The 72089-nt window shown below is 39.4% G+C and overlaps 1 long non-coding RNA gene across 1 annotated transcript; it reads left to right on the top strand.

The window, feature by feature from the left end:
• Positions 1-1120: 1120 nt before the first annotated feature.
• On the top strand, positions 1121-36614 carry LOC116876662. Its single transcript, XR_004384437.1, has 3 exons — positions 1121-1660; positions 27199-27256; positions 36342-36614. It is a non-coding gene; the product is annotated as an uncharacterized LOC116876662 (long non-coding RNA).
• The last annotated feature ends 35475 nt before the right edge of the window (positions 36615-72089 follow it).

Raw genomic sequence — 72089 nt, forward strand, 5'->3', positions numbered from 1 at the left:
CTAAACCCTGAGATAATTGTGGGTTTGAAGTTGTCTACTGACATATCTCAGTCTTTGGGAAGACATTTGAGCCTTCTGGGAAGATGAATAAAAAAAGGAAGAATTTTATTGTCAATAAGGAAATCTCAACTTGTGAGGGTAAAATTAGTGTGGGGAGCCAAATTCTGAACTCTCTGTAGCTTCCTTATTTTCTCTTTGATGACATAGTGACTTCCTAACTAACGAAAAATATCAAGTTGAAGAGCAAAGCATTTGATCAAACCCTTTATTTAGAGCATATTAAGCATGAGTATATTTGATTGTTTCTTATTTGTCTCTGGAAGACTACATTGAGGGGAGAAATTGAGATTTAACCAGAAGAGATGGAAGCCTTCTCTGGGCTTATAAAAAAAGCTTAAAATTCAACCAATTGAACACTGCTGTTCACTTCACCAGTAATCTCAGTTTTATTTTTTCAACCAAATTTCAGCTAGATGTTGGGCCATGTGGACTCTTTCCTTTTAATGATATGAAGTGGTATATGCCCTATGAACATTTCTAGTCTGGGCCCACCACCTATTAAAAAGGCTGATAGAGCCAATGCCTCCAACAGTGGGGGAAATCAGTCTGGCACAAAGGAGATGGAACTGCCAATCAATAGTGTGATTTGTTCTCAACTTTCCACCTGGCTCCTTTGGTGCGATTGTTGACACAGCCATGGTTGTCCTAGTGTTGGGTGGTTAACAGACATACTAGCCCAGCACCTCCTTTCCCACCTTCCTTGCTGAGACCTTGACTTTGTCTCCTAGAAACAGCTCCTTTTAACCCAATGGACAAGGAAGTGGATTGAAAACTGTTAAGAAAAAAAGAGTACATTTTAATGGAAAAATGAGGTATTTTCCATTGTGGTAAAATGTCTTTTTTTCAATCATAAAATTGCTCAAAAGAGGAAGCAAAAAGAGGAACATATATTCATTTTTTTAAACTTGAGTTCATAAAATGATTTCTTGAGAAAGCTACCAGCCATCTATTTCGAAGAATGATGACTTCTTTTCGACATCCAAATACTGTATCATTTCCAGAGTGTAGTTATGTTTCATAACAATCTGAATTCATAAATATGACTATAGAAGAAGAACTAGTAGTCCAGGCAGAGGTTCAACATGACAATATATGAAGAGGGGGAGGGGTAGGAGAGAATACGGGAGGAGAGATAATATATATTTGTGTATGTGACTATTCAAATGACAAGGTCAGAGACTGTAAAAAGTAAGATAAGATCTCTCCTTTTGTAGTCAGTTAACTAATACCAGAAGGGTTTTGTTTTAGCAGGTAAACATGGTGTTTCTTACTAAGCCCTTAGTCTTGAACTGTGTATGGATGCTCATGTTGGGGCATATCCGTGCACCAGGATAGAATCATACTTGTTACACAGAAAGACCCTCTGTGTTCCCAATAATTCCTAGCTGGGGAACCACTTGACTTCAGATTATAAATCTCAGCTGTTCCATGCAGAAGGGAGAGCTAGGCTTTGGGCTACAAAATGTTGAAAACCACAGCACAGAAGCCACCTACAGCACCCAACCACCAGCTTGCCAGGAAGATAGTAGAGAAAACAGAAAGGAGGCAGATGTGGTTGTTGCCCAGTTGGAAACTATGGCCTAACAAGACTTCAAGTTAGGTAAGCGGTAGGGGTGTGGGGGGTGTTTGCTATGTTCTCTTTGAAGTTCTGTTCTGACCCTCCCAGACCTGACTGGAGACCATTTTCTTTCTGTGCTCACCATCCCGTCTGACAGTAACTATGGCAGTGTCAAACAATAGCACCACGGCCGTCTGAGCATCTTCCTTCCCTACCTGAGCTTTCCTGCCTGGCAGATTTCACCCTCTTTTCCTTAATAGATTCTTCTCTGCGTGTGACTCTAAAGAAAGGGGAGCTGAGGTTTCTAGGGTGTTCATGGTAAGGAAACAGATTGGGGCATCCTTTAAAAAGCTGGGAATGACCATAAATAGCATTAGGAATCCACTCATGGGTGGGTTGTTCCTGATGGTGGTTCTCCAGGTCCATGTGTGGGGAAGTCCAAAGGAGGGCCAACTCATCAGATGTTGTAAAGGTCAGCTTGCTCTAACAATGAACTGGGGTCAGTAACATAGATTGAGTCCTTTCTATGTGCTAATGTCCTTTTCACTATCTTATTAGATACAAACAACATTTCAGTGAAGATATTGTTACCCAAATACTATAAACAGGATGAAAGCAGGAACCTGGGTTCATTTGTATGTGCCGAGCACTTGGTACATTTGCTTTGAGAATGACTTAATTTTTATCCATACAGATGAAGAAGCAGAAGTTTAGTGAGATTAAACAGTCTGTTAAATTTGCCCAGCTAGATACTGGCAGAACAGGGAATCAGGCTTTGTGCCGTGTGAAGGTTTTAGGCTGTGTGGGCGGGTTGTGTGCCCCAGAATCCCCTTCCCCATGTGGTTCTAGGCAGGGATTGGCACAAGAGAAGTTTGCAGGAGATTGGGAAGGTGAAAGGGAAGTGGCTGCCATTATGATTTGGGGGTGAATGTGCCAGGCACCTCTGCAGCTCACCTGTGCCATAACTGATCTGCAGTTTCATCTTATGGGTGTGGGACAACATCTGGTTCCAGAGCTTCTCCAGGTCCCAGCAGAGGTCTTCTTGTAGGTTCTGGGTATTCTGGGCTAGGAACCTCATGCAGCTTTGTGACACAGGGCACTAGCTTCTTCTGTAGGTTATCTATAATGTTGAGGTTGGAAGTAATAGGAGTGAGACATGGGCTCGAGGTTGTCCTTCGTCTCCCTGGTTCATGTTCAGTTCATTTTCCTATTGCTTTCTCTGCTGACCCGTAGTGACTTCAGGGCCCCTTTCAGATGCAGAAGCCTCCAACAGACTTCTTCACCAGATTCCCCACTTATGTCTGGTCTGGTGCCTATAATCAACCCTTTATTTCAAGTGATGTATGGGGGTTCAGCTTCCCCCCATCAAACTGTAGGTGTTACTTTCTCTCAGACTCCAGCTGTCTGGTAGGCTGCATTCATGAGGATAGTATGGGGAGAGAAGACAGGCTGGTTTCAGTGGGATTTGAACCCTTTGCCCCTGGGAAGCTAAGGACTTCCTCAATCAGATGCTCAGAGAACAAAGTTGGGGGGTGTACTCCATGCAAAACAGAAGGCTGAGAAGTCATTTCAATGTTTTCATTTGCTGTAGCAGTTTGCAGGGCTAGTTACTACGTAAATAATTCTGTTTGTAAGATAGGTTAAAAATACATTGACAGAAAATATTTCCAGGGCCATCTGTGAAGGATGCAAAAAGGACAATTTTCTGATTTTCTAATCAATGCTTTTCAATATCATCATAATGGTCTGCATTTACACACCAAATGTCCGTGTAAGGAAGGCAAACATGTTCCCTATTACTACCTGGATGAAACATCTGGAGGGATGGTATTTTTCCATTTTTCCTTCATTTGGTGTCATATAGACCTAGGCATCAACACGTGTCTTTTTTCCACCATTCTTTTTTTTTTTTTTTTTTTTAAATCGTATGATTGTATTTTTCAGAGGGGCTTTTTCTGGAAAACAATTTTGCAAGGTGCAAGTTATTCAGATGAAGTGTTGAAATCTTGGCTGCAGGGAAAGCTAAGCATAATCAACCAACACTTACTTCAACCCCAAGTGCAGCACTTCTGAGGTTTACCCTTTGCCATGAGCACGTTCCTTTTGCCGTCTGTCTGCATACTACGCATGCTGGGACTTTCCTGGGCTTCTCTACCTTCTGCTTTTGGGGTAATATTGGTTTAACCACCAGAGGAACAACATTAGAAAGATCTGAATTTCTTATATGGGAGCAAGAGAAGCTTTATATAGCTCCTTGCTTCCCTGTTCTTCCAGGAGCCTTTTCTGGCTCCTTAAAGACCCCTTCCTTAGACCCCAGACTCCCTGCATCTCTATGCTCTCTCCCTGCTGTATGTACATTGTCTGTTTAGGGTGAGAAAATATGCCCATATCTTGGTCCTTCCTTGTTCTTTGTGGAATAGGATGGCCAGATAAAATACAGGGTGCTCTGTTAAATTTGAATTTCAATGACACAATTAAATAATTGTTAGTATGGGTAGGGCTTGGGACATATTTATACCAGGACAAATTTTGTTGTATAGATGAAATTTACATTTAATGAGACATCCTGAATTTTATTGCTTAATCTGCAACCTTAGCACGGATGCTTTCTGCATCCCAAATGCCCTAAGGCTTCCACTTTCCAAATCCTGCACATGGACAGGACTTCTAATAGTAAGCCAAGCTCTGGACAGTTTACTAGCTTCTCCTTGAGTAGTGTATCTGCTTTCTAGCCTTTGGATGAGCTCCTCAATTCTGCCACAAACACAAAATAGTAATTTAGCATAGGGAATATAGTCAATAACACTGCAACAATTTTGTAGAGTGATACACGGTAATTAAACTTACGTAGTGAACATTTCCTAATGTATGGAAGTGAGATCTGCAACCCCCAAACCATGGGGAATTATGGTTTGTCATCTATGCAAACTATGTTGTTCATATGTTGTGTGAACACATGAGTGACAGTTGTTTTATGTTGTGTTGTATGAAACTAATGTATGTTGACTATACTACAATTAGCAAAATAAAAACACTCATAGGGCATTTGATAATAAACCTTATTTTCCGGTTTTGGCTGCAGAGCTGAAGAGTTTGAAACATCCTGAAAGTTTGAACTCTCTCTCCATTACACAGCTTTTCTTCTGTTTCCTTCCTCTTCTTTTCAAAGCTGCCAGTGCTCTTTTCTTACAAAAGTAATGGCCTGTCTTCAAATCTGAACTTGCCTAACATTTGTGCCTCCAGATTTTACAACTCAGAAATGGCCATCTGACCATGGTTGGCATTCCTAGACTGGAGTGTAGATTCTTGTTACCCAGGTCACACATGTAGATGGAGAATCATGAATCACTTGGGAAATCAAAGTACTGGGAGGAAGGTATGGACTAAGATATAAAGACTTTTTTTTCCCCTAAAGATTTTATTTATTTATTTGACAGAGAGATCACAAGTAGGCAGAGAGGCAGGCAGAGAGAGAGAGGAGGAAGCAGGCTCCCTGCTGAGCAGAGAGCCCGATGCAGGGCTCAATGCAGGGCCTGATCCCAGGACCCAGAGATCATGACCTGCGCCAAAGGCGAGGCTTTAACCCACTGAGCCACCTAGGCACCCCTAAGATATAAAGGCTTTTTAAAATCAGTTTGAAAATAACATTTACCAGGCTTTTGCAGATTCTAAAATTAACACATGTTCATTGCAGAAAAAAAAAAGCAAACATATGAAAGCATAAAGAACAAAATAATGGGGCGCCTGGGTGGCTCAGTGGGTTAAAGCCTCTGCCTTCAGCTCAGGTCATGATCCCAGGGTCCTGAGATCAAGCCCCACATCGGGCTCTCTGCTCATTGGGAGCCTGCTTCCCTTCCTCTCTCTTTCTGCCTGCCTCTCTGCCTACTTGTGATCTCTGTCTTCAAATAAATAAAATCTTTTAAAAAAAGAACAAAATAAAAAAAATCATTCATAATCCTGAAAAACAGAGGTAGCCAGATTTAATATTTTTTGTGTAGATTTCAAAAATTTTTCTACAAATATGTGTATTGTTTGGACGACAGTAGAATGCCACATAAAAATACTTGATAAGTTTTTGTTGTTGTTTTTATCTAATAGTGGATTGTGGACAGTTTTTTTCCATGTCAACTTTACTTGCACATCAATAATTCTCTATGGTGTTGGGGGTACAGATGTCATTCAAGTAAGAAGTGAAAGCTTTGAGGCTTTCTTCCAGGGAAATATATACAATACCCAGAGAAGTTGGGATAAAATTTCAGATTCTCAGAATGGATCTGTAGATCCCATAGGTGAAGAGGCTCTGTTCTAAAACATCACAACTGATTTTCATTAGTATCCATATATGAGTTTTGAGTAAGAATCCTCCCAGTAAGAATTTATTTGCCAATGAGACAATTAGACATTTGCTACTTTGGGACCTCAGGTACCAAGTTCCTTTGCTTTTGTTTTTGTTTTCCTGGAATCTAGGTGCAGGCCAGGGTAAATAGGAACCTTGAGCAAACTTGCAGATCGCTCTCCTGTTTATGTGTCAGGTCTGACGATTGTTGAGCTGATGGTCTTCCCTTGGTTATGAGCCAACAGCAGTCATGAGCCAGAACCCTTGTCTGGATTTCACAAGAACTTTGTCACAAGGCTTGCATTTCCGGTAGGAAAGCTGAATTTGCCAGTGTACATGCTGTGAGTAAGACTAATCCTCTGCTCTCAGCAGAAGACTTTTGCTGAAGATAAAAGTTAATTCTGGGTGGAAATACAAAATTAATTAGTTCCTGAATGCTAATCTTTTAGAGATTTTTCTTCTACAGGTCACTTCCAGTCTATTTCTACAGTTAGAAAGGAGGTGAGGCAGCTAGGGAATGTGGAGGAAGGTGTCGTCCTCTCAAGGAGGATGGTTTGGGCCCACTCTCCCCCTGCATGTCTGGCCTGGGCCAGGACTGTGTGGGTGTCCACAGGGTTGTTCAAATATTACTATGTTCACTACAGTGATTATGGGCGTTATTTATTGTGACCTATTACATGCTGGCTATTGGGCTAGGTGCTTTACCTAAATTACTTTAAGTTCTGACTACTTTGAAAAGTAAGTACAATTTTTCTCTTTTGCGGAAGAGGCAGTGCCATTGAGTAGCTAAGAGCATGGACTCTGGCACTCTACAGTCTGCTTTCATATTTGTTGCCTTGTGATTTTGGGAAAGTTACTTTGCCCCCTTGTACCTCATTTCTTCCAAACAGGGGATTAGAGAAGTATACGGCCAGGTTGGTCAGACTCTGTATTCTACACAGACTACAGGGGTTCAAAAGTCAAAGGGATGTTCTCCTTGTTCTTAAACATGCGAGAATATTTTCTGCAAATAGAACAACATCCAAGTGTGATGGAAATTGCGTGAAATAGGACAGCCTATGTTCTTTTCATTAGGTCATATTGCTTTTTGTTTCTAGAAATATATACTTGGTAAAGTAGCTGGAAGTATAGACTTCTGTAGTCTCTGGCCCCATGTTAACCCCTGACCACATCTGAAACTAAAAACTGGTATGTGGGACCTGATATCTGTGATATGCTTGGACAATTGGAGTTTGGATAGGAATCTAATATCTCATTTGTGAGTCCTATTTTCCTCAAATGTCCTCATACCCAACCACCTCTGGAGAAATAGGATTTTCTCGAAGGAGCCAGGGAGACAGTCCTGCTGGGAGCCAGAGGAGGGGGAGACTCTATGGCAGCTGAAGACACGAGCAGAAGTGGCTCTCAGATTCTCCATCCCTTATTTCACAGCTGAAGCCACTGTGTAGCCATGAAGCCTTTAGAGTTCATGGGGTTCCAAAGGGCAGAAGCTGTTCACATCCTGAGGGCTCCATGTCACTCCTGATTCCACCACATAAATGTTGGTACAAATGGTAGCTTTTCCAAAGATCTGGTGACTCTTGCCACCATGGGGCTGGCTGTAGAGTCATTGGTACAGACTCATGAACTCTGGTAAAAGTAGTTATAGGCCACATTCATTCTATAAACAGGCACTGAAAGTCAACTGTGCATTGGGCACTGGTGTCTAATAGGCAGGTGTGAGGCAGCCTTGTCTCAAAGAGCCCATATCTAGATGGACCGAGGGAGCTAGAGCTCAGATACAGGGTTACCAGATAGCCCAGCCCAAGAGGAGCTGGTCACAGGGAAAGATAATTCCCTCTGGGGTTTCTCTGCCTCATTGAATAAGGCTAGATTTGGGATGAGAACACAAGAACCCGATTTCCATAAAACCCATTTCTGTACGGTTTGGAATCATATTGCATTTAACAGTAGTCATTCATCTACATGTACTGATTGGAGAAAATATGAGTAAGGAATAAGACAGAGTTCCTGGCCTCAATTGCTACCCAGGATGCTTTTATTATAGTTCTTCAAGTGATGGCTTGAGAGTTAGCTAGGTAGCCAGGAGAGCCTACTGCCTGAGTCAGTCCTTGGCTACATTGTACAGTTATTTGATTCCTCCCCCAGCCGTCCGTCCTCTCTATAGCACCCGTTGTCACCCTCATTAGCCATTTTCTCCCCCTTGCCTCACCCTCTCTTTGCAACTTGTTATTTCCAAGACTTTCAGTGATGCGGGGAGTGCTATGAAGGAGAGGGGCTCAGGGTGATGGGGATGTGACAGCGGGGGACTTCTTAGGACCCAGAAGCCCCCGGAATGCAGGGAAGAGTTTTCTTCTAGCGTGATGTCTAGAACTGTGGCAGGAGACTAAAGGAGATATTTGGGGACAAATTTTGCTTAGTGCTTCCCCCAAATGTATAGTATGTAAGTGGCTGCCTACTTTTCCCTAAATTAGTTGGGCTTTGATTTGAGTCGGGGACAAAATCATGCTGTACAGTTTCTGTTTAGGCTCTTAATATTTTTTGGCCATGTTTGGATGAACTTATCATGTCTGGGTCCAGACAGACCTCTTCTTTCCCTGCATAAGCCCATAGCAGACCTTGCAGATGGGGAACCGTCCTTCTTCGTTTCCCTTCATGAAGAGGGTATGAGGAGAACAAGGCGGGATAGTAATTACAACCATCTGGTCGCTGCTTTATGATCTGGTCAAATTAAGCTTCTTGGGAAACTCTCCGTTGGTTCTCAGTTAATATCTTTCAAATTGTGTTTGCCTTGACATTTGCCCTGGGCCCTTTAGCTTCTCCTTATGCCTTCTGGAGCTATCCCACACATCCAGGGCTCAGCAAGAAGCTCCCTGGGGAGGATGGGATCACTGTTCTGCCAAGGGGAAGACAGTGAGCAGCTCTAAAGGGCTAGGAAGAGGCTACTCAGACATGGGGCAGGAAGAGAATATGGACATTATTTTGACATAAACTTTGGCTTCATTTCACTTGAGAGTTCCATGAGGAGTAACATATCAGTAGTGATCTCCACGGCAACGAGGGGATCTCTCCTGAGTTGGAGACTTGGCTGATAGTTGGGTCAGTAATGGAACCCTGTTGTTTGTGGGAAAGAATTGTTTGATTTACAACACAACTAACCTATCTGCAATAATCCACCCATGAGCTTAAGTCCAAATATTGAAAGATTAGATCTGATATGAGGGAGAAATACGTAAACTAAGAATACCGATTGCTTTCATTCAGCCTGAGGTATTTTGTTTTGTGGTTGTTTGAACAGCTACTAGCTATTTAGGTCACTGTAAAATGATGTGGGGCATAGTGGTGTATATAACATCATCTCCCCCTTCAAAAACCATACAGATCAAGTTGAGAGGTAAAGTGTATGATTAAAACCCTAACAAAAAATTATGAAGAAAATTATGTAGAAAATGAACCATATACTCTGAATAATTAATGAAGATATCTCCTAAAAGAGCATTTTTATGGTTGGCATCATTTTTATTTTATGTTTTATTTTTTTTTAGAGGGAGATGGGAGGAAGGGCATAAGGAGAGGGAGAGGGAGAGAGAGAGAGAAAGAAAGAGAGAGAATCTGAAGCATGTTCCCTGCCCAGCATGGAACCTGATGCAGGGTTCATCTCATGACCCTCAGATCTTGATCTGAGGCGAAACCAAGTTCGCCACTTAACTGACTAAGCTGCCTAGGCACCTCTATGTTTGGTATCATTTTAAAAAATGGCATGTTTATGGTAAGTTTTATTTACTTCTTTGCATTTTAATGTATTTTCCAATGAAAAATTATTTTAAAATTTTAATAATCAACCAACTTTTAAATCAACCCAACTTAAAAATAGGTAAGTAGTTACACACACAGTACTCTATCTAATGCAAAAAGGAGCTGTTTCCAATCCACTGAGAAGGAATAGAATGTCGTGGGCTGATGACACTGGGCAAAGCTCCCATGATGGTCTGAAATAGGTTCTCAAAGGAAGAACAGACAAGAATCATTGGTGGTAAAAAAGGGGTTTGAGGAGGGAAAACTGATGGGCATGGATAGGATTGAGATCTCGGTGTTGTTCTCAAATGACCATAAGTGGCACATACCGTTTTTTCCTCTCTTTCTCTCTTTTTAATTGTTGTATTAAAAAAAGTATCTTTTTAAAACGTGAGCCATGGAAGAAAGAAAGAAAATCTTGAGGGTGGAGGAAAAACAAGCTCAGTTAACATTCTTGTGGGTGAAAAAGTATACAAAAAAAGTCATTTTCCTGGAAGAGGAGATTTTTGAAATGAATTCTCGGTCACACTGAGGTAAATCTCATGAAACTGGCCCTGCCCTGTTAGCAGAACTGACCTCTGAGGAATCACAGATGTAATCATCCCAGGTTGCCCCAGTCTCTGCTTCTTTGCTCCTTTCTAGATTCAGTGTTCTTGAACTTTGATGATAAACATCAGGACCTTTGGAATTCATATAATAAATTTTCTTTCCAGGATTTGGTATGTAGGATTATACCAGTGGCAAGAGGTCAGATGTCTCCTTCAGAGGTTGATGTTAATACAACACCAGGTGTGTTAACCAGGGTTCTTTAAAGAAGTGGAACTGATGGGACATACATGTGTATGTACATCCTATGGGATGTATGTTTATATATAAATTCTTCATTTCTGTATGTAAATACATGCATGAATAATGTTAATGATATATTTACAAAATTTATGTGTATATAAATAATAACAAATAAATAAAATATATATTTACACAAAGAGAAAGTGAGAGAGGAGGACAGAGAGGGACAGAGAAATTTCTCTGAAAGAATTGACTTGTGATTGTTGGGGCTGGCAAGTCTGAAATGTGAAAAGCAGGCTGGCAGGTGGAGGCTCAGAGGAGAGCTGATGTTGCAGTCTTGGGTCTGAAGGAAATGTGGAGGAAATACCTCTTCCTTTTCTGGGAGGCTCAGACGTACCCACCCACATTATGGAGGGTAATCTGCTTTACTCGAAGTTTGCTGATATAAATGTTAGATCCAAAATACACCTGTACAATGACACCTAGACTGATATTTGGTGAAGCAACTGGGCACTATAGTATAGTCTCGCCAGGTTGATACATGAAACAAAACATCACACCAGTCAAGGATAGGTCACTTTTCCTTTCCTGAAGCTGCAGTTCTTTTCATACAGGTCTTTAAAATGCAAGCACCACTTTTCTGATCTTCAGTCTCCAGATGGTAGAGGGGGTATTTTGGGAAGTCATTTCTGCAGCCTCCTCTTCTAGTGATCAAGGCTCTGGTCCACATAACTTCTCCTCCTCTAAAGTCTAGTAGAAAAGTTGGGTAGTTTCCTTTTTTCAGGAGAGTTGGAGTAGGGACCTATCTGTCTTTGTGTTCCACAGATCACAAGAAAGAGCCCAAAGGCTAATGACAGGGCAGCACTGGATTCCATTCCCTATTGTATGGTTAGGTTAGGTCCATTCCATGGCCATCAACGGAGGGAGTGGGCAGAGAATCCTTGGCCAGACATGTCCCTCATGTCCTTTCTTTTCTGTACTTTGTGCTTGGGGCACTTCCATCGCCAACAGACCAATGGATCCAACTCCAGAGGGTGCAAACAAGAAACACCTATGCTGTCCAGCTACCTCACTACCTGGTAAGGCCTGTCCTGGAGCTAGTATACATTGCCAAATGCCATGGTTACCCAGTCATTCTGCAGTAGCAAGCAGAGACTGGTAGGCTTGTTCTCGATTTCTCTACCTTGTACATCTCCCCCTTATCCTTGCCTGCTGTGATTTCAAACTCTTTCCATGGTTAGAGCTTCAGGTGAGTAAGAGACGGAAATGGTTTATTATAGGGACTGGTACTCTATGCACTTGGCTCTGGTGTTTCCTAGGCTTGATGTTTAAGCCCATCAAATTCACTTTCAGACATGAATTTTTTATTGGCTATAAAATATAAATACTAAGTATTTGTTACCCCCTTCCTCATAGTTGCTTTTGATTTTTAATTGACATAATTTTATTCAATATAATAATGCTTATATAATGTTGTTCATTGCTGGGTCAATTAGTTTATTATAATTGTTTCTTTCTACTTTAAAAAAATCAAAGTCAGTGAATAGGGACCTAGTATCTGCCCCAAGGCATTTAGTTTGCTGCACAAATAATACCACTGATATAGACACACACACACACACACACACACACACACACACTCACACATAAGCCCAAGTCACAAAACATTCACACCCATAAGCCTTTAGCTTTAAGAATGAAATGTTTTGTTTGGCAGATTTAGCTCATAAATGTTACTTACATGGTTTGTAAAAGGATGAGAGAGAGAGTACCAAGTTTTACATTTAAATTATGGTAACAGTAGGGGCGCCTGGGTGGCTCAGTGGGTTAAAGCCTCTGCCTTCGACTCAGGTCATGATCTCAGGGTCCTGGGATCGAGCCCCACATCAGGCTCTCTGCTCAGTGGGGAGCCTGCTTCCCTCCTCTCTCTGCCTGTCTCTCTGTCTACTTGTGATTTCTCTCTGTCAAATAAATAAATAAATTCTTTAAAAAAAATAAATAAATTATGGTAACAGTAAAGATTATTTCTTACCAAAGTTCAGAAAAAGATGCAATTGGTTTCCTCTCCTTGTTGTTTATCAAGACTTCCATGACTCCATTTGCTTTCTGAAACAATTTCTCTTAAGGTGGATTCTGATCTACTCCTATATCTTTGTGTTTATTGAATTGACTACAGATTCACTTCCATTACTTGAGCAGCATGATTTTTCCACAACAAACATGACTGAAAGCCAATGAACACACTCCTTTATGGGAAGAAACCCTATTAGTGCTATTGTAGGTGGCACAGTCGATGAACACCCCAGCCAGTGGCCTGCCTCTGGAGGTCTCATTGGAAAGCTTGGCTAGGCTTCCTGGTGGAAATATGTCTAGTGGTCTCCTCTTCTTCTGAGATGTTTTTCATTTCACTAAACCACTGTATGTCTGGGCACAGTGTCCTAACTTCTTGGGAGAGGCCCCCAGAATGGTAGGCAATGTAATCTGTGTGTTGGGAATGAGGTGTGTGGGGAAGCTTTCAAAGTGTCTCTCTACACCAGTTTTTCAGAAAAAAGCATAGTAATTCTCACTTCCTTTGATTTAATGAGCTCCCGACTGAAATGTGGTACCTTATCTCATCTTGGAATAAATATTCCAGAATTAGATGGCTAGTATTTTGGACTCTACCTAAGAAGTGTGAAAATTACTAAGTTGAAGGAACATCTTCAATACTTTTCATTTAACAGAGACAGTTTTGTGTTTATGTGGGTGTATGCTTGTTTATGTGGTGATTAGGCTTTGATCCTTTGGGGTGAAGCTTCAGGCACACCAAATACATACACACACACAGACACACACACAGCTGTGGGATAAAGGAACATACCAGAGTTTATGAGCATTGGGATTTAATTCTGGGAAACTCTGTCTTTTGGCGTCTGCCAGTATATCCTCTGGAATTTATTATGTGCCCACAATGTCTCTCCGACCAGCCCTTCTTTCCTGTTTCCACAGTCACTAGCTTAATTTCATCCCTTGTCATCTCACACCTGTATTATAAAAACAGCTTAATCTCTTGTCTTTCTGGCTCCAATCTTCCCCAATTTCAACTCACATCTTTGACTGATGGACTAAGACTCTAAGACATCACTGTTATCAGGTCACGCTTTCCTCCACCTCTGCTAAAGACCGTCATCACTTACTCCCCCAAACGACGTTGTTGTCCATGCATCATTTTGCCAGGGCCTTGGCAGGAAAGGTCATCCAAGAATGTCTGATCATTAGAATCACCTGGGGAGATTTTTAAATGCAGATTCATGGCTACCTTCTATTGATGGGACTAAGGAAGCCACACTTAAAACACATTTTATTGAGGTATAAATGTACACATAGAAATACACACAAATTGTGACAGCTTGAATATTTGCATCATGAATCTTCCTTTGCAGCCAACACCCAGATCAGGAAATAGAAAGTTAACAGTAAAAAAGGTAGCCACTAGCTTGACTTCTAAAAGGAACCTATATATATATTTTAATTTTATTATTCTATTTTATTTTATTATTTTATTTCTTTTCAGTGTTCTAGAATTCACTGTTTATGCACCACACCCAGTGATCCTATCTATATATACTTTTTTTAAAGCTTCCCAGGTTATTAGCTTGGTTTTAGAGGCCAGTCATTGTTTTATGAGAGTTAATAAGGAACAGCTTGTAGTCTTGAAGTTATTTTCAGGTATATATGTACATATATAAAAATACGTTTTTGCCCAACTAAATAGTAGGCTTCAAAGATCAACAATTCCTCTTTTTATTTATTCTGTGTGTGTTCCGTTTCTATCTCCTACAATATACCATTGAAAAATGTTCCTGTTTTTGTTGATTTATTGAATACCTACTTACGGTGATCATTGCAGATTGTTTCCAAATACAGTATTTGTACACCTATTCTTATGTGTAGTGAATACTTGATTTATGTTTACCAATGGAAATATTTTGTCTCTTTTCTTCATATCCCTGCAAGTGGAAAGGGAAAGGGAAGAACCAAAGGAGAATTGAAATGACCATGAGTTAGAGGAGTCAGGTCTCAGGTCAGGGGAACCTAACCTTGGGCCAAGCCTCATGGAACTCGGTTTTGCAGCCCACATTTTGAGGATGCATTACTATTCCTTAGAAATGTTTTAAAAATAGAAGTAAAATGGCATCAAATAGTATTGGGCACATGGTATGCAAGCAATACAAGTTGATTGAATTGATTACAATAAAGACAATTAATTAAAATGATGCCAACACATTATTTCTCTCAAGAACCATACACACAGTTTCCTGCATAATGTTTTATTCACTAAAACTTTAACTGAGACCTGATCATATTATTTCAAATGACAACTTTCTTTACCACATGACTGTTTTTTTAACTTGATTTGTTGTTACTGTCCTTCAAGCAATGAAAAGTTCGTTTACAGGAGTCTATACTCTCTGGAGTCTGGGGAAGGCGGTTGTTTCCTCTCTGAGACATCCTATCTCTGTAATCAGGAGCCATGTATAAGATGGGTAACTGTTGGCCAAAAATAGAAGTCACAAGTTCATCTTCACTTTTGTTTCCTTTGCCTTTGGAGACATATTTTGAAAGAAGTTGCTGTGGCTGATATCGAAGAGGTTACTGCCTATGTTCTCCTCTAGGATTCTGATGGATTCCTGTCTCACGTTGAGATCTTTTATCCATTTTGAGTTTATCTTTGTGTTCGGTGTAAGAGAATGGTCGAGTTTCATTCTTCTGCATATAGCTGTCCAGTTTTCCCAGCACCATTTATTGAAGAGACTGTCTTTTTTCCACTGTATATTTTTTCCTGTTTTGTCGAAGATTATTTGACCATAGAGTTGAGGGTCCATATCTGGGCTCTCTAGTCTGTTCCTCTGGTCTATATGTCTGTTTTTACGACAGTACCATGCTGTCTTGGTGATCACAGCTTTGTAGTAAAGCTTGAAATCAGGTAACGTGATGCTCCCAGTTTTATTTTTGTTTTTCAACATTTCCTTAGCGATTCGGGGTCTCTTCTGATTCCATACAAATTTTAGGATTATTTGTTCCAGCTCTTTGAAAAATACCAGTGGAATTTTGATCAGAATGGCATTAAAAGTATAGATTGCTCTAGGCAGTATAGACATTTTAACAATGTTTATTCTTCCGATCCAAGAGCATGGAATGGTCTTCCATCTTTTTGTGTCTTCTTCAATTTCTTTCATGAGGGTTCTGTAGTTCCTCGAGTACAGTTCCTTTACCTCTTTGGTTAGGTTTATTCCCAGGTATCTTATGGCTCTTGGTGCTATAGTAAATGGAATTGATTCTCTAATTTCCCTTTCTGTATTTTCATTGTTAGTGTATAAGAAAGCCACTGATTTCTGTACATTGACCAGCAAGATCAAAAGCTTCTGCACAGCAAAGGAAACAGTCAAAAAAACAAAGAGGCAACCCATGGAATGGGAGAAGATATTTGCAAATGACAGTATAGACAAAAGGTTGATATCCAGGATCTATAAAGAACTCCTCAAACTCAACACACACAAAACAGACAATCATATCAAAAAATGGGCAGAAGATATGAACAGACACTTCTCCAATGAAGACATACAAATGGCTATCAGACACATGAAAAAATGTTCCTCATCACTAGCCATCAGGGAGATTCAAATTAAAACCACATTGAGATACCACCTTACACCACTTAGAATGGCCAAAATTAGCAAGACAGGAAACAGCATGTGTTGGAGAGGATGTGGAGAAAGGGGAACCCTCTTACACTGTTGGTGGGAATGCAAGTTGGTGCAGCCACTTTGGAGAACACTGTGGAGATTCCTCAAGAAATTAAAAATAGAGCTTCCCTATGACCCTGCAATTGCACTACTGGGTATTTACCCCAAAGATACAGACGTAGTGAAAAGAAGAGCCATCTGTACCCCAATGTTTATAGCAAGCAATGGCCATGGTCGCCAAACTGTGGAAAGAACCAAGATGCCCTTCAACGGATGAATGGATAAGGAAGATGTGGTCCATATACACTATGGAGTATTATGCCTCCATCAGAAAGGATGAATACCCAACTTTTGTAGCAACATGGATGGGACTGGAAGAGATTATGCTGAGTGAAATAAGTCAAGCAGAGAAAGTCAATTATCATATGGTTTCACTTATTTGTGGAGCGTAACAAATAGCATGGAGGACAAGGGGAGATGGAGAGGAGAAGGGCATTGAGGGAAATTGGGAGGGGAGGTGAACCATGAGAGACGATGGACTCTGAAAAACAATCTGAGGGTTTTGAAGGGGCGGGAGGTGGGAGGTTGGGGGATCCAGGTGGTGAGTATTGGAGAGGGCACGGATTGCATGGAGCACTGGGTGTGGTGCAAAAATAATGAATACTGTTACGCTGAAAAAATAAAAAAATAAAAAAAAAATAGACGCCACATGTTTAGCTATCTCTGTCATATAGATGCAAACAAGAAACACCATTCTAAAAACCTGTGGTAGTCATTTTGTGTACTACAAAGAGTACTGCTCAAGTTCAGGTGTTTGAAGAGCTAAGGACAAAATATGGGCCTGTTACAAAGGAACTTAAGAAGCCTTGAGATGAATGATGAGTGATGTGTTGGTCTAAGGAGCCAGAAGACTGGAAGGTTCATCTCTGGCTGGGGTGGGCCGGGCAGCTTCCTGGGGAAGAAGATACTTGACATGGATCTTGAAGGATGGTGAAGCGTTTGACAGACGGTGATTGGGGCAAAAACAAAGGCAAAGATGTGGGGAAATTCAGGGAGTTTTGGTGGAGAGGTTGGCTGGAACAGGAGACTCAGATGGGGCCCTCAAGATGAATCTGAGGAGGTCACAATGTCGTGGATTGCAGAGGGCGAGGATGCTGGCCCCAAAATACAAGAAGCTGTCCTCATATTCACGTCTGGATTCAGATGTCGTAGTGGGAGTTGAGAGATATTTGTTAATTTTTACAGGAAGTAATTTGGAAAAATCTCAGCAAGTCGGCAATTGCAATGTAGCCGGGAGGGAGAGGATGTATCAAAAAAGACTTGTTTTTGAGTGTGGAGGACTGTATCATCAAGGTGCCAATAACACAAACCCATCATTTTTTTCTTTTACAGCTGTGAGTCTAGAGACGGTAATCTATATTCGCTGTTGTTCCTTCCGTCTCAGTCACTGCCTCAGCTGCTGGCATTTGCCCTGTCTACCTCCCTGACTCTTACCCAAACCACCAATGATTTCCAGCCTACCAAATCTGATGAGAATGTTTCAGTTTTCAAGCATTGATCTCTTCACTGTATTTGTACCATTCACCACTCCCTTTGTGAAACTCTCGGTCCCACTGATTTTTATGATTTCTTTTTCAGCATGAAAAGAAAAAACAAAAAAACAAACCCAGAAAATCTGCATAGGAACCAGAGATCTTTAGCAAAATAGCAAAGCCAAGCACAGAGCATAACACACGGGATATAACCTGTCTTCTGTCTAATGCATTACTGCCCAGAAATCTTAGCTCTTTTGTTTCTTTATATGAAAAATGAGGATGGCAAGATATGACAAGGTCTAATTAATTAATTGTGTTAAGTACAGAAATCAGAATGTCTGAGGAGCCAAATAATATTATGCATGTGGAGATGAAATTTGTCCAAGTGATTTATTAGACAAGTCTAACAAGTGATATCATTGTTTTTCAAGAGGGTAGAATTGATTCAAGAGGGTAGAATCGGATTGTTTTATAAGGTCACTTGGAGTTTGAGTGATTGAGTTGTGGATATTTGTTGTTGTTTAAAATGCTGGGACCTAGCATAGTTTTTATGTTTCTAAACTTTGGGATACAACATTTATTAGGACTGCAACTTCATTAAAAGTGATTGAAGCTATGAAATTATTGTGGGTAAAGGAGAGAAAGTGAGTAGATACTATCCTCTGTTGGTTTTAGTGGGCTGTAATTTTGTATACAAATTTGATGCCTAGGAACAGCTCATGTTTATTATTTCCCCTAATATCGCTACATCACATTTTCTCCTTTTGCAAGTTAAAACACTTTTTAACTGCAGCCACATTAAATTCCATATGGGACTTCAAACTCAACCGCAATCTTTCTGTTTCTGCTGCCATCAACATAGTGAAGGTTCTGAGGTCCAGTAAGAGCTGGGCATGTTGGTGTTGCCCGAAGTGATGGAAAATTCCCCCCTCTCTCTGTCTCTCTCTCTTCAAAGCAAAGAAAGATATGAAGATCAGAGAAGATATACTCGTGTTTTGTTACTCTAATGAATAAGTAACCCCAGGAACCACTGAGTAGAGGGAGAGTCAACCAAAGAGAAAATTTTAGGAACTGTTCGAGAAAAAAATTTTTCTTTTACAAATTGGACTTCAGTCTTCAGCCTTGGGTTTTTGATCCTTGATTTTGGTATGTAAGGATTTCTTTCCAGTTATTTCAAGGGGAAGGTATAACTTCCTTAAGATCACACATATTCACAATTCACCCAACTCTTCAAATAAGTATAAGCCTCATGGAAGGTTTGTTGTTTGTTTGTTTCTGATATATATGAAAACAATCAGATAAAATGCACCAAAATTCAGCACACTGGGGCAAGGGGTGGGGGATAAAGAAAACCCATGTATTTGTGGTCAGCTGGGAGTTGAAACATGGCAGCAATATAAGAGGAACAATATATTGTTCTCTGGCTACAATACTTTCTCAGCTTTTTCTTTCATTTCAGCTAATTTGTCACAATTTTAGTACACCTGTAGTTCCCAACTCTGTTGTCCTGACACACAAGAATGCTTCGAATTTCAATGCCTACTAATGATTACCAATGAATAATTTTGATCTTGCAGCGTTGTTATAGGATTAGTCAAAATATATGTTAAATTCATACCATAGTGAATGGTCCATAGAAGGTGCCCAATTATTTTCCCTAGACTTATTGAGGTATAATTGACAGGTAAAAACGTACATATTTAAGGTGTACAACGTGAAGCTATGTTATAGGTGTACATTGTGAAGTGATTACACAATCCAGGTAATTAACATAAACATCACCTCATGTACTTACCTTTTTGTATGAGAATAATTAAGATTTATTCTCAGTAAATTTTAAGTACACTATACAGTATTGCTAACCATAGTCACCATGCTATATGTTAGATCTTCGGAATTCATTCATTTGCATAACCAAAACTTTGACCCTCTGATCAACATTTCTCCACTTCCCTTGCCTCCTACCTTCTGGCAACCACCATTCTACTCTCTGCACCTATGAGTTCAACTTTTTTACATTCTGCATATGAATGAAATCATGTAGTATTTGCTTTTCTGTGTCTGGCTTGTTTCACTTGGCATAATGTCCTTCAGATTCACCCATGTTGTCCTAAATGGAAGGATTTCCTTTTTTTAAGGCTGAGTCATAGTCTATCGTGTGTGTGTATGTGTGTGTGTGTGATATTTTCTTTATTCACCAGTCAATAGATGCGTAGGTTGTTTCCATATCTTTCCATATCTTGCTAGTTATGAATAATGCTGCAATAAACAATCTCGGAGATTGTGATTTTATTTCCTTTGGACCCAGAAGCGAGACTGCTAGATCATATGGTAGTCCTTTTTTTTTTTTTTTTTTAATGTTTTGAGGAAACGCCATACTGTTTTCCATAAGGACTGTACCAATTTACATTCCCACCAACCATGTAAAAGTTTCTCTTTTCTCCATATCCTCCTTAGTTAGTACTTATCTCTAATCTTTTGAATAATAGCTATTCTGATAGCTTTGAAGTGATATTTCAGTGTGGTTTCAATATGCATTCCCTTTATAATTACTGATATTGAGTATCTTTTCATGTACTTGTTGGCCATTGGTATATCTTCGACTGAGACATGTTTATTCAGGTCCCTTGTCCGTTTGCAATTGGGTTGTTTCTTGGTATTGAGTTGTTTGAGTTCCTTATCTATTTTGGATATTAACCTTTTAGTAGATACATGGTTTAAAAAGATTTTCTCCCATTTTGTAGGTTATCACTCCATTGATTGTTTTCTGTGCTGTGTAGCAATTGTTTAGTTGGGTATAACCTATTTGTCAATTTTTGTTTTTGTTGCCTATGGTTTTGGGGTCATATACAAAAAATCTTCTTGACCAATGTCAAGAAGATTTTTCTTCATGTTTTCTTCAGTAGTTCTACTTTTCAGGTCTTACATTTAAGTCATTGATACATTTTGATTAGATTTTTGCATACGCTATGAGGTAATGGCCCAGTTTCATTCTTCTGCTTATAGAGATTCAGTTATTGAAGAGACTCTCTTTTCCCCATTGTGTGTTCTTGGCAAGAAGATGCTCAGTTAATGGAAGCTTTTGTCTTGCTATATTTCAGACTTATCAAAGTAAAATCTCTAACATATAGGCTTTTAGGAGAGGAAGCAGTTTCACTACTAAGAAGTCACAATTAAAAAAAAAAAAACTCATGAGCATACTGTGGAACGTGAGCCACTGGGACCCAAATTATTAATCCTTTTTCTTGCAAATCCATCTGACTACAGTTGAATGTTCTCAAGGAAAGTTAGAATAATTCAGAAATCACTCTGAGACTCAGTGAACACTTCATAAATGCTTATTAAGCACATAAACAGACTGTACCAGGCACAGAGATTGTCAATAAAATTTATCATATTGTGTTTGAGAGGAGAAAATGTTAAGATTCTGTGACTTATTTTTTATGCAAGTAATTAACTAGTGACAAGCTGATTGAGTCAAACAGAGAAAACAACTGATTTTCTATCTTAGTTATATAACAAATATATTTTTCTATGTAATTAACAAGGGTTACTTTATTGTTGAAAACCATTATGGAGCAATTCATGATTTTAAAAGTGCATGCCCAGTTTTGGTTTTATTCATTCCTTAAAGTGACCCTTTATTAAGTGACCTAAGTTATAGGCTGTATGGTCTTGACATTAGAGTCAAAGAGTACTAGAAGTACTGGAAGTACTAGAAGTCATAGCTTCAACAATTTTTGTTATGTGACCTGGTGCAGATTATTTTACTTTCCTGAACTTTAGTTATCCTCATATAAAAATTAAGCTAATAGTATTTACCATGTATGACCACTATAGAAATTAGCTTATGATAAATGCTTAGCATACCAGTGGGCACATTGGAGGTGTTCAATTTACTGGAAACAATTATTCATGTTATAAGTTGGAGAGAGGTCATTGATCCTGAGTTTATAGAATCTGAGACCCAAAGAGTTAAGTGACTTACAGTGTTTGAAGTGCACATGACTGCACCCTGTGTTCTAGAAGGCATCCGCTGAACACTGAGGAAACTGGGCCCAGCAAATTCCATCAGCTACCAGAATCATAGCATGGTTGACTTATTTTATATCTACTGCCTCATCATGATACTAAAACTTTAAAAGTGCTTGGACTTCTTATTTAGCTTTTATTTTGTGGCCTAGAAATATTATAGAATCACTTAATATGATCACTTTGAATTTTCATATTATTTCAGTTAACATAAAAGATTTTAGTGACAGATTATTAGATAATGATTGATAATGCTTGGTTTATAATTAATTATATTAAACTACAGCCTGCTGTACAATTATGACTGCCAAAACTTCATCACACTTCAGGGGTGGAAACTAGTTAGATACTGCCCTGGGATTAGCCATCAGATCATCTGGAAACTGAGTAACTATCATGTGGCAGAGATTTATTTTTTTTGTAGAAAAAGTTTATGTTATTCTAACATTTTCTGAGATCAAATTTTAGGACTCTTAAGAACCTTGAAAAGGTGATAAATATTTGTGGTTCTTGCTTAGTCTCCATGGAGAGAAAGCATTATACAATCACAGATATATATGGGGAGAGGTGGTGTATTTTTTCCATTATATAAGCTGTTGGTTTGGATCCATAAACATTTTAGGCTTCCTTTCCTGGATACCTAAATTCAAAAGGGACATGGTTTTGTCCACTCAGTTAGATGAAACATTAAGAAGTTAGAGTCTAATAGTTCCTGAATTTTGCCTCAGAGAACTCAAAAATTTTTTCCATTTTATTTTATTTCTTTTCAGTGTTCCAGCATTCATTGTTTATGCACCACACCCAGTGCTCCATGCAATGCATACCCTCCATAATACCCACCACCAGGCTCACCCAACCTCCCACCCCCATCCCTCCAAAACCCTGTTTGTTTCTCAGAGTCCACAGTCTCTCATGGTTTGTCTCCCCCTCTGACTTCCCCCAACTCCCTTCTCCTCTCCATTTCCCCATGTCCTTCGTGCTATTCCTTATGCTCCTCAGTAAGTGAAACCATATGATACTTGACTCTCTCTGCTTGACTTATTTCACTCAGCATAATCTCTTCCAGTCCCATCCATGTTGGTACAAAATTTGGCTATTCATCCTTTCTGAAGGAGGCATAATACTCCATAGTATCTATGGACCGTATCTTCTTTATCCATTCGTCTGTTGAAAGGCATCTTGGTTGTTTCCACAGTTTGGTGACTGTGGCCATTGCTGCTATGAACATTGGGGTACAGATGGCCCTTCTTTTCACAACATCTGTGTCTTTGGGATAAATACCCAGTAGTGCAATTACAGGGTCATAGGGAAGCTCTATTTTTAATTTCTTAAGGAATCTCCACACTGTTTTCCAAAGTGGCTGCACCAACTTGCATTCCCACCAATAGTGTAAAAGGGTTCCCCTTTCTCCACATCCTTTCCAACACATGTTGTTTACTAACAACACATGTTGTTAATTTTGGCCATTCTAACTGGTATAAGGTGGTATCTCAATGTGGTTTTGATTTCAATTTCCCTGATGGCTAATGATGATGAACATTTTTTCATGTGTCTGTTAGCCATTTGTATGTCTTCTTTGGAGAAGTATCTGTTCATGTCTTCTGCCCATTTTTTTTGACATGATTATCTGTTTTGTGTGTGTTGAGTTTGAGGAGTTCTTTATAGATCTTGGTTATCACTCCTTTGTCTGTAGTGTCATTTGCGAATATCTTCTCCCATTCCATGGGTTGCCTCTTTGTTTTGTTGACTGTTTCCTTTGCTGTGCAGAAGTTTTGATCTTGATGAAGTCCCAGAAGTTCATTTTCACTTTTGTTTCCTTTGCCTTTGGAGACATATATTGAAAGAGGTCAAATTTTTTATTTAGAATAGGCTTGTCTTGGGCTCCTGGGTGGCTCAGTTGGTTAAGCCGCTGCCTTCGGCTCAGGTCATGATCCCAGGGTCCTGGATCGAGTCCCGCATCGGGCTCCTTGCTCATTGGGGAGCCTGCTTCTCTCTCTACCTCTGCCTGCTTGTGCTCTCCCTCTCTCTCTCTCTCTGACAAATAAATAAATAAAACCTTAAAAAATAAAAAAGAACAGGCTTGTCTTGAAAGTTCTAGTTAGTGGAATGGCCTTTCTCCGATGTTTGCCTTTTCCCCAAGGGATCTATTATTCATGACAAGAAAGAAACACTTTCAGTTTATTAACTCACTTACTCAAATAACAAATATTTTTAAGTGCCTACTATGCAGTGGTGTGCTGGTAAAAATCTTCTTTGGAACAAAAACCCTTGATTTTTAGCATGTAGTGATTTCTGGGTGCGTACCTTCCCCTGTGGCTGATTCCCTGCTTTCAGTGTAATGTCACTGAACATGGAGTTGGAGAGAGGTGAGCAGAATTGGCTCTACCAAGATGGTCTGAGCCAGTTCAAGCCTACCCATGACCCTGTCTGACCTTATGTGTCACGTACCTTGGAGATACATATGTGTAATATCAGTACCAGATGAAAATGGAACAATTCAGCTAACTTTCCAGAAAAAGCTAAATTGTTTGACTTATTTTTTATTCGGGTGATAAACTGAAATTCTAAACGAGTAGAGTAATAAAAAACCTGGATGTTTTAATTTAGTTCTGTGCACTGTCTCCATTTCCATGATCAACACAGATTATCCCATGAATAATCTGCTGTTGATCAGTAGAAACATAATTAGTTCAACCATGTAATTGGATATTTGGAAATAAGATGGAAATGAAATTATGAATTTTCATCCATTAGATACAAGCCATTCACCAGTGTATAGGTTTTGTGTTCATTCATTTTGAACTGTTATAATATTGAAATGAGTTCATTCCATCACTATAGGTACCTTCTTCACATCAATTGGTTAGAGTAGTCCACTAAAGTTAAAGTCTTGGGATTCAGTACTCTGTGTTCTGTTGCATGGCTATAGCTTGCCTTTACAGACAGGCCAGGCATTTTGTAATGTCATATGGGAAATGAGTAATGGGGAATTGATGGATTAGCATAATCCATGTGCACTCCTGGAAAAAAAATCAAGGGTAAAAGCCCTATGGATGATAGGTCAAGAGCATTTCTATACTGTGTGTGTGTGTGTGTGTGTGTGTGTGTGTGTGTGTGTGTAGTTCCTTTCTGTATATTTTTAGACATTTAAACAATTATTGAACTCATATTGCATATAGATTTTGTTTCTTGAACTTTTCTCAGTAAACATTTTGTTAAAACTATTTCCTCAGATAATAAAAAAAAAACTCTGTTACCCTCTCAATAGGTACATAATAGTTCATATTCTGTGTGAACCATCATATTCCTAAGCATTCAACAATTTCGAATATTCAGGTTGTTTTTCACATTTTTCTTTTATTATGAAGGAGATGTCTTTGTCCAGAAATCTTTGGTCATGTGTCTGATTATCTCATTAGGTGAGATTCCTGGTCAAGGATATGGACAGTTGGAGGGCTTTGGAGACATAAAGTCAAATTGCTGTTCAGTGAGGTGGTCTTGCCATACCTTGTATGGTGTCTCAGGTGCTACCTCCTAGCATCGGGACTATAATTTTTCAAACTTTACTCACTTGATAGACAAAATGTGGTATATTGTCTTAATTTGCCTTGAGAGTCCTAGTGAGGCTGAACATTTTTGGTGTGTTTGTTGCTCATTTACATTTCCTTTTCCATGAGTTATCTGCTCATATCCTTTGTTCATATGTTGAACTTTATATTGGTTTGATTGGTTTCTGTACCTAGAGAGAGCATATAATGTTGTGTCTCATATTCAATGCAAATATTTTCCCCATTTTACTTTTTTATATTGGTTAGCATGTTCCTGTGATCTGTGGCAATTAAAATGTTTATATTTCATTTATACTTTCCTTCTGTAATTTCTGCCACTGAATTTAAACTTAGCAAGTTCTTCTCCATTCAGATTGGATAAATATTTGTCAACATTTTCTTTCAATTTTGTGATTTTTAATTTTCTTAAAATTTAAGTTTTTACTGTTTCTTATTGACTTCAGAATATAAATATAACTTAAGGATTAATATCTAATGAGTCATCCTAACATCAATTGCAGAGACTGCTTCCATCCTCCACTAATATGTGATGTTGTGGCTTTCATTTATTTAATATTTATTTATAGCAAGGACTGTTTTTGAAACATTGATTTTGTTCCATGTTTTTGTCTAGCCTTGTGTCAATACCATTCTTATTTAATTCTTATAGACATAACATTTTAATAACTTCTAGTACTAGTTTCTTCTTCATTAGTCCCATTTTAAAACTAAGTGGTTTAACTAGTTTATTTTCCCAAAGTACTTTAAAATAGATTTTTAAAAACTGTATTTGCAACTGGTACAGCCACTCTGGAAAACAGTATAGAGGTTCCTCAAAGAGTTTAAAAATAGAGCTGCTCTATGACCCAGCAATTGCACTACTAGATATTTATCCAAAGGTTAAAAACATAGAGATTCAAAGGGGCACCTGCACCCCAGTGTTTACAGCAGCAATGTCCACAACTGTCAAAATATGGGAAGAGCCCAGATGTCCATCAACAGATGAATAGAGAAAGAAGATGTATATAGAGAGATAAATAGATAGACAGATGGATAAAATGGAATGTTATTTAGCCATCAAAAAGAAAGAAATCTTGCCATATGCTATGACATGGATGGAACTACAGGGTATTATGCTAAGCAAAATAAGTCAGTCAGAGAAAGACAAATATTAGATGATTTCACTCAAGTGGAATTTAAGAAACAAAACAACGAATATAGGGGAAGGGATGGAAAGATAAAATAAGATGAAATTAGAGAGGGAGACAAACCATAAGAGACTCTTAACTCTAGAAAACAAACTGACGGTTGCTGGAGGGAATTGGATGGATGGGGAACTGGGTGATGGGCATTAAGGATGCCACTTGATGTAATGAGCACTGGGTGTCATATGCAACTGATGAATCACTAAACTCTACCTCCGAAATTAATAATACACTATGTGGTAATTAATTTAAATTTAAATAAAAAATTAAAAAAAAACTACATTTGAAAAGCTTTCTATTGGGATTTTGGTTATGGGTGTGTTGAGCTTATGCATTAATATGGGAAGAATTGTTCTATTAACATCACATGAATATAAATGACAGCAAAATTGTTTACCTTATAAAGTCAATACAAAAGGAGAACCAAAAGTTGAGGTGTAGAGGCACAGACTAGTGTGGAGAAGCATCAGCAAATTGAACTTGGGTCAAGTCTCACTCATTTATGTTTACTGGCTGTGAAGTCTTGAGCAAGCCAAATCTTAAAAACTTAAGATTTTTCATCCTATTCCCTCATCTCTAACATGGGAGTAATATTTTCTCTGCTTACATCATAGGGTTGTTGTGAGAACCAAGAAAGAGTCGGATTCTCAACGCCTTTTGGAATATTAAAATGTATGTATTTAAAAAAAAAACATTTAGATTGTTTTGATCCCTAAGTAAAAATTCCTCTCATATGGACAGGTCCAGACCAGAATCTGAAGACTAAAACTGATTTTCATCTCCTTCAACTGGGAAACCTATAAAATAAGCTCACTGTCTACCTCATCCTTTAAAAAATTGAATTGTTTAATTTTTTTTCCACTGCAGAGATACCTCATTTACAAAGACCCTAACTTTAAAAAAAATTTTTTTAAATTTTTTTCAGTGTTCCAAGATTCATTGTTTATGCACCACACCCAGTGCTCCAGGCAATACATGCCCTCCTTAATACCCACCCATCAGGCTAACCCATCTCCCCATCAAACTTTTAATACTGAAAAGAATGCCTTCAAATTTTGTAAGTAGGAGGTTGGCAAGCAAATTGCTCCTGGCAGGAAAGCAGATCATATATCTTGAGCTTATCTCCCTCCTTTAGGGGGTGTCAAGCCCTGATCACCCTGGGCTGTGCATACGGAGCTCTAACTGGAGCTCTAACCGACTTGTCCTGCTGCCATCTGGGTTGGGGCCACCTTGCCCAAGGCATCTGAAGAGTGCTCCCTCTCCCCAGCCGTGGTTTAGGAAGCTTAGCTTCTTCCCCTCCAGTGATGACTTTCTGCTGTCATTTTCAAACTACCTACTACTGTTTATTTGGAATCTAAACATCTGGGAAGCTTAAATGACCAAATTTGTTGAGGGCACAGTCTGAGCTCTAATTTTATGTCCATGAGACACTTGACAAGTAAACACGTTGATAGCAGGATTTATGAAATGTAACCTCTGCAATAGAATTTCGGGCCAGGAAGATTTAGTTAAATCTTCCATGGCCCCGTTTATGATGGAATTTTAGTTCTGAAAGAGACGGAGCAATCTCTAGCTTAACCCTTTCAACTCGCAATGAAGGAGGCTGATGCAGAGAGAGATGGGAACTGTTCTACGCCTTGTGGCCAGTCACTGGCAGAGCTGGGAACAGAAAAGAAACTAGCTTACTCAATTCTTTCCACATGGCTCCAATACTGCATCATTCTGAGTATAGCACCAAGGCAAAGCAATGCATAATGTTCGAGTGTGCTGCACAATCTGGGAAGAGGAAAGTTATGCTCAGTCACAGAGTATCTTAAAGATACAAGGCTCAGAGGGTCTTCAAACACAGTCCTTTAAATGTCTGAAAGAAGTAGAAACCTTGTGAAAAGTCAGAATTGCACCTTGAAGGGCAAATTGTACCCAATCTTCTTGGGTCTTGGATATCTCCTTTCTCATTTATAGGAAGATATTTAATAAGAATAAACGTTTTTTGCTTAGTTTTATGGGGGGGCGGAAATACTGGATCTGATCAGAACCCAGATTTCAAACATGAATGTGGGATTTGATCACCTCCTCAGCTGGTCTGGTCAGTTCTATGGACCGATTATTTCTCAAAGTGGGGACAGAGATGATCTACCTCCCCAAATCCTTATGGTTGGCTTTCTGGACTCTTCTTTGTCTACCCCCTTGTGACCTAGCAACTGCAATTTCTGTTTTGTCCCCAACAGGAACTCTGCTTTTCGTGGATTTATTTCCAACTTTTTAATAAAATGAATATTTTATGTATTTATTTGAGAGAGATCACAAGTAGGCAGAGAGGCAGGCAGAGAGAGAGGGGGAAGTGGGCTCCCCGCAGAGCACAGAGCCTAAAGTGGGGCTCGATCCCAGGACCCTGAGACCTTGACCTGAGCCAAAGGCAGAGGCCTAACCCACTGCAGAGGCTTAACCCACTGAGCCACCCAGGCACCCCTAATTCCAACTTTTTAAAATTTTTTCAACTTTGGTATTTTGGACTTTGAGTCTTTTTTGTTGTTGCTGTTCCTTCCCTTGGAATATCCAACTCCTCATTCTCACAAACAGCTTTGGTTAGTGATGGTCTTTCTTGGTTCTCAACTTCTGGGGCCCTCACCTCTGTGTCACATTGGTTCCTACACTTTTGGTATTATCTCCCTAAGCTAGGTTTGAACCCTGGAAGGATCAGGAATGCAAAATTTTCCTCATGAGTAGCCCTGAGACCAGTAGGTGATTATAGGGGGGCATGAATGAATTGAAAAGGAAAAAATACAGTGGTGGGGAAGGAAGAGAATCAAGTTGAGAGGCTTTCTATTTTTTGTCACAGAACTCATTCCAGTCAAGTTTGACACAGCTTCTTCTATATTGATTCTTGAATTCTCATTACCACAAGTGAAATGACAGCCCCTGGGGTGTTCTCATTTCCCAAATTTCTCTGGCTTTATTTCATGGTCTCTTTCCTCTGAATGACCTTGCTTCTCTTTGAGTCATGGCAATAATTATTTGCTTTTCATATGTAGTTTTTTGCCCTCAAATAGTTTCAGGTATTTACTTTCAAGACCTACAAGGACTATTGTAAGAAAAACAAATTAGGCAGACAGGCTGTGGCTTGAGTAAAAAGTCTACCAGAGGCAAACTAGAAATGCCTCTCCTCTAAGCTTGTAGTTCCTAATGACCCATCTCTATCATAATCAGTCATCTTGTATTATCATGATCCGTGCCTGTTTCTTTCTCTTATTAGTCCTTCAGCTCAGCTTTATTTTTAGGTTCCAAGTACCTAGCACAGTATCTGGTATATAGTAAACCCACAATAAATGTGTGTGGGATATTAAAAAAAAATCTTAGGTTTCTTTTAAAAAAATCATTTTGTAATAAGTGAGAACTCTCCTCTCCTTCTTTTCTCTTTATTTTTTTCTTTGATATGTTTTCTTACAGTAACAGACAAAATGAGGGTCTGGTCACCTCAGGCAACAAAATGGCCTTTTCTTTCTCTACCTTACAACCTCTGAGTTTCCCTTAAATCTCACCTCAGCTTGTAATGTTTGCTTTGTCTGTGTGGTTATGAGCATCTGTCCTTTCTATTTAAGGTTGTGTGTGACCATTTGCTTCTATGGAAAAAAAAAAGGTGATTCTTGCAGCAATGGTTTGCTGAAGCTGGCGAAATGGATTGGTTTTGTTGACAAATAGCCCCTGTCTGAATTGCTGACATTTCTCAGCCCTCCGCTGGATTGCACAACATTGTGCAACTTTATGTGGAAATAAATGAGTTTATTAGCAATGAGTTGTGTGTTTGTGGCTGTGTCCATGTATGATAATAAACATCTTTTGTGGGTACTTACAGCAATAATGACACCACTCTTTTTCAGTTCACCCTTTACCATAAACTATGCCATTATTCATTTCAGTGGGAGCATCTAACCTCAAAGAATGTTATGAGAGTAGCTTGTTGAAACAGAGTAATGGACAGTAGGCTCTGAGTAATCCTCTACTGGCAGGACTGTGTGATAGCTGAGCAGATGGTTTCTTCTATGTTGGTGGTCTGTAATATTTCTACTTGAAACCGTTCACATCTAACACAGCTTTGCCACACTAGACCCAGGAATTTTCAGTGACTAAAAACAGAGCAGTGTTTTCTGGAGTCAGCTCTAGTCACTCGTGTGGTGAGCTATGCCTCCAGGGTGCTTCTTGAGGACACTCAGCTGACATGCAGTCTCTGCCCTCAGAGATCAAAGATCATGGAACAAGCCATTGGAGGTGCTCAAGATTTCAAGTGTCAGGAGCCCAGAAGAAGCTTATGAGCAGACAGAGCTGAAGCTCAAGGATGGTCAGAACAGTTGGGCTGTGTGGGGGTGCGGTGGAATTAGGCAAGGTTTGCAGAGAACTCTTTAAGGGAGATATATCCTGAACTCATGAATAGAAGGACTAGTAGTTATGGTAAAAAAAAAAAATGAGTATAGAGTACATTCTAGTTTGCCTGGGTAGGGTCATACGGGAAGTTAAGGAGGAAGGAGCAATGAGTTGTGGGAGATGGAAGGGAAATGAAACCATTAGATAAGCAGGCCCGCTAAAATTCCCTCAGGAAAAAAAAATGTAATTACAATCTGTCTGAAATACCAAAGACTTCTAGATAAGACACTAAAACAGAAGCAGAATCTGGGCTTACTTCAACACTCGTTGTGCATTTGCAGAGCACAGAGTGAGGTGTTGGAGAACGAAGGGGGGTGAGAAGAGGTCCTCCCCTGAAGGGTCTTAGCCCAGTCAGAGACACTGTACATGAATTATTTCAATAGGCTGTGCTTAGTACTGGGCCAGAGGTGTGCCCAGGGCACTATGGAAGCCCAAAGGTCTAGAACCCAGTTCGACCTTGAGACATGGGAGGAGGGAACAATGAGGGGGAGCACAGGTGAGTGTTAGAGCCAGAAGATTCATTCCCACCAGGAAGTCTGTGTGTGGTGGGTGTGATGAGGGAGCAGGAAAGGTTCTTACAGGTAGAGGGAATAGGTCAAAGAGCGTACAGGAGACCACATGATATTTGCTGATGCTGTTTACTGAGTTCGAGTCACTGGATCCTCAAGTCTGAGTGGAGATGGGTGGGTGGTGTGGGACACAACTGGGACTGGGGCAGGAGCTGCATTTCCATCATGGGAGCTTATCCTGTGGGTAATGAGAGCCTGTGGGGAGGGCTGAGGGGGTCACTAGCACAGAGGGCTTTAGAACAATCATTCTGGCAATAGTGGGAGGAAGGAGAAGAGGAGGGCGATGCTCTTAGTGTCCAGAGACTGCTTAGAAGGGGGCATCTGTGGACTTGGCCAGGGTATGGCAGTGAGAATGGAAAGGACTGATGGCTCTAGAAGTGTTTTTCATTTAAAGTTCTGAAGGTGCTGGAATTGTTAGGACACAGAAGACTAGGGAGAGGAAGGAGTCAGGGGCGGGGGACAGCGAGATTTCTGGCTTTGGCAGTTGAGTGCATGCTGCTGCCTCCGACTCCCCTTAGTGTGGCAGGCTGCCCTGAGGGGCCTCTGTGGCATCTACTCTCTGAGAAGCCTGGAAATGAATGTCCTTCCTTTCACCCACGAGCAGCTAGATTGTCAGACGCCTGAGAACTCAGCTCTGGTTCTAGCTCTATCCATCGCTGTGAGGTGAGGGAGGCCCAGCCCGCAGATGAGTGTCTCCTCTGGCTCTTCTTCCTCATCTGCAGGTGGTGAAAGTGACCTCAGGCCTGGAACATGCTGTTAGGGCCACGTTGGAGATAGAGGCCAAGGACCCTGGTTAGCTGGGCTTCTAGAGGGTGGCATTGTTCCTGCAATGGCTCCGTGTTCTTCTCCCTGCTCAGCCGTTTTCCAGAGTGTGAGGGAATGGTGGGGCTCTCCCTGGAAAGGCAAATAGAGCAGACACTCTGAACTAGCAGAGGTGACTCAGCGTTTCTGAGGGTTTGTTTGTGTGTTTAACTTTGAGTCAACATTATTCTAACACCTTTTAGTTCACTTAACATTTACAGTGTATAGTAGGTGGCAGACAAGGGCACAGAGCTGGGAGGGGCCTTAGTGCCGGCAGGATCCCTTCTGGCAGCTCTAGGAAAGCCACAGTGAGATCCCCCACTCCCCCCACCCCACTCCGCTTGGCAACTTTTTTTTTTTAATGGTTGAAAAATTGAAGCAGATTTAGATATTTTCTATTAAAAGAAGAGAAAGGAATAAGGAGACCATAGTGAAATCTCCAACAAAGACACTGGTTGCAGTTCTCCATATGTGAAAGTCAAAAAGAAGCTAAGAAAATGATGTCTTCCCCCGACCTTAAAACATCCCCCCGCCCCCACCCTCACAGTATTTGCTATAAGCCACCAAGGCTCAGGGCTCACAGGTGGGGAAAAACAGATAAAGTTCCTGAAACTGCCCTGGGACCAACACTGTTTCCTACCGGTGACTGTAAAGAGCTAGTGAGCCAGCGTTAGTACTTCTAGAAGAGTCAGAAGGTTTCACATGAATTTTTTAATGTTGGAAAAAACAGGAGAAAAAAAACATACCTTCTTTCCCCCCCTTCTTTTAATATCGTTTTCAGTAGCACAATGCATTTAAAGTAAGGCATAGTTTCCTCAGAGTAATATGGCCTCAGGACATGATTTAGATGGAAAATTTAAGTAAGATTAATGCAATTTATTATCCGACAGGATATCCCTACAAGCCACATGATTTGGCTGAATTTTAGATTCCCAATCTAATATTTCAGATGAGATTTCCAGATGGGTGTCCTATTCCTCTATTAGTTTAGTCAGGGTGATATAGAGTTTGTAAAACAGGAGAGGTTAAACTAGTTTTAACACTTGATTAATCATTGAAATTACTTTGTTACTGTTTGAATTCATTGACTTTTGTTTATTAAGTAACTCCCTAAAACCCAAAGCCAACACAAACTAAAGGCACATTTCCAGCTTTGCTAATTTATTTGATGACTTCTTCAAAGGAAAAAAAATTTTTAAAGTAGTAAATTTATGGTTACATTGAAAGGCTGTTCTATGCTTGCTCCTTGCCTTGAGAGAGAAAGTGTGGCCTTGTAAGATGGAGAGCAACACACACACACACCCTGAACACCTACCCATATTCTAATTTCTTGGAAAATTTCTGGACAGATAAATCTTTGAAAGAAATTAGATGAATAATTATCAGAACTTTTGCTACTTCCATCAAGAAATAGATGGATAGCACAGAAACTGTTCGAGGTGACAAAACACATATATATTCCGCCATTTTATAAACCACTGGCAAGTCTATTAAGGGAGGTGAATTCCAGCACCCAGTGAGGCTGACTGAATGGAGGGATGAACTTTGGGGAAAGCACCATAGAAATTAAGCATGCTCCTGCTGCCTGCAGGACTCAGCTCTTAGCATGAAGTGAAGGGGGAGGGGCTAATCCAGAGAATGGACAAAGCTCCAAACCAGAACTTCTTTTTGGGATATGAAAATTTCCTGAAGTCTGGGTTTGGTAAACTGATTACAATCTCTTCTCAGAGACCTATCAGGAGCAAAGTAGTGAGTTGCAGACATAAATTTGAATTCCAGAGTCTCCGACTAACCCAACTCATAAATGAATTCCTAAATGCTGACTGAGCCAGAAGACCCAGCTTTGGAAAACCACTTGGCAGGAATCATTAGTTTCAAAATGAGATGAACTGCTCTATTTAACCCTCATTCAAAACTTTACAGAAATGCCAGATTTCCATAAACACAGGTTTCCTTGAATTTCCAGGGCTTTGATTAACTGGTAGATGAGGCTTTCTCACAAATGCAGATTTGTATGTAATATTCAGTTTGGACGAGATTGGGAGCTGGAAACCAACACAAAGTGTTCCCTCTCCTCCCTAAGATGTTAACTCTTCCCTTGTTTTTCAGAAAGTGCTTTTTGTTACATAAGGTTTGGAGAATTAAAAATTAGTCTATGGTTTAAAAACATGGCTATAGATCATGTTCCTGTCATTTATGTCATCGTTTCTTAAGCCTTTCATGACTGATTGACAGCCCACTGATTTATAGTGTGTCTTTAATGCCCCCAAGGAATGAGAGAATTAAAAAATACACTTCTGTCTCTGCTGAAAAAGTCATAAAGTTGTGGCTTTCTACTAAGTAAAGAGGTTGCTTGCAAAGATTTTTTTTTTTGTCTTTAATATGTTTTTATTTTTCCTTTTATGGACATTTTTCTCCATTGATACTGGCACATTAGGCAGGGGACACAAATTGGTGCAACATAGATCCACAGAGTTAAACTTTTTGCTGATGGCCTGACACCACCTCCTCCTTTTTTTTTTTTTTTTTTTCTTTTTGGCTTCCATAGTCAAGTCAATAAAAACAAATAAATTTGGAAGGTAAATAGCCAATTTTTTGTATTCTGAGAAGCTGTTTCCTTCCAAGAGAGTGAGTTTGGAGCCCAGGACTGACTTAATTGACTGACTCCATTGCCTCTATGGGCTTTTCCCATATTTCTTTCAAAGTCTGTGGATTGTCCCTAGGATTTTAGACATCAGATATTATAATGCAAAAAGAAAGTATTAGTTAAGCTAGTTAGGCTACCCCAGCCAGGTAGGACTTTTTGTCTCCAAAGAGCAGGGTTGTAAAGGCTAGATATAGGCTTGACTTACAATAGGGTAAAAACACGGCAGTTAGCAACAGTGTTGCCTTCACTTTTAGCTTATTCTGTGTAGTAGAAATTCAGATGTTTGTCACAATGGATTGATTCTTACAGGTGGTTCTCTAGAAGTTCCGTTGCTTGTTAGAGGAGAGTGATCTAGAAGTCGTCCTGAGGCAGTCTCCTCGGAGCAAGGTTGTGTTCTGGGCTGCAGGAGAGAAAGAGCGTCCCCAAAGTCAGAATGACATGGATCGAGGGCAGCAGTCTCCGTGGTAGTTTTTCCAACTAGGACAGTTCAAGAACTTCACCAGAGATTTGTCATGAAACCATCACTCACTCAGGGTTGGACTAAGGCTTTGTCTGCAGCACCTGGTAAGCTGACCAGAGATAGCACAGTGGTGGGGCACTACCTGTGGATGGATATCTGTTAACTTCTGTCTCCTGCCCCTCATTCTCCCCTTCCTCATCATATCATCATCGTCATCACCATCACCATCATCACCACATCATTTCCTGCCTTTAGCGACTCACTTAGAGGTTATGAAGGCAAAACATGGTTTGGTTTGGCTGATTTCACCAGTTTCTTCTTGTCTTCCTTCTTCTTTTTCTTTCCCCTTTCCTTCTCTTTCAAGAACCCAAATGAAAAGGATAAGAGTTCAGGAACAGTCCCTTTTGAAGCCCACACAAACAGCTGTGTGCCAGGGATTTGGTTGCGGTGGGAGAGGGAGATGCCAAGCTAATTGGCAAGTACTCTGAATCTGCTACCTCAGGGGACTTTGGGGCTTTGACCTTGGAGCAACTTGCTGTACAGTGCAAGGGTCCTGAGACATTCTCTTCCTCCATTTGACAGAATGAGATGCCCTAGAACTGAGGGTTTTGTGAAAGAACAGAAAAAAGTATGAGGATGTTGGGTGGAAGGGGGAAGAGGACTAAGAATGTTAAGAGGACAGGTGAATTTACTTCATGGTAAATCTGCATTTCCATCTTCCACTAGGGCAAGACTCATGTGATTATAGGAATGAGAGGCTTTGCTGCAGAGATCTTGGGTCATGTGTACTATACTACTGCAGAGGGCTATATTGCTATATGGATGTGCTTTTTGTGACTTGGTTATTTTCCTCTGGTCTAGGAGCCTCTACCGTTTGGTCCCCTCCTTTCTGTTGGACTGCTTTGTCAACTGTTGCCTGCCAGCGATTCGAGGATGACCATCTGCCACCATCTCTGCTCTGGGGACCTGACAAGAAGGAACGACATTCTTGCACTGTGGGGAAAGCTTAGTGGTTCTCCTCTACCTTCATTCCTTCACTGAAAATTCTTTTGTTGTTGTTACAAGTTTTCTGTATTCTAGGCACTGTACTAGACATCAGAAATCCATGGAATTTTAATTTACAGAGAAGACTGATATTAATCAAGTCATCCCAAAGACATATAAATTACAAATGAGACAAGTTCTGTGAAGGTCAAGCCCCTGGCACAGCACTCACTATGCATCTAGCTTGCTCAGGAAGGTTTGGGATGTGACCATAGAGCTGAGTGTGTAGTTTGGGCAGGAGTTAACTAGGTGCAGAGGAGAGCGTAGAAGGTTCTGGTTAGAGAACTAGCTCATGCAAAAGCCTGTGCTCTCTCCACCAAAATCATACTGTGGTCTGTGTGTGGAGGTGCGGTGAGGATGGACAGGTTCCCTTTCATCAGCTCTGAGTTGAAATTTGCCACCTGAATCTTAGAATCAGTTCTGCCACCTGTGCTCTCTGTCTTCTATGACCTGTTAGAGCCCTTTATCTTCTGGATCTAATCCCTCAGTACGCTCCATTCTGAAAGAAAAGCAGTACAAGGTGTAGGGTAGAGACACACAAAAAGCCAGCAAGTACATCTTTGTCTTTCTTTCGAGTCATGAGAGAATAAATCTCTTCGTTCCTTCAGACAAGAAATGCACACCATCACCACTGATGTCAGCCTTCCTGTTTATCATTTCAAACTTTAGCAATGTGGAACATTCAGTTGGGTTTGCTTTTGGGGGCGTTGCCCCTTTAACTGAGGGTGGCATCTTTAAGAAGTGACAACTTCTACTACAGAGCCTACTAGAGTCTATCTTCTTTGTTTGCATTTCTTGACTTTTAGATTTGACTTATTTTATTGTTTATTTCATGATAGTTTCGGTTTTTCTAAAGTTTGGATTCTCCCCCGAAGAGCACTTTTCGAAATGCAGCCTTCAGTAACATTTCTTCTATTTTGATCCATTGCCTTGAACCCCTTTGTCCCTGGAGGCTATTCTGAAAACAGTGTCCTATCTGGACACCCATCTCTCTGTATAATGACCCTCAAATCACAACGTGTTGAAGAGCAGTGTTTTGTCAACTATTTCTTAATGAGTTTGTTTGTTGTTCTGGTTTTTAAAAAAGCACATACTTGCTTTTGACAATTGAAAATATAGGAATAAGAAGCATGAATATTAAAGAAAGCCATACATGGAGAAATGATTGTTATAAATATTTTTGTGTATTTTCCTCTAATGTATGAATAAATGTTATATATTCATATGAATAGACATAATATATATTTTTATCTTGTATTTTTCATTTAACATGTGTAATAAGCATTTCCCATGTTAGTAAAATTATTTGTAAGCATTATTTTTAATGACAACTAATATTCTTATTCTAGTTAACCTAATGTGTCTGTTGTCCTTTGTCATTTTGGCTACAATAAATGTTTTTGTGTTAAAATCCATATATTGGTTTGGGTTGATTTCCTTAAGGTAGAATCCAAGAAGAGGAATTATTTACTTGTTCCTTTATTCATCATTTATTGCTTTCTCCTTTTATATTAATCTTTTTGGTTCTATAATTCAAAAACATATATATAAAATAAATATATATAAGTAATATATTATATATATAATTATATAATATAATAGATATATAAAATCCCTGTTTTCAAGGAGATTCAGCCCTGTGCTAAAGGAAAGGAACATTTTAGAGTTCTTGATACAGATTTTCAAGTCGCTTTCCAGGAATTTGGATCAATTCACTCTTCTGCTATATGGAAGAGTGTGTTCTAAGTTATTCTTCTAGTATCCCCTTCTTTTGAGAATTTGCTTTCCTTCCACCTTGTGATTCATGTGGGGTTGCCATTGTACATTGCCTTCATGGACAGTCAGGTAGAGTACTTCCTCCCTGGCTTCCCCATATAGAAACAGTAACACAGCAGTTCATTCTGGGTCAGTATGGTACCCAGGCTGGGGTACCATAGGTTTTTTGTTTTTGTTTTTTTTTTTAATAATCAGGAGAGTTTCTCTTTTTTCATTCAGAATTGTGAACTATGAGGAGAACCAGGTACACTGGAAGTGCTGTTGGTCCTATTATCTAGCATGAAAAGTCTACCCGCCTGGGAACTTGTCCGCCACATGGACACAGACTGAGGGATGGTGAAGGGAGAGCTGAATTCTGACTAGTAGGCAGGTCCACCTGTGACTCCAACCCCGTGAATGCTACTCCTCTATTTTTCACTTAGATGAGCCAACACATCAACTTCTTTTCTTTCCCTCCCGACTCCTTGTCTTTTCCTCCTCTATGTTTTCTTTTTTGTTAAGTTGGTTTGAATTGAGTTTCTAACACTAGTAGAGAATCCTGACTGTACGTACATAGTCGTTGTTATCACCTTAGAAAATGCTTTGAACATAAAAAAATTCCCGTTCCCACAAGAAAAATTGTATATCTTTGTATGACATTTGTACACGCACATTTGTGCTTGAGCATGAGGCTAGGCATTTTTTCCTCATGTGTAAATACGTATTCATATTTTGGTTCATTTATCTACAATATTCTTAGTTTTAAAAGTATTTATTTAAGGTGTACTTGGCTGGCTCAGTCAGTACAGCATGTGACTTTTGATATTGGGGTTGAGTTTGAGCCCCACAATAGGTGCAGAGATTACTTAAAAGTAAAATAAAATTAAAATACTTTACTTAAGCTTATTTCATACTTAATATATATAGGATCAGTGTTTGTGGAAGTACTTTCCCCACATAGTTATTTGTTTATATCATGAGCTTTTATCTAGAAAAATTTCTTTTTTGGGTAAAATTTTACTCATTTTTTAATAAAAATTTAAATGTTTTGTGAATTTTATTTATTTTTCCTTGCAAGCTTTCCCACTGTTTTTAAATTTAAGATTCTCTTCTTCATAGAATTTTGGTGTTTTCACATATAAACATTCAGAACTTATTTTAGTGTGTTGATTTGAATTCAGTTTTGATGTTGATTTTTTTCCCTCCCTAATTGGTATTTTTTCCGATGTCACTGTTGAATAATCAGTTAATTTCCAATTGACTTATAATGCCTTGAAGAAAATTATATGCTATTTTTGTATAAACCTGAGAACATGTGATAAGTTTTTTGGGGGGAAGTTTATGACCTATATATAAGGTTATTTCTAAGTCTCTGTGTATAATAGGATTTTTGTTCTATTTTAGGTCTTTAGCCACATTGAGACAGATAGCTATCATTGTCCCTAGCATCACTTCTGATTATACTGTAAGTAAAATATTTCATTTCTTAATGATTTATTCTACAGAATTCCATATTGACAAATACCACTTACTGAGTTTTCCCATGTCCTAGACACTCTGCTAAATTTTAATCCTATCACGACTCTGTGTGGTAGATACTGTTGTTGGGACTTTGATGTTTAGTTCTCTGACACATTTTGAGTTAACTTTTATAAGTATGTGACAATAGACCATCTCTACATATTTTGAACTCTTGTTTTGTTTGATCTGTCTGTTGATAAAAATACCATACTATCTTGATTACTATAGATTTATACGTAGTCTTAAAATAAGGTAGTGTAAATATTCCAATTTTATTCTTTTTGTTTCAAAACTTTTTATTTAAAAGGTGATTTATATGATCTGAAGAGCAACCAGAGTATTTCTACACCCTTTGAATTTCCGTGTGAATTTCAGGATCAGCTTATCAATTTGTACATAATAGCTTATTGGGATTTTGATTGTGATTATGTTGTATCTAGTCATGAATTTAGGAAGAATTTACACCTTCAAATTATTTTCTTATTTGCTAGTACTTGCCAGTGAATATTCTCTTATTATGTTACAGTATCTATAATGTCTCCTGTCTGATTTCTGATATTGGCTTATATCACCTCACTTTTTTTCCTGGATGTTTATCAAATTTGCTTATCTTCTCAAAGAATATACTTTTGGTTCAATAAATTTTTATTTTTCTATTTTCTGTTTCATTGATTTCTGCTCTTTTATTATTATTGTTATTTATTTGCATTAGCTGTTCTTTTCCTTGTCCCTGAAAGTGGATATTAGGAGAGTTGATTTGAGACTTCTCTTTCTAATATAAGCACTTAACACTATACATTTTATTATTCTAGCTGTACTGCTACAAATTTTGATATGTCTTCTGTACATTTTTATCCCACAGGAAATACATCCTAATTTTCTGTTAATTCCTTCTTTGACCCATGGGTTACTTAAAAGTGTATTATTTAGTTTCTGAATCTGGGGAGATTTTGCAAAGGCCTTCTGTTACCTCTATTTAGTTTAATTTTGTTATGGTCAGAGACCTTTCCTTGTATGATTTATGTATTTTTAAATTTGTTGAGACTTGCCTTATGGCTTAGAATATGGTTGATCTTGGTAAATATTTTGGGTGGACTTGGAAAGGGTATTTTGCTGTTGCTAGGTAGAGTGTTCTCTAAATGCCAATTCAGCAAAGTGAAGTAAAAAATAATGTTTGTCTTCTAACTCTTTAGTAATTTTTCTTTTTGTGCATGTACTTGTTCCATCATTTATTGAAAGAGGTGTTGAAATATCTGACTCTATTTGTGGATTTACTTATTTTTCCTTTCACTTCTCTAAGTTTTTGCTTCATATATTTATGAATCTATTACTAGCTGCATAAACATTTAGGATTGATATGTACTCCTGATAAAGTAACTGCTTTCTTACTATGAAACAAACCTTTTTTTCTCTTGTAATATTACTTACAGCAATCTGCTTTGTCTGATATTGAGATAGTCACTTCCATTTTCTTTGATTAATACTAGAATGACATATCTTTTTCTATTCTTTTACTTTCAAACTATTTGTGTCTTTATATTTAAATTTTATTTCTTGTAGTTAACGAGTAGTTTTTTTTCTTTTCAGCTTCGTGTTTGTTTTCCAATCTGATAACCTTTGCCTTTCCTTGTTTAGTTCATTTACATTTTAATATGATTATTGATATGATTGCTGTTTATTTGCTGTTTGCCCCATCTGCTTCTCCTCTTGTCTGTTTTATTTTGGATTAGTTGTATATTTTTCTCCTCTTTTCTCTCTTATTTTGGATTAGTTGCATTTTTTTATGATTCCATTTTATCTTTTTAAAACATTTTCTAAAAGAGATTTTATTTATGAGAGAGAGAGAGAGAGAGGACAAGTTGAGGGAGAGGCAGAGGAAGAGGGACAAGCAGACTCCTTGTTGAGTGGACCCCTCAACCCTCATCCAGGGGGTCGATCCCAGGATCCTAAGATCATGACCTGAGCTGAAGTCAGATGCTTAACCAACCTAGCCACCCAGATATCCCTCCATTTTATCTTTTTTCCTGTTTTTTCTCTTTTTTAGTTATAGCACTTTAAAAATATTTTTAGTGATTGATTTATGGCTTATCATGTCTATCTTTAGCTTATTACAGGTAATATTATACCATTTTACTTCAAGTATAGGAACTTATAAAACTATAGTTCCATTTCTTCCTTTCCTACCTTAGAATTTTTATTATCATACATTTTACTTCTCCATATGCTGTAAGCCCAACATTACATTTAAAAATGATTTTTGCTTTAAATTGCCATTAAAAAAGATTTAAGATAATTATAAACAATTATTTGTATGTAAACATATTTTGCATTTCTGTCACTTTGTATTCCTTTATATTCATCCAAATTTCTAGCTACTGTCTTATTTCTGCCTGAGGGACTTTGCTTCACATTTCCTGTAATACAGTATTTGGGTGATGCATCCTTATAGATTTTGTATGTCTAAGAAAATCTTTACTTTATGTTCATTTTTGAAAGGCATTTTGTCTGAGTATAGAATTTTAGGTTGATAGAGCCCCTCCCAGCTCCACTCCCCAGGACTTTAAAGCTGTTGCTTCACTGTCTTTTGGCTTACACTGTTTCTGACAAGGAGCCTGTAATTCTTATCTTTGTCCTCTGGAGGTAATATGTCATTTCTTTTCTCTAGTTTTTACAAAGATTTTTCTCTTTATTACTCACTAAATAATTTGATTATGGCATGTGCTGGTGTAATTGGCTTCATTTTTCTCCTTAAGATTTTGTGAATTTGTTGGGTCTGGGTGTTTATAATTTCATCATATTTTGAAAAGTTGTCATCATTATTTCTTCAAATAGTTTTCTTTAGTCTTTTCTTTTTCTCTTTCCCCTGGGACTCTGATTACATATGTATGAGGTTGCTTCATGTCCTACAGTCCCCTGATAATTTTTCAATTTCTTCTGCAGTGTACAAAATGTTGGCAATCCCATTTAGTATATTTTTCATCTCAACATTGTATTTTTTTTTTTTTGAGAACTTTGATTTGGATCTCTTAAAATATCTCCTATAACTATCCTTCCACAACTATATCCCATGATCTTCATAAATATCTTCCATCTATCCTTATCATGTCCTGCTTTTCTCTATCATCTGAAACACATGGGGTTTATTTATAAATAACTGCTTCTATCTAGTGATTCCATTATCTGTGTTCTTCCTCTCTGGATGTGTTTCTATTGATTGATTTTATTCTTCCTTATGAACTCACTTCCTGTTTCTTCACATGCTTGGTAATTTTTTCATGGGTTGTCAGATTTGTGAGTTTTACATTGCTGCATGCGAGATTTCTTCTCTCTCCTTCTCTTTTTCTTTTATATCCCTGTAAATATTCTTTTAGTTTTGTACTGGGATATGTGTAAGTTATTTGGAAATAGTTTGTGGCTTGCTTTGAAGCTTTGTCAGATGGATCCATAGACTATAAGTCTGAGTCAATACTCTTTTGAGGGTCTAAGTCCAGTGCCTCATATGTGATGAGGTCTGCTTTTAATTGCTAAGGCTGCCATAACAAAATACCACAGGCTGAGTCAGTTAAAAAACAAGTATTTATTGTCTTACAGATCCAGAGGCCATGATCAAGGTGTCAGCAGGGCTGGTTTTCCGAGTTTTCTCTCTATAGCTTGCAGAGGGCTACCTTCTTGCTGGGTCCTTACACGGTCTTCCCTCCAGGTATGCATATCCATGGTGTTTTAAATTGTGTCCATATTTCCTCTTCCTATAAAGATAGAAGTCATATTGGACGAGGGTCCATCCCACAGGCCTCAGTTTAACTTAGTCTCCTCTTTAAAGGCCCTAGGTCAAATGCAGTCACATTCTGAGATACTAGGGTTAGGGCTTCAGCATATGAACTTTAGGGGAACACCGTCTTTCCACTCTGCTTGGTGGGACCACTATCTAGTCTTGCATGAGCTCTGGTCTTGTGTGAGTTTTGCTTGCTTTTTCTACCTTTTGCCCCCTGGCCTTGATAGTTTCTTCATAAAGTTTTGCTGATCAGTCTTCAGTCAAAGACTCAAAGATACTCAGGGCTCCCATGCTCTAGGCAATCTTTTCTCTTTCTTTAAAATTCTTCTCTGTGAATTTTAGCCACTTTGGACTCCTCTAAGAGGAAAGAATCTTCTGTCTTCTCAACTCGGGCACCCACTAGGCTCCGTTTGACTTTTCCCTTCCTGCAGTGCACCCTGAAATCGCTTTCCAGAACATGATATGCAGCACCTGGAGCACTCACCGTGCTTGCTTCCCATTTCCAGGGATCAGTATCCTGTCCTGCCTGTTGTCTGAAAATGACTATTTCATCTATCATTCCTGTTACCTGATTGTTTAAGTTGGGAAGATTAATCTAGTCTGTTATTCTCTCATGCCAGACATAGAAGTCAGCAAAACACCTTTTATTATTGTACTATTAGTATGCATACACATAATATTATACCTGCTTATAATTTGTTTTTTTTTCCTTTATTTATTTGCTAATCCTTACTGAGATCTTGCTTTGCCCTAGACTTTATTAGTCACTGCAAACAGTTAATAAGACATCTTATCTGCGCTGAAGAGATTGTCAGTATGGTGACAAGGCAGACTTATATACAGATAATTACAAAACTAAGCTGTGATAGAATTTTTGATGGTCACCAATTCTTATCTCAGTGTTCATGCCTTTTTGCAATGTGACTGCTGCTCTTCTCCACACCCTTAAATCTGGACTAGACCTCTGAAGGGGAGAAGATGTTGTCAGAGTTTTACAGCTTGAACTTGTAAGAGACTCGCAGCTCCCACTTCTGCCCTCTTGGGTTGCTGTCTGAGATCTCCACGCAAGGACAGCAGAATGGCCTAGGGGAGGCTCGAGGTCACATAGGAAAGAACCAAGACCACCTAGTCAATAGCCCTCAGCAAGTGCTAGCACAGCAGACCCTCCAGATGATATAGCATTGGGACTGAGCCTTGAGATTAGCAGCAGAAGGACATCCCTGACCAACCCACAGGGTCATAAAAAATAATTTCATAAAATCATTTTTCTTAAGCTGCTAAATTTTGGAGTGGCTTGTTTCACAGGAGTTTAACTGTGACAAAAGTGATGTGATCTCTTCCCAGAAAATGTCTCCCTTAGCCCCATCCTTCGGAAAAACTGCCATCAGTGATGTTGGAGGTATTTGTTTTCAGGCCATTCATTTGATGCTCAGTGCACATTTCTTTCTATGGCCATGTGCCACATCATCTTTCTGTTGTGTGTCCTTGACTAAACCAAAAGCTTTTTAAGGACAAGACCTTTTTCTTAATTGCATTCCGCTTGCTTTGACAGGAGTGGCAGTTCAAAAAAATATTTGATGGTATTGATAATTTTTAAAAATCACATTTCAATAAGCTTATGAATTTCCCTGGGAACCTTGATTGAACAGATCCTATAAATACTTAGAAGGGTTCTAGGAAGCATTAGGCACTGTGATTTCTGAAGCATGATTATTATTTAAATGATCACAATGACTCTATGAATAGTATCCCCACTTTACAGTTACAGTATCTGAGTCTTAGAGAAGGGAAATCCTTTTTTAAAAACATATACAGTTGATAAGTGGCAGAGCTGAGATGAGGACCCAGGTATCCTGACCCCAAGGACAGAGCTTTTTATAGCAACTACTCAGAAACAGACAGGTAAAATGACTTCTAACTTGTCTTAAGAGCTGTGCTTGGGGATACCATTGGAATGAAAGCATGATAGGACCTTCTCCTTCATGGGTCTTGGCGCAAAGCATATTATAGGAAATGTGAATTAGCATAGGGCCACTGAGGTATGGAGGGTATCTGATCAGACTACATTTGGGTGACAGGCTCTCCTCAGGGATTCCCAGCCTGCCTTCCCCAGGAGGAGTAGGGTTGGGTTGATGTTACCCTAATTTCTGACCATTTGACTTCCTTCCTTACTGAGCCCCAGGGCCAAGTTTCAGGCAGTAGCAACGCAGGGTCATCCAGTGGAATGTTTTCCAACCAATTCAGCAGGATCGCTGGGGTAAAGAGGATAACTGGGTGGAAAACACTTCTATTTGACACAGTTTTTGGGTGCTCTTAATGCAACCGCACTATGAATATAATAAGTCTCTGAGACCTTCTGGGAAAAAAGCAGTTTGGGTTAGCCCCTGTAACCATATGGTTACGAGGAGAACACAACATTCAAATGACAGAAAAACACATGGACTTCTTGTCCTTATGGTTTTTCCTTTAGAAAGGATCTGGGATCCTTTATGATACATGTAGAAATAAGTCTAAGAGAAAAGTTAGAAAAAAATCAGTGACCAGAGAGTGGTGACTGTTTTAGAAAGCATGAAAAATTTAGTTAAGTCGGTGCTAAAAAACTGATCCATTCAGTTAATAATGATGGTGATAATAATGTTAATCATAACTAATGTATTTTAAAGGCTAACTTGGTGTCAGGTTCTATGTGAAACCCTGGGTTTAGTAGTAGTGACATTAACAAATAAACAAACAGATAGGTGTCTGTTCATGGAATTTGCAACCTCGTGGAAGGAGACAGACTTGAAACAAATAACTGCGCAAGTACATATATAATTAGAAATAATGGTAAAAATGATGAAGGAAGAGCTGGGTGCGGGGATGAAAAAAATGAGAACAATACAAGTTGGACTGGGGGTCAGGAAAGGCCCAAGATTTGACTAAAGCCTTGGAACCCAGAAAAACTGGAATGGATGGAACCAGTCTGAATCCGTGCCAGGCATAAGAGAAGGGGAAGACATCAAGCCCCAGGAGAGAAAATTCTGCTGTGACTCTCAAATGCGTTGGTTAAGACGCTTCCAGCTCTGGAAGTAATTCCAAAAAGTACGAAAACCATTTAGTCATGTGAAGTCAAACAGCTATCAATGATGTTGATTCCCTGTGTCCCCTCTCAAGTTGGGATTGCATGGCCCTGACCTCTATCCAGGACAGGTGTAAGGGCAGTGACAAACCATTGAGTAGGACGGGGCTGTCATCATCATCCCCAAGACAGCCTTTCTCGAGGCCACGCTGTGACTTGAATGTCAGTATTCATATTTTCTGTGAAATAAGCCTCAATTCCTAAACATTTGAAAATCTGTCCTCCCGGAGCCATTTTATGAACCACCAAGGAGGACTGAACAGGCTGTCCTGACCGGCCTCAGAAGCCACAAATCGGGCTGGCTCTGCAGTGAGTCACTCCCCTCCAGGGCTCACCATTCCTCTTGGAGGAAAGAGGATAGTCATTGCGAACTGCTCTCCGAGAACCTAATCCTTAACCGTTCTGCAGAAATTGTCACTCTGTTTCTGGCCAAGTTCTGTCCTCTTTGGCAGTGGAGTGGAAGATCAGCGGGGGGCAGGCTGGTGGCAGTTTGGAGTGACTCTCAGTGGGAACTGACTGAGCATATAATTATATCATGAGTCAAGCTCTCTCCAGGGATGTAAGACGACCAGAGGAAAATGAAATAACATTATATCCCACATGAATAGAGGCATTGGTGGAGAAAGCTGACTCCTGAGAAAGACTACTCAGGCTAAGAAGTTTCCCAGCACTTAAATGCCTCATGACTGTCCTCACCCCCCTTCTTTTAAAAACGAAGGGATTAAATGGGTACAATTTATGCTTCTGTCTTAAACTTGGATGAGCAAGTGACCAGGCAACAGTCCGCATGGATCGATAACCTTAATAATAGACAAAAAAGACATTTATATGGAAAATCGCATGCATCTTTTGGCTCCAACCGAGCACTGTTTACTCGAGAAGACACGAGACTGACAAATGCCGCGGTGGGAATTACAAAGTACTTTTTCCTCCCTATGGCACTTCCAAAGGTATATTTTTATGGATCCAGGAATAGCAGCCTGTTTGTCTGGCTTGTACTGGTTCTCCCTCTTGTTTCTTTTTGGTCAACATCCAAAGAATTAGTTTGTTGACACAGGGGCGACCTCCTCGCTGAAGCTAAATCAGTATGAATGGCACTCACTTTCCTCCACGGCCTCTCCCTGCTTCCCAGATGATAAAATTAGCCAGGGGACTTTTGATCAGTTCACCAGAGAAAAACAATTACAGGGCAGCCCCAGCATGGCTTCTGTGGTTAGAAACATCAAAACGAGAATGACACCCTTTTCAGATGATTTCCAAAAAGGGTTATTTTAGAAACTGCAGAAATGAGGAAATGCTCAGAGTGGGAAAGAAGATGTTGATTTTGATGTTTACCTGCCTTCAGTCCTTCTCAGTGCTCCTGAAGGAAGCAAGCGGGAAGGTGGAGCTGGTGGCAGGATTTGGGGGGTTAAGCGGAAGCTTCTAGAAAGATAGTGCAAGCTGGAGGCTGTCCATCTTGGGAGAAATCAGTCAAGATAAGCATTTTGAGTTCAGTTTCTATTTATTCAATGTTTAATATCCTATTTGGACACTGAAGTTATTTACTGGAGGGTGAAGAATTGTAGAAGGAGAAGTACTTGAAAAAGACTGGCGTTTGGGCTTCCCACGTACTCTTGGGAGGTGGTTGTCCTTGCAGGGAACTCTGCCTCTCCATGAGAAGTGGGTAACATGATCAAGGAGGAACACACCTACACATCCTCATCCTCAGAAATAAGGATGGAGGCTACTCAGCATTAACATGGCTCCTGTGTTAATATCCCTGAAGTGGATATCAAATCAGTCACTCAATATTTATTGGCTGTCTACGGGGTATTTATGTAATTACTATGAGGAGGAACTAGAGCACTGTAGGAATCTAAAAAGAAGACTCTGCTTAAAAAAAAAAAAAGCCTGTGTCTAATAGAGCGGTCAATGTACATGTTCTATTTCTTTATTTCTTTTTAAGATTTTATTTATTTGACAGAGAGAGAGAGAGAGAGATCACAAGTAGGCAGAGAGACAGAGAGAGAGGGGGAAGCAGGCTCCCTGCTGAGCAAAGAGCCCAATGTGGGGCTTGATCCCAGGACCCTGAGATCATGACCTGAGCTGAAGGCAGGGGCCTAACCCACTGAGCCACCCAGGTGCCTCTCTTTTCTTTTCTTCTTCTTCTTCTTCTTCTTTTTTTTAAAGATTTTATTTATTTATTTGACAGGGAGAGAGAGAGAGAGAGTTAATGAGAAAGCACAAGCAAGGAGAGCAGCAGGCAGAGGGAGACAGAGAAGCAGACTCCCTGCTGAGTGAGGAGCCTGACTCAGGGTTTGATCTCAGGACCCTGGAATCATGACCTAAGCCAAAGGCAGACGCTTAACTGACTGAGCTACCCAGGTGCTCCTACAGTGTTTCATTTCTTAATGAAGGAACTCTGTGTAAGTATAAGCAGACCCTTGTTCTTTTGCTTCCTTCCTCACTCTCCAGGTCCAACCTACATTGAAAATCTCTTTGGTGATATTAAGAAGGCTTAGAAGGTGTAGCTAACTGGTCTAAATGGGTCTCCACATGGGGTGCAATCTTCCCATCCCTTTCTCATGGATCATAATGATTTTCAATTTAATTCCAACAATTAGAGATTCATTCCATTGTATATTGCAGGAATTTCTTAGTTTTCCGAGTCATCTGTTACCATAGTTCTTCTGAGATAACTTTTTCTCTTGCATTTCACGTTTCTAAAATTGAGATGTACCTTGAAGCCAATTGATATGTGTGTGTAACCTGGAAGTGTTTTCATCCCCCTATATAGTTATGGAACTGATGAAATTGATTAATATTGAGGAAGTAAGGGAAAAGATAAGTAGGATCTTGAGGTAAAGGACTTCTGAGGTAAAGGTGTATTAAGGACTAAATTATGTCCCCTGAATTCATATACTGAAGTCCCAACTTCAAATATCTCAGAATGTGACTGTGTTCAGAGATGGGGTCTTTAAAGAGGTAAAATGAGATCACTGGAGTGGACCCTTATTGAGTATGACTGGTATCCTTATAAGAAGGTATTGTTAGGATGAAGACATACAGAGATGGAAGTCCACGTAAAGACACAAAGAGAAGACCATCTGTAAGCCAAGACGAGTGACCCTCAGAGGAAACCAACCCTGCTGAGACCTTGATCTTAGACTTGTAGCCTCCAGAACTATAAGGAAATAAATTTCTGTTGTTCAAGTGTGGCACTTTGTTATGGTAGCCCTCACAAACCACTCCAATGTGTTATTAGTTAAAGGCTTGGGTGAAGAGAGCTTTCTAGGCAGCAAGGCCTGTGAGAGAGAGCCCAACTCTCCTTTCTCCAGAGGAAGAAGTTTAGAAATTCTTTATCTAAATGTCAAAGAATGACCATTTCTCAGATGTCAGACCTCACTGCAAGGATGAGCACCAGTTCCTTCTCTAACTTTATAAAATGGCAGAGGAACACTAGTATAAAATGGCAGATGACGATGCTTAGTTTTGTCATTTTGCTTTTTCATCAAATATCAGCTTTCTCCAGAGGCCTCCTTCATCATCAGAATTTCATTCTGACTGGTCAGTTTTTCCTTCCTCTTTTACCTGATTGTGGCTGTTTGTATATAAAGCCAAAATAGCAGGTCAGTTTTGTCAAGTCACGTGGGAAAAGAGATCTCTCAGATTGGCTGGTAATATACAGGTACAATTGTAGACACTGTCCTGAAAAGAGCCTTTTCTTTTTCCATCCTCCTTCCCAAGCTTCTTTTCTGAATATTATCTTTTAAAATTGTCAAACCATTATTTATAGGATCTCTGCAAAATAGCTTTAGATGCTCTTGGTAGAGGAGATGTGGTAGGGAATCAAATTAGATTGGGTCACAAGGGAAAGTGTCTGTAAGAAATATGAATGGGACCCAGGGGAAGTGAAAATTGAAGAGAAACCAGACTTGAGCTGAAAATTCTTTATTTTGCCAAGTTGGACTTGGATTATGTCATCATATGTAATTTCAAGGAATGGGCAAACTAATTTGGATAAAAGAAAAAGTGATCTGACTTGTTTCCCAAAGCATGAATTGAACCAGAGAGATAGAATTTTCTTGGCTGCAAAATAAATATTCCTACTATCTTCTTTGCTGTGTTATCCATTCTCATGAAACTCATTGCTTTTTGTGCTAAATGAGATGCAAAATGCCGGAATTACGTAAAGAGAATAATTTTCAGCATATGTATTATTTCCTCACAACTTAGTATTAAAACTCTTGTATTTCATCCAACTAAAAGGGAGATGTTCTTCCTTATTAGTAGCTGCAGGATATATACCATTTATCTATACCTCTTCTTCTCACCTAAAATTGTATTTGACATTTCTTCTGTATTTTGTAAAAAAAGTACAGCACCGTCTTGAGTACTTTGCAGATGTATCAGTTCACTATTGCTGTGTAACAAATTAACTCAAAACGTGGTGTCTTAAAACAATAAAAAAAATTAGCTCATGATTCTGTGGATCAGCAATTTAAGCTGGGCTATTTTGGTAACACTATTTATCCGTGCCAGAGTCAGCTGGTCCCAGCTGGGGTTCATTCATGCTTCTGCAGCAACTGTTAGAAGAGCTGAACCTGCCTGACTATTAGCCCAGGTGCCCTCAGCTCTCCTCTGGTTGTCCCCTAACTGGCAGGATGGCCTGGACTTGTTCCTGTGGCAGCTGGGTTTTAAAGCAGCAAGCAGGTAAGCTTCCATGTAAGCTTCAAAGCTTTTTTATGACTCTGCTAATGGATCCCATCAAGTGCGCTAACGGTCCGTGCGCCAAAGGAAGTCCCGTGGCTGAGCCCAGAGTCAGAGTGGGAGGCCGTTGCCAGAGGGCGTGGACACAGGAAGGGCGAGTAAATTGGAGCTGTTGCTGCTGTCAGTCCACAAGAGTAGGTATTTCGAAAGTCTGATAATGAGAGTCAAAAGCATTTAATTTCATAACTTATTGTGTGGACAAATGTACTAACTCTTGCATTGCCAAGGGACATATATGCCATCATTCAAATAAGATTTCTTTTACTTCTGAAAGCAAGAAATTACAGAAAACCAGTGAGGGATTGAATATTTGTGTCTCCTGAAAATGCATGTTGAAGACTTAGCTCCCAGTGAGGCTTTATTTGAAGATGGGTCTTCTAAATAAGTAATTAAGATTAACAAAAGGTGGGGCTGTATTCTGCCAGAATTAGTGTCCTTATAAGAAGAGACACCAGAGGGGCATCTTGGTGGCTCAGTCAGTTAAGCATCTGCCTTCAGCTCAGGTCGTGATCTTGGGGTCCTGGGATCAAGCCTCACATTGGGGTCCCTGCTTGGTGGGAAGTCTGCTTCTCTCTCCCTTTGCCCCTCCCCCTGCTTGTGTGCTCACTCTCTCTCAAATAAATAAATAAATAAATAAATTTTTTTAAAAAAGGAAAAAGACACCAGAGACCTCACCCTCTCTCCCTCCCTTTCTCTCTGTGTATGCACACTGAGTAAAAGGCCATGTGAAGACATGGTGTAAAGGCAGTCAACGTCTGTAGGCCAGGCTAGAAACCAAATTTGCTGGCACTTTGATCATGGATTTCTAGTCTCCAGGACTGTAGAAATAAATGTTTAAACTACCTGGTCTGGGGTGCCTGGGTGGCTCAGTTAAGCATTCGCCTTAGACTCAGTTAATAATATCAGGGCCCTGGGATCCAGCCCCATGTCGGGCTTTACACTCAATGGGGAGGCTGCTTTTCCCTCTCCCTGTGTGCTCTCCCTCTCCTCCCTCTGAAAAAATTAAAAAAAAATAAATTTACAAAAAAGCACCACAGAAGACTGTGGTCTTCTGTTATGACAGCTCCAGCAGACTAATACAAAACTATAGAAGAAAAAATCTCGACCAGAAAAATGTTAGATTTTTAACTAGACATTCTACATTTGAGACCATTAAGCTTTTTTTGGTGATAAAGTCAGTCAATCAATCAACGAACCAACCAACCAATCGATCAAGGATACTGGAACCACCTGTATCCTGTTCTAAAAAAGTTTAACAGTTACCTTAAACTTACATAATATTATATGTTGATTATATCTCATAAAATATGAGGAAAAAATAACAGTTAACATATATTAAGCATTTAACCATTTGTCTGGCACTTTACTCATATTACAGTCTTTAATCTTCTCCACTAGTCTGAGATGATTATTTTTCTTATCATTTTGCAGGTGGGAAAGCTTAGGTCTAGAAAAGTTAATTGTTTGTCTTGAATAACACCACCAATAAATGGCTGAGTGGGCACTTAAACCGTGGTCAGTCTCCAGCATCGCTCAAGGTTCACTGCTCTCTGTGCATGTTGTCACTCCCCAGAGCTGCTTCAAACACCCTCCAGGCAGGAGGCAGTGGTGTCTGTAAAGGATATGACTTTTTTTTTCTAAGTAGGCTCCACGCCCAGGGACTCAAGACCTTGAGATCAGACATGAGCTGAGATCAGGAGTCAGGTGTTCAACCAGCTGAGCCACTCAGGCACTCTGGGAAATGACATTTCTACTTGAGTGTGTCCTGTTCTTCTTGCCAGAACTCCTTTCTCCCCTCTGTTCCAGCTTCTTTGGATGCCCAAATTCATTCTACTTTTGTCTATATGTCTGGTGCTTGTTCTAGCTGGAAAAGTTTAACAGTGCCAAGTGTCTTTGGCCAGGGAGGAAGTTAACTGTTCTTTTAACCTGGGTTACTGTTAACCCTTGTCAATGAATCCAGCAGAGGAGGACAGTGAGGCCGTGCTGAAGAACCTCCCCACGTCTCCGCCCCCTCACCCCCTCACCCCCACATCTAGGAGTTGTACATCAGAAAGGCAAGGCATTTAAGAGGGACGATGCAGAGGGAGGAAGTCACATTTCTGAGAGTAGATGGTAGTTAGTTAACAAGGGCCAGCTAGGTTTAAAGGCAGGGGGAGAGGTTTTAAGGCTCTTAAATATCTATCTATCTATCTATCTATCTATCTATCTATCTATCTATCTATCTATCTTATATATATCTATATCTATATATCTATATAATCTATATATATATCTATATCTATCTATCTATCTATATATATCTATATATCTTATATATAGTCAGTGGTCTGAGACGTTTTAACTAGGTCTTTTATATTCCTCTATGAACCTAAACCAATGTGAATTCCTTGCTCTCTTGAGTAAAGGGTATATAACTGGAGGAAAATTAGGTTATTAAAACAAACACCTCAAACACATGACACAATGTGGAAAAGAATGGGATATTATGCAAATTATCAGGGTTTTTGTCTCCTTTGGTAGCCACTGATTGGGAGGAGGGGTGGGACTAAGGGATGTGGGAAAACTAAAAGGACACATCATTGTTTATTCTTCAGGGGAAAGAGTCCAGAGCAATTACCAAAGCCGCCAGGGCAATTAGAGACCCTGAGGGAACTCTGGTAATGTTTTTTGGCCTTAGTAGAAAGTAACTGGAAAAAATGAGTCCACATGGTTAGTGCAGGAAATCTCGGATCACTTTGCCTTTGGGTACCTCACACCCGTTTACCAAACAATGGTGTCTCAGACTCTGCATGTGGCAGCGAGTCTGTGTCATCATTTTCTCCACGGTCTAGCATGGCTCGGAAACTGTCTTATGTCTGTTATTCAGAAGGGGCGTCCCTGGGATGGAACACCAGCTTGAAAGGAGCGGGGGTGGGTGGGGTGGCTGGGGTGAGAAAAGAGGTGAACCTGACTTTTGCCATTGTAAATCCTGAGTTGTCCTGGACAATCTGTCAAAGTGGTGGTAATGGGGTGTCTGGCTCCGAGAGCTCATTAGAGTCTGAGGCTAATGAAGTCAGTGGCACTGGGGAGGGTCCTGTTAAATTCATTTTCCTTTTCAGAGGGAAATGTTGCTTTCAGGGTCCAAGGCAGCCATCCTGTGGGTGAGTGTCTGTGTTAGTTGGCGGGAGTGTGAATGGTGACCAGTTCAAGCTGGAGTTCCTTCTGTCCTGTTAGCTCACTGGGAGTGGCTCTTGGGGGTTGGTTAGGCCATATCACCTCATACTCAGGAGAGAATTGAAAGCAAAGGAAACCAAGCCATTTCCTGGTGAATTCCGTGGCTGTGGATAATCAGGACAATCCATGTTCAGTCCCCTTACATTTAGTTGTGTGTGTGTGGTTTTTTTTTTAATTTTTTAAAGTTTTTAAATTTTTTATGAACATATAATGTATTATTAGCCCCAAGGGTACAGGTCTGTGAATCGCCAGGTTTACACACTTCACAGCACTCACCATAGCACATACCCTCCCCAATGTCCATCACCCAGCCACCCTCTCCCTACCCTCCCACCCCCTCCCCCACCCCCACAACCTTCAGTTTGTTTTGTGAGATTAAGAGTCTCTTATAGTTTGTCTCCCTCTGGATCACATCTTGTTTCATTTTTTTTTTTTTTTAAGTACAGCTTTAGGCTGAATCTGAAGGTCTTAAGTAAACCAGATTAGGTAATTAATTTATCTGCAGAATTTGATTCCCAGACAATTTCAGTACATCCTAGGACAAAACCCATGTATTATGTTATTTGTTTATTCATGTTGCCATCTTTTAATTTATTTTTTAAAAGAATGAAGTCCTTCTAATTTTTAAAATATTTATTTATTTATTTACTTACTTATTTATAGAATAAGAAAGAGTGTGTGTGTTTGGGGAGAGGGGCAGAGGGAGAGGGAGAGGGAGAGAATCTTAAGCAGGCTCCACAGTCAGTGTGGAGTCCCGCCCAAAGCTCGCTCTCATGACCCCCACCCTGAGATCACGACATGAGCTGAAATCAGGAGTCAGTCACTCATTCAACTGAGCCACCCAGACGCCCCCATGTTGCTATCTTTTTTTAAAAACAGACTATGTTGTGGAACACCTTAAGATTTATAGAAGAATTGTAAAAATAGTATAGTGACCTACCAGATACCCTATCCCCCATTTCCTTTATTATTGAATCTTATACCACTATAGTGTATTTGTTACAATGGATAAGTGAATATTGATTGCTATTAACTAAAACCCATAACTTATTCAGATTTTCTTTGTGTTTAATGGTTGTCCTTTTTCTGTTCTTGAATCTCATTTGGAAGACTACTTAGGCTCCTCTTGGTTCTGACAGTTTTGTAGATTTCCTTGGTTTTGATGACCTCAACAGTTTTGAGGAGTATTTGTCAGGTTTTTCTGTAGAATGTCCCTTTATTTGAATTTGTCTAATATTTTTCCTCATGATTAGGGGTTTATCAGTGTTGATATTGACTTTGATTACCTGGATGAGGTGATGTTTGTCAGGTTTCTCCATTGTAAAATTATACTTTTATCCCCCTGGTTTCCATAATGAATCCTTGGAAGGAAGTCACCATGCCTAGCCCACAGTTGAAGAGTAGGAGTTTATGCTCTCTCTCTTTGAGGGTGGAGTATGTACATAAATTGTTTGGAATTCTTCATGGGAGATTTGTCTCTTCTTCATTTACTTATCTACTCAATCATTTATTTATATCAATATGAACTCGTGGATGTCTATTTCCTACTCCAGTTCCAGAATCAAGCATTTCTTTAAGGAACACCAGTTCCTTTTATTGCAGAATGGTGTTAGAAAGCAAGCTTGAGTGCTGGATGTGCTCCTAGCTATCAGAGTGTCTTTCTTTCTAGGCTTTCTCAGCAACAGAGTCAGGAAATACACGTGTGTGAATACTAACCCGTGTATAGATATATACCCATAAATATTTCTCTTTGTAACTATCTGTATCTATATTAAGCTAACCATGAGATCATACTGATGTTTCTACTGCTAATCATTACCATATGGATTATTCTAGCCTCTCCCCCTAATTATCTGTAAAATCTCACCTCAGCAGTGAGGCACCTTGTTCCCCCACAACCATCCACCATCCATTTTCCTAATTGTTCAGTTCCAGAATACATGGATAGGAGTATCAGATTTGTTGATTCATACCTTTATGGAAAACAACTTAATTTAGTAGAGTTCAGTGATTATGTACAGTTCCTTTTGTCTCTAGTCTTGAGCACGCAAATCATTTCCAAAATTATTTAGGTCAGCATCATTGCCCCCTTGCCCTACAGCGAGCTTGTGTCATACATTTGTAATAAAATTTGATTCTCTTACCACTGTCTGCTAATGCTATCTGGGAATCTCTGATCTCCTAAATGATTTTTTAAAAATTCACCTACATTAAGGTTTTCTCTTGGTGCTATAAAGTTCTATGGGTTTCGGCAAATGATGTCAAGTATTCATCATCACAGCATTGCACAAAATAGTTCCACTGCCATGAAAAAAGCCCTGAGTTTCACCTATTCAAGCCTCCCTGTCTCACCCCAACACCCTGGTGATCACTGCAATTTTTACTCTATATAATCTTGCCTGTCCAAAATATCATATACTTAGAATCCTAAACCACGTAGCCTTTTCACATTGGCTTCATCCACTTAGCCACATGCATTTAAGGTTTGTCCATGTCTTTTCAGAGCTTGATAGTGCATTTATTTTTATCATAGAATAACATTCCATTTTATGGATTTACTACTGTTCATCCATTTATCTATTGGAAGACATCTTGGTTCCTTCTAATTTGGGGAGATTATGAATAAAGCTGCTATAACGTTCACATGTGGGTTTTCATGTGAACGTAATTTTGCAAATCACTTGGTAAACACCTTGGAACTTGACTGCTGGATCATGTGATGACTATGTTTAGTTTTGTAAGAAACTGCCAGACGGGGACACCTGGGGGGCTCAGTGGATTAAAGCCTCTGCCTTTGGCCCAGGTCATGATCTCAGGGTCCTGGGACTGAGCCCCACATCCGGCTCTCTGCTCAGCGGGGAGTCTGCTTCCTCCTCTCTCTCTGCCTGCTTCTCTGCCTACTTGTGATCTCTGTCAAATAAATAAATAAAATCTTTAAAAACAAACAAAAAGAAGAAACTGCCAGACTGTCTTTCAAAGTGGTTGGATCCTCCTAGCAATGATTGAGAGTCCCTGCTGCTCTACATCCTGCCAGCATTTGATGATGTCAGTTTTTAAGATTTTAGCCATCTTAGTATGCATAGTGATATCTCACTGTTGTTTTAATTTGCAATTCTTTGATGACAAATGATACTGAGCATTTTTTCGGTATGCTTTTTTGCATTCTGTACATCTTCTTTGGTGATATATTAGCTCTTTTGCCATTTTTTAAATTGGGTTTTTTGTGTTCTTATTTTTTTAGGTTTTTTTTTTTTTTTGAGATTTTATTTATTTATTTGACAGAGAGAGAGAGGGAGAGATCACAAGTAGGCAGAGAGGAAGGCAGAGAGAGAGAGGAAAGCAGGCTCCCAGCCAAGCAGGGAGCCTGATGCGGGGCTTGATCTCAGGACCCTGAGATCATGATCTGAGCCGAAGGCAGAGGCTTAACCCACTGGAGCTACCCAGGCGCCCTTATTTTTTTAGTTTTGAGAGATTTTGTATATGTGTATGTTTTAGATAAAAGTCTAAAGTTATCTGATGTTTGTATCATATATATTTTATCCAAGTCTGTGGCTTGTTTTTTCATTACCTGCTAGGAATTTTTACAATTTAGATTTTACATTTAGGTTTTTGATCCATTTTGAGTTAATTTCTGTGAAAAGTGTAGGATCTCTTTCTAGATTAATTTTTTTTGCATATGGATAGTCCTTTAATTGAAAAGATCATCCTTGTACCATTGAATTTCAGTTGGCTATATTTGTGTGGATATATTTCTGGGCTCTGTCCTATTCCATCGATCCCTGTATCTATTATTTCATTAATAGTATACTGTCCCGATTACTGTGGCTTTATAATGTTTTTTCTTTTTCAGCATTTTCCTGGTTTTTCTGATTCTTTCCCTTTCCATATAAATTTTAGAGTCTGTTAATATCTACAGACAGATGTGCCAGTAAGGTGTAGGGAAAGGGAAGCATTCTATAATCTTATGATTAAATCTAAAATTTCTTCCTGAGTTTGTGACTTGAGTTGTTTCCTCCACCAGGGTTTCTTAGCTCCCTCCACATCCTCTTAGGTGAAGCAAAAGGGCTAGAAGAGGTGGAGTTAGGTAAAAGCCTTCTACTTCTGCTTAGGTGGGATAATGCTCTGGTAAATTATTTTTCCGTCTAAGAAGGAGGTCTTTGTTATGTAGAATGTTCTGGCCTATTTCACAATGGTCCCTGTACCTCCCCCAGCCATAGCCAGAGCACATATTCCTTAGCTTTTCACCATGGGACCTTGACAGGCTTCTTATAGGTAAAGCTCATGAGCAGGAGGGTTGTTCTCTGAGAATTCAGTTCCCGGGATTTTCTCACTGTCATGGAAGTCCACACAGGCCTCCAGCAAATTTTTAAAATTACCACCTGTGGGTCCCTACCAGTTTATGGTTCTGGTGGCTTTTGTTCCAATTAGGAAGATCTTGGTTGTGATTCTTTGTATTCACCTGTCACTCCTGAGTTTGGGGAGTGTTTGATTTTGGGTGGTGGCTTGCCTTGCAACCTCAGTTCTCTGCTGAGTCCAAGAAAAGTTCTTGGTTTTCATTGTCTTCATCTGTTTTCTTGTTGTAAAGATGAGAGGAATGATTTCTAAGCTCTTTACATGTTAGAGCTAAAACTGGAAGTTTCCATGTTACTTTATTTTTAGAAGTTTGAATCACTTAAACCCCTTGGTGAAATGATACTCCACATCCCTAGGGTACAGAACGAAGTTATATCTCCTTACCTTATCGTAACTATATTCCATGTAAAACTGGGTTCAGAAACATAAAGGGAGTTGTTCAAGCTTCTCATGGCCAGTTGACTGCTATTTTAGGGACAGAAATCGCTAGTCTGGGGCCACTACATTTATAACAATAATGTGTCTGCCTGAACTAAGTTAACCACAGCTCATTTAAAACATCAATATCTACATTGTATGTAGCTATTCAGGCCAAAGGAGTCAAGACCAGCACTAGGGTCCCAGGTAGGAATAGAGTAATTTTAACATTTTTTTCCTTCTCCCATTCCTATTTTAGGATTTCTCCCACTTGCTCAGCCACTTCTCTGGCTCTTAACATGTAAAGAGACCATGTGGACCAAAAAGGAGGAGAAAAAAAAAAAAAAAGGAACAATAAGAGGAGGAAAGTCCTGTGAGAAGTGTTGTTTTGCTCTCTACCCACAAGGAAGAAAGAAAAAGTAGGCTGGAGAAAAAGTTGCCTCTACTCTTGAATCCATTTTGACATTGTTTTGGGGTGACCTTGTCACAGAAGTGTTACAAATGTGTCATCTGAATGGTTAAGTCCTTGACTTAGATATGTATGTCATCCGTGGTCCCTGTAATGAGTCAGTCCAGCTATCTCGGACATCAGATTCTGTTTATTCCTGGCTCCCCCTCCTACCTGCTGTGTGACTTTGGACAAGTTACTTGAACTCTCTGTGCCTCAAATCTCTCATTGATAAAATATACCTCAAAATGTTCTTGTATGGATTAGGTGAATATGTCAATACCTATACATCCGTATCTGTTAGAATATAGTGCTTGGTGTGTAGTAAGCATTTGATAAATGCTGTTATTGTAACCATTCCTTGTCCATTTTGTCCCCATCAGTCCTATCTGTATGTGGTGAGTTCAGTGGCTTTCTCTCCAGGACTCATTTTTAGCTTTCCTGAACATAGATATATAACCACAGGCTAGTGGAGAGGATGATTTTTTGGACAGCTTTATATTCCTTTTAAACTGCTGGCATCTAAAACTAAGCCCAGCCTCAGACTTTTAAGAGTTTTTGCTAATTTACTGAGTCCAGCAAACAACTCCTGTGCCTAATGCCTCCAGGGTGTGATATAAGATGGACCTTTCTGGTTTGGCGTTGGCTTCCCTGATAAACTCCTTCTACTCCTTACCCACTCACCCTTCTCTTCTATGAAATTATATTCTTTGGCCTTAGCATTTCATGTAATTGTAGCATTTAGTTTTGAACTTGTGCCCAGAGGCCTGTGGGCAATGGGCATGTTTAAGAAATCCAATAAATGAAAGGAAATAAATGTACAGAGTGAAAAGTAAATGGGCCAATACTATTCGGAGAAAAACCCCAAAGTGACTGCTTGCTTGCTAGAACAGGAATAATTTTAGAACAAGCCAGTAATATAAACAAAGTTAATGAAAACATTTTGCTTAGTAAACACACCAGGTTTGTGCTTTCTACCTTTCTCCTGGGTCTTTGCTTTATAAGAGGCATCATTATGACCCTCTTCTGGTGAATAAAGTACCTTGACCAGAAGCCAACATAGGTCAGCCTTTTCCTATATTCAGCTCTCAGGTGACCAAGGAGGCGGTGAACTAATTTAATTTTCCTTTACAGGCTCCTCTGAGTAAGGTAATGCACACATCGAGTATACGCAAATGGGGGAGCTCCCAATCTGCTTGTAAAGCCTTCATTCATTGTTGACTTTGTCCCTGGATGTGTCTTGGTGGGCTTAATTTCTGTTCTGTTCCCTCCTTGATGCAATTAAGTGGCTCCCTGAGCAAGGGATCACATGGATACACTTTCCCCCACTTGGCCACACCAGGGTCAGAAAGCACTCATACTTGTGCCCTTCACTTACTTTGCCAACTGATTTTTTTTTTTTTCTGTTTAAAAGTATGCTCTTTGAAACCAGGACAACTGAATACTTAACCATGTATAAGGTACCACATGAGATAACTAGAGCTCCCTCATGCCTTCCTTTCCCACTTCCCAAATTATAGTCAACTCTTTATTTGCAATTCCCCTAAGAAGCCATGCTCTTTCCTAGTTCTGGACCTTTTACCTGTTGCTGTTTCTAGACTTGAAAATCCTCTCTCCCTCTTCACTATGAAGTCCCAACATCACTCATTTCTGTTCCTTCTTCAGGACCCCACATAGATGCCCTCTCTTCCAGAAGCCTTCCTTGATACACCACAGCAAAGTTGGGGCATGTACTCCTCCTGTGCACTCCTCCAGCCTTTCATGCTCCTCCATCATGGTAGCGGTTACCACAGTGGGTATGATTGCCTTTCAACCTGTCTGTCTCTGCCTCCAGCCCCATCCAAAAAGGTCTCCTGGTTTTCTGGACCCAGGGCAAACTGCACTGCTGTCTTTCAGGAAAATCCTTTGCATAGCGTGGTACAAGATCATCCCTGCACAGACCCCTTCCAGAAATGACTGAGGGCTCATAACCATAAGTCTCTCAAGAAGTTCAAGATGAAAAGAGCTGTTTCTGCTTTTGTATATATTAGAAGGGAAAATGATGGAGAAGCATTCTTTGCCCTTTATTTTTTTCTCACCAAACTTCATCATTTTATTTTATTTTTTCATCATAAGTGTACTCTTTAATCCCTATCCTCTATTTTTTTAAAATATATTCTAGCATTCTTTTTTTTTTTAAATTTATTTTCAGTGTAACAGTATTCATTGTTTTTGCACCACTCCCAGTGCTCCATGCAATACGTGCCCTCTCCAATACCCACCACCTGGTTCCCCCAACCTCCCACTCCCCGCCCCTTCAGAACCCTCAGACTGTTTTTCAGAGTCCATAGTCTCTCATGGTTCACCTCCCCTTCCAATTTCCCTCAACTCCCTTCTCCTCTCTAACACCCCTTGTCCTCCATGCTATTTGTTATGCTCCACAAATAAGTGAAACCATATGATAATTGACTCTCTCTGCTTGACTTATTTCACTCAGCATAATCTCTTCCTATCCTCTATTTTTAAATTTACTTTACCAATTGATTTTTTTAAAATGCTTTCTTCTATCTAGCTAGCTCTCTATCAATCAGTCATCTATTGATCATCTATCTAGTTGATAAATAGGAAGAATTTTTACTTATGGGTTTATTTGATTTGTTGGCGTGACCCTTCTTGAGGAATAACCATGCCTTACATTCTTAAAGTACATTGCACTTGACAAAGAAGATTCACACATACAATGGTGGAAAGAGCCTGGAATTGATCATTGTGTTCCTGGTTCAAATCCTGGATTTGCTAGTTGTTAGTTCTGTAATGTGAGGCAAACCATTTATCCTTTCTGAGCCTCGGATTTTCATGTGTTAGATGGAGGCATCATTACATATATGTATAACATTCTTGCAAGAATCTGTGAGGGATGTATTACAAAATGCCTGTATGAGTACTTTTTGAGCTATAAATTAGCATATAAATTACTTGTGATGAATCTTTTCAATCATTTCATGAGGGGATTGAGACAAACATTTTTATCCTCCTTAAAAAGGAGAGAGCTGAGCATTGCAAGCACCGTTTGTGTCCTGCTATATGGCTTTTTCTTATGTGGAAAGTCAGGTGCAGCTGGTTCTCTCACACTAGGTCCGCTACCTGGCCCTCTGTGCATGAGGGTGTGCTATGACCTTTGGGCGGGCAGTTGTGTTGGAAAGCCAACCTTTCAGGAGCAATGCCCAGTTAATGAGGGACCAGAGTAGGGGGATAAATACCCTAGCTTCCTTCCTCTTCGTGAGACAGTTCTGGGCTGAGTTCTACACAGATTCACAGAGAATTGGGGGTGGGGTCAGAAGGTGGACTGAGCCCCAGCTGCCCAGAGCAGTAAACCACTTACTAATGCTCCCTTTTCTGTCTCACTTCTCCACTGGCTCTCAGTGCTTCCTGAGGTCACCCCCTGGCCATCACCTCAAATAAGCTTCTTGCACCAAATTCCTTGTCTCAGATCTGCTTTTGGGATGACCCAAATAAGACAGCGAGACTCTCAGAAGTTGAAACTCATGTATGATTGCAGCTTTTGAGGGACAAAGGGTCTTATAAGCCCTTTTTTGCTGAAATGCACTACCCTTATGTTATGGGCTTACATAAGCAGTGACCTAAAATAAACAGTTTTATTTGATTTTTTTTTTAAAAATGGAAAGCATAATGATTAATGAGAAGAAAACCACAACATTTTCTCATTTATCCTTATATTTATAAAGCATATTTGGAAAGGCAGGGACAGAAGTACACATCTTTGGGTGAATAAATAGAAATTGCACAGCCGATAAAAATGACATTTGAGAGGCAAGGGTGGAGAATGAGTTGAGGTTTTTTAAAAACTCTGAAACCATAGAAAAGAAATGTAAAACAATTATCTTTACAGTAAGAAGAACAGTAGAAGAATGGCATTTCTGCCTGGGGATGATGACCCAATAGTTCACCAGATCAGAGAAAATAGAACCCATTTGAATTTTTCTCTTTCATTTTTTTTTTTTTCTTCAAGAACAGTCTTCAAATGATAAAATTGGGCACTGACTTGCTTACGATTAAATTGACACAAGTTTGGGGAACCACTAAAAGGTCATTTAAGCAGCTCAGAATGCATTCCTGTCTCAAGCCTAGATACCTCTCACTTTCAAGAAACTAGAAGATGTGATAACAGAATCATTTCAACGATTATCAACTTATTCTGAGGACATGGAAAAGTGCCTGAAGTTATGACACAGAGACTTAAAATACAGAAACTATGGACAGCACACATCTGGATAAAAATTCTCTTTTAAAAACAATATTTTATTTATTTGACAGAGAGAGACACAGTGAGAGAGGGAACACAAGCAGGGGGAGTGGGAGAGGGAGATGGAGGCTTCCTGCCGAACAGGGAGCCTGATGCGGGAACCCAATCTCAGGACGCTGGGGTCACGACCTGAGCTGAAGGCAGACACCCAACGACTGAGCACCCCAGGCATTCCTGGATAAAAATTCTAAAATTATAAGGATACGGTTATTTTAATATTTAGAAAACAGAATATGTCATAACTAGGAACCAGGAAAGGTTTGCTAAAACAGATTGTTATGATTAATCTTATTTTGTTTTTGTTATTATCTTATCAGATGAAAACCAGGGGTGTGTTTTTGTGTAGTGAATATTGTTATACACAAAAGCATATGCTGATTTACATCTTTATGTTGATCTACAGTTTTATCTGTTGATTTGTATATTAAATGGAGACATGTTAACTGAATGGCATTCTCACGTGGTGGATTTAGAGATCAGGGAACACAGCTTTAGGCTTATTATTCAAAGAAAGATGGCTATTTATGCTCTCCTATAGTTAGAACGGTGAGGTCTGTATGGTTTTGGGTCAGGCCTGGGTTCAAATACTAGCTCTAACACTTTCTAAGTAAATCACAATAGTGAGTTTTCTTGGCTACAAAGGAAGGTGAAAAAAATATAACCGTTATTTCATAGTGTTCTTTAAAAAATATTTATTTATTTATTTATTTTAGAGAGAGAGTGCTCATGTGAGTGGAGAGAAGGGTTCGGGGAGAGGGAGAGAGAATATCAAGCAGACTTTCTGCTGAACACAGAGCCCAACATGGGGCTTGGTCTCGTGACCCTGAGACAGTGACCTGAGCTGAAAATCAAGAGTTAGAAGCTCAACTGACTGAACCCCCCAGGGGCATAGTGTTCTTTTGATTATTAGATTCAATAAAGCATGTCAGAAAATTTTATTTAAAGCCTTATATAAATGATAGAAATTAATTCATTTTAGCAAAACCAGTATGTCAAGTTCAATCATAACAAGAAAATAATGATTGTTTTCTAAATTCTAAATTTATTATTATAAATCCAGAATACATCTCTGCTTGCTTGTTTGTGTTGGAATAAAAATACAAAATATTCTCTCTATTTAGAGAGAGTTTAATACTTCGCTTAAATTAAAACCAACCCATTTTTAGAGTAGGTACAAAATTACTTAACCGGGTTGTTTTATGGAAAGGCTGCGTAGACAGAGGATCAGCAAACTATAGCCCATGGGCTGAATGTTTTCTAAATAAAGTTTTATCAGAGCACAACCACAGTCATTCATTGACATATTGTCTATGGTTCTATCACAGGTTGCAAGGGCAGAGTTGAATAGTTGTAACAAAGACCTTATGACTCACCAAGCCAAAAATAGATACTATCTGGCACTTTGTAGAAAATGTTTGCCAACTCCTGGCCTACACTAAAAAGCGTGCATATAATATGATATAATTATATACAGTCATATTTGGGGAGGATATGCTGAAGAAAAGATAAGGAAATTCTGCAGTTTACAAGTTATGGTATGGAGAGAATGGGAGTCCAAGTAATACAGACAGTGTGCACATTTAATCTGTTGAAGTCACAAGAGAGTTATTCATTTTTGTTAAGCTTGTATTCAGAGAGTATAACACAAAAATTGTGACTCTGAAGCATGGATTTAAAAACATCATTGGTGGGTGTCTGGGGGGTTCAGTTGGTTCAGTGTCTGCCTTTAGCTCAGGTCATGATCCTGGGGCCCTGGGATCGAGTCCCATGTCGGGCTTCCTGCTGAGCAGGGAGCCTGCTTCTCTCTCTGCCTGCTGCTCTCCCTGCTTGTGTGCGAGCTCTCTCTCCTTCCCCCATCCACTCCCTTGCAAAAATAAATTAAATCTTAAAAAAACAAAATGAAACAAAACAAAACATCATTGGTGTTGGAATTCAAGGAGTTGGTCTGAAGAACCATTGGAGAGAAGGACTCCCAAGAGAAGCTGAGTGTGCTTTGGGACTACTTGGCTGAGATTTTCCTGTTTAACTTTGATGGAAGTACTGGACGAGTTTTCTCACAGATCCAGGGACTTGTGAGAGCTTAGGAAATTTTCTGCACAGCTTCCAGAAGCTACAAGCATTACGCCCCTGAAAAAATATATTACTTGCAATAATAGTTGCTTTGTGCTAAGAGCCTGGCATCGGAACTCTGTTTGGTAGTTTGGCTCAGTCATACTTGAATCAGGCAACCACCTTTACTAAAATAGAAACCACTGTCATCTTTTGCCCCCATTGACACTGAACGCAAACCTTCTTTAAGAAGTTTCAAAATAGGAGCACCTGGGTGGCTCAGTCGGTTAAGCGTCTGCCTTTGGCTCAGGTCACGATCCAGGGTCCTGGAATCGAGCCCCACGTTGGGCTCTATGCTGAGCAGGGAGTCTGCTTCTTCCTCTCCCTCTGCCTGCCGCTCTGCTTACTTGTGCTCTCTCTCTCTCTGTCTAAGAAATAAAACCAAGCTTGAAGGAGTCTATGGAAAGCAACATTGTCTAGGTCCAGAGAAATACCTGCTGCGGCCTTACATTGAGTCTGGATAACCTGAAACCAAATCATAGAACTTTCGAACCTGGAACATTTGTAATGGTTTATATCAATATTTCCCAACTTTAACCTCATTTTATAGGTGCAAAAGCTGAGGGTGATGAAGCGATTTGGCTATATGGTCACACGTCTAGCTTCTGGAACAACACAGTTTAGAACTTGATCCTGAGGTTTAATGCCATTTCCTCTACACAAAATCCTTAAACTCAGTTAGAAAAAGTGTACCTATGAAGGGATTCAGTTAATGGGGTAGGAACCATTTGGGGTCAAGTGACTATGGCCAATACTGTGGGATCTTGAGACTGAGCCCTAAGGAAATGACAGTTTGAAATGGATCTGAAAGGAAAATTATTGTTGTATCAGAAACAAGGTGGACAACTTTATGTCAGTGACTGATTGGATCTTAATGCTCATAAACATGTCTGACATCTTAGAACCTGTCAAAATCCTGTCAGGAATGTGGCCAGTGGACTCCTGACAAGGAGGTAGTGAATAGAATGACAAGGGCTGACATGAACTTTTTAGGGACTAATTTTTAAATAGAAGGAAAGAGATGATAGTCGTGATGACATTTGGGATCTTTGTGCATGTGTCCGGGGAGGGAGTGCAGTAGAATCATCATTCAACTTACTATTTTATCAATCTTATTATAGGGAAGTAATTTCTCTTGCATTTATAAATGATGGTAAGTCTGTGTCTAACCTCCGTAGGAAGGTTTCTGGTTCCCGCCAAGCTGGTTCTCTCTTCCCAATTAATTTTGGAGGAAAAATATAATTAAACATGAGAGAAACATGAATGCCAGAAAACAGTAAAATAAGAGAATAAAAGCAGCCAACAAACAAATTTTGAGAACTCCCTGAGGGAACAGAAGACCATTTGTACTGGTGCAGGTCAGTTGCAGACAGAGGGGGAAGGTGTCCTGAGGTGGTTAGTGAAGACCTTCAGATCTGTTCTCTCTCCCTCTGTCTTTCCCGTCCATTGCAGAGGTGACTCTGGATAGTAGCTCCAGAGCAGAAAACATTGCTGGGGGAGTAGTTCATGAGGGTGGATGCTAACTGACCAGCTGGCCTTCCTCACCCAGTGTAAGCCCACAGGGTTCGTGGATTATCATCTAGGGAGATTACCTCTCTTCTAAAGCATCTTGCCCGTGAGGCTTAAGGTAGAGCCCATACCAGTAGAGTTGTCTGGTAAGCTGGCTACAATTCAGAGCAATTCACAGTGGCACCTGAGCGTTCTACATTGAGACTCATTCTCTCTTCTTTAACTCATTTAAACCAGGCAGAGTAGCAGGTCTCCTCATGAAAGAATGAGTTCCCAGGCCAAAATAACAAGACTTCTGAAGACAACATAGATCCTCTCATACGGAAATATTGGAAGAGGTAGACTAAGAATTTATAGTAAATGTGAGGAAGATACTTTAGCCTATGAGGGAATAAACATATTAATTATGTAAGACAAAATAATAATAAAACGAGGAAATAAATATAAAGTATGAATTTAAATGAAGAAAAATATATGGCATAAGTAGGATGGTAATACAACTACAAAATGAATTAATGAACTGGAAGAGTAAATTGAGAAATTCTTCTAGAAGTCAGCAGGAATGCACAAAAAATAGAAAACAAACACATAGACATATAAAAAAAGCGAATAGGTATGGCAGATCAAATCCAAGTACCACAATCTAGTAAAAGACACCCAGGAGAACAGAGAAAAAATATGGAAGGAAATAATCTGAAGAAATAATGATGATAAATTACTCATACATAAAGAAGAAGGAAGAACTCAGTTTGAAAGGGCTAATGGATTGCCAGACATAGCATAAGAAGAAAACTCTCACCAACACATATTATGATAATATCTAGGAACAGTAAGTACAAAGAAAACTTTGTAAAGCTTCCTAAGGGAAAGTAAAGCTTATCTAAAATTAAGTAAGAATCGGATTGACACCAGACTTTTCGATGGCAATACTGAGTGCAAGAAGACAATGAAGTAATATTTTTCATTTAAAAAAATTATTAAAAAATTTAAACATTACTTAAATTTAAATTAAAAAATATTTTGAAAATATTGAGAGGAAAATAACTTCTATGATAGGGTTTTATGTCTAGCAAAATTACCACTCAAAGGTGAGGGGCAAGAAAAATATCCCCAGGCATGTAAGACCTCAGAGAATTTGTCTTATGAAAGCACACGTTAAGAATATTTTTTTGGAAAAACATTCATTTCAGAAGAGAAATACATTCTGGAGATTGTGCAAGAGATATGTTGAAAGCAAGGAAAGTAAAATGTTGTGGGAATCCCAGACAGTAGCAGTGGGATGTGGGGCATAGATAGCAGGACCCTGAGGGACCTTGTGAGCTTGCCAGACCCCTTTTCTATTTAGGGAGAAGATACAGATCTTGATAGGCTAATTTTATTCATTTCCTAGGGTTGCCATCACAAAGCACTACAGAGCGGGCAGCTGATGGCAACAGAAATTCATTTCCTCACAGCTCTGGAGGCTGAAGATCTTAGACCCAGGTCTCAGCAGGTTTGGTTTCTTATGAGGCCTCTCTCCTTGGCTTATAGATGGCCAGCCTCTCCCTGTGTCCTCACATGGTTTTCCCTCTGTGTGCAATTATGTGTGTCCTAATGCCCTTTAATAGCGACACCAGTCAGATTGGATTAGAGCCACTGCAGCGACCTCATTTTACCTTAACTACCTCTTACCAGACCCTATCTCCAAATACAACCACATTCTGAGCTACTAGGCATTGGGACAACAACGTAGGATTTGGGGGGCACACAATGCAGGCTATACTACTGATACTTTTCCAGCACACACCCATAAGGAAACTAGCCAATAACTATTCTGATTGCTTGGTATCAGGGAAATTACCAGCTGCTGTATGTTTTCAATATCACTTCTAGATATTGCAAGTTTAAGAAATAAATAAGGGTAGATAATTATGTATATAGGTGATGATCTATCACATAGGAACAAAAATAGAATGTATAGCTTTTAAGCCAGAAGGAAAATAAACTTGATCTATTCAGTGGAAAGCAGGAAGAAGAAAGGCTAAAAATGCAGGACACGGGAAATACAAAATGAAAGAAAAAATATAAGTAAACAAAACCAAACCCAATAATTGTATTAAATGTAAAAGTGTAAAATGCATTGTTGACACTCTTTGATTGGATTTTTAAAAGATACAGCAGTAAGATAAAAGGCACAAAAAGGTAAAAAAAAATAAAAAATGCATCTGGAAAAGAAGAATTTAAAGAAATCTGGAACAGACATCTTAACAACTGACAGGTTAAAACAAAAAGGACCAAGGAGGATATCAGAGGTTGTAAACAGAGCAATAGGACAGAAAGATATAGGTATTTTGATCCATTATGGCTCTAATAACACAGCTGTAAATAATATCAAGCACCAACTAGCAGAATTTCAGGGAGAAATGGATAAATCATCAGGTGTGGCTAGAAATTTTTACACACCTTTCAAAAGCTCCTAGATTAAGCACCTGTGTGCATGTGAGCGCACACACACACACACACACACACACACACACAGCAGCCGGGGGATCAAAGACCTGAACAACACAATACAATAAATAAACTCGTGGTAAGATATAGAAATAGAGATGTATGAATTTCTACATCCAACAGAGAATACACATTACTTATAAGCACACATGGGACATTTACAAAAATTGACTATAAATCAATTTCATTACCTGAGTTCTCTGACCATAAGTTCTCTGAATTTTACATGTAATAAAATGAAACATTAATTACCAAAACAATAGCAAAAACACATCTCGTGCATTTGGAAGATAAATACTCCAAAACAATCCATGTGTTAAAAATGAAGACATTGTATGTCAAAATTTGTGAATGCAGCTACGCAGAAAAATTTATAGCTTTTTTTTTTTTAAAGATTTTATTTATTTATTTGACAGAGATTACAAGTAGGCAGAGAGGCAGTCAGAGAGAAGAGGAAGCAGGCTTCCTGCTGAGCAGAGAGCCTGATGTGGGGCTCGATCCCAGGACCCTGAGATCATGACCTGAGCCAAAGGCAGAGGCTTTAACCCACTGAGCCACCCAGGCGCCCCCAAAATTTATAGCTTTAAAAATAACATGAAACAACAAAGATTAAAAGTAAATGAGCTAAATTTTCAGCTCATGATTTTGGAGAAATAGCAGGGACAAAACCCCAAAAAACAAGGACGGAAATGATAAGGATAAAAGCAGAAATCAAGAAAATCAAGAGCAGAACAATAGTGAAGATAACAAAACCTAATGCTGATTCTTTGAAAAGATTAACAAGGTAGACCTCTGATAAGATTAATGAAGAAAAAAGAAGCAAATAAACAAGATACATACAGAAAAAGTGATATAACCATAGATACAAGGGAGATTTGAAACAGAGATACGAAGATCTTAGAGGAGTTGAATAGGTTCTTAGAAATATATAGCATATAAAATGCTAAAATTGTCACAAGTGGAAACTTGCATAGACCAAATAAATAATAACTTGACATGATCTCAAACAATTATCCAAGACTGACAGCAATAAAAAAACAAGCTCCCCCCCCAAAAAAACCCTCAGGTTTCGATGAATAGTAAAATTTACCCAAATATCAATGTATAGTAAATTCTGTATTATACTAGTTGTTAAAGAAAGTACAGAAGGATCAAATATTCCCTAGATCACTTTTCACAATTTTACTGAAGTATAACTTACATAATATAAAACTGACCCACTGAAAATATTCAATTTGATAATTCCTAATACATTTTTACCTTTCTGTAACTTTCACTACATTTGCAATTCAGAACCAACTACATCACCCCAGAAAGTTCCTGTGTGCATGGAGTCAATCCCCATTCCAACCCCCCTTCCAGGCAACCTCTGATTTCCTTTTGTTTCTCAGGTTTTATCTTTTGTAGAAACTTCATGCAATATATATACAATATGTAGCCTTCTTTATGTCTGGCTTTTTTCACTTACTGAAATGTTTTTCAGTCTCATTTACATCATTTGTATTACTCATTCATTCCTGCTTATTGCTGAATAGTCTTGCTATAGGTTATATTCATTTCCTAGGGCTGATGTAACAAAACATATGTGGTTTAAACAACGAAATTTATTATTTCATGTTCTGGAGGGTAGAAGTCTGAAATCAACATGTTGGTAAGGCTATCTCTCTGAAGTAAGGTACTCTCTCTCTGAAGGCTTAAAGGAAGGATCTTTCCTTTCCTTCCTGGCTGCAGATGGGTGCCAGCAATCCTAGGCATTCCTTTGTTTGTGGCAGCATAACGTCAATCTGTTTCCATGACCATCTTCCCTC

Source organism: Lontra canadensis, unplaced genomic scaffold, assembly GCF_010015895.1.
Source record: "Lontra canadensis isolate GAN:19392208 unplaced genomic scaffold, GSC_riverotter_1.0 scaffold46, whole genome shotgun sequence".
NCBI lineage: Eukaryota > Metazoa > Chordata > Mammalia > Carnivora > Mustelidae > Lontra > Lontra canadensis.